The sequence below is a fragment of the Porites lutea genome, chromosome 5 (assembly GCF_958299795.1).
Source record: "Porites lutea chromosome 5, jaPorLute2.1, whole genome shotgun sequence".
NCBI lineage: Eukaryota > Metazoa > Cnidaria > Anthozoa > Scleractinia > Poritidae > Porites > Porites lutea.
In genome coordinates, this window is record NC_133205.1 from 14,879,533 (window position 1) to 14,951,621 (window position 72,089).

Below are 72,089 nucleotides of genomic sequence, written 5' to 3' on the forward strand. Positions count from 1 at the left end.
TGAGTTCCTCTGCGACAATGAGTCAGTGGTGGCTGTACTTAAGTCTGGCTCTTCACGGGACCAACACTTGATGGGGCTGCTGCGTCATTTATCCTTGCTGGCCATACGCCATTCATTCATGCTTACTACGTCTTCAGTTCGGGGCATGGCCAATCTTGTAGCTGATTCCCTCTCACGCTTTCAATTTCAGCATTTTTGTCGTCTGGCGCCTCAAGCCGATCCAACTCCCTGTGTGATTAGACATCTTGACCCAGAGGTGTCAGTTTCTGCTATCCCCACGACTCGCGCCTTCCACCCAGTGTGTTTACCTCTGCTTAACATCGCTATATTGACTTTTGACGCCGGGATGGTCGCCTTAACAGCGATGGCTCCCGCCGATGAGGAGACTCGTGCGCTTTGCTTCACTCTTGGCCGACAACTTGACCCACGCATCCATTAAAATATACCTGACAGCAGTATGTTCCCCTCACATTGACCATGGCTTGTCGGATCCTTTCATCAACTGCCTTCGCATGCAGCGTTTTTTTCAGGGGAATAACGCGGATTCAGGGTCCAGTATCACCCCGTCACCTCCCTATCAGCCTGGATAATCTGCGGGCAATTCAACGTGGACTGGACTTCGCCAGGAGAGACCATGTGATGCTGTGGGCAGCATGCTGTTTGGATTTCTTCAGTTTCTTATGAGCTGCGAAGTTTACGGTGAATTCTGCATTTCAGCCTAGTATCCATATGACTGTTGATGACCTGCAAGCTGATTCCCTGGTGAATCCTACCTGTCTTAAAGTTCATATCAAGTGCTCGAAGACTGGTTCGTTTCGCATGGGCTGTGATATATATGTGGGGCGTGGTGAAGGCTCTGTGTGTCCCATCCGTGCCTTGGGCGACTTCTTGGGTCTGCGTGGTTCTTCTCAGATCCTCTCTTCACTTTTAGTGACGATCGCTCTCTTACTCGGCAACGGTTGTCATCCACAGTTCAGCCTATGTTGCACTCAGCTGGTTATACTGGCTCCTATTCAGGCCATAGCTTCCGCATTGGGGCAGCAACTACAGCTGTTGCCCGGGGAGTTCCGGATTATCTGATCAAGACCCTTGGCTGGTGGTCTAGCGATTCCTACCAGATTTATATTCGCACTCCATTAAGCTCCATCGTCCACGTGTCCAGACAGCTGGTTGCTTAGCAGGTACCTCCACTACCTTTGGGGCTGCCGTGGGGTTGGGTGCCTCAAGTTTGGGCCCTCGGGGTCTGGGGCTCGTGGCAGGGTTGCGGGTTGGTAGGCCCGTGGGTGTTTTTCCGCCTTGGGGTGTTATTGCGGTTGCAGCCCCCTGGCCCATGGGCACCCAACCTCCACTTGCAACGCGGGCGTTAAATACTATTAAATCATATTTAAGGTAGTTAAGGACTAGGAGCTATGGTATCTAGGGTTTTTGGCGTTCTTTGCTGGCGTGTTGGCCGTCTGTAGCGCTGTTGCGTGACTATGTTTGCGTTTGTAGCGTTTACCATTATTCGTGAGCATGGGAGCAGATTCCTGTCCAGTGGTATGTTGCTGTGGCGCATGTGCAGGCCATGTGCTAGGTTGTGTTTACGTTGTAGGCGGCTCCCAGAACATGAATAGTACTCTCCCATCGGCCAAATCTACCGCTGGAACGTCAGTTCCAACGCCCACCTCAAAGGGAACAGTCCCGTCTCCGTCCACAACGGCAGCTACGTCTACTCCAAATACTACCAGTAGATCTGTAAGTCCGTCGAAGGCCATTGTTGAGGTAACCCCCTTACTCTTACCGCTCTTGATCTTCGTTTATTCACTTAACTGGATTGGGACTATTCGGTTTCCGTGACCAAGTAATTCAGTGTTATTTTATTCGTTTTTCCCCTTGCTTTTCCTGTTTCCCCGATAGGAGCTCTCTGCTATGGTAAAAGACTTGCGTTCCCAAGTTAGTCAACTTCAGGGAACGGATCCCCAAAGGCGTTATAACGACCTAAAGGCCGAACTGAAGGCATATTGCCTGGCCCTCGACTTTAACGGCAATTCAGCCGTGGCGAAGCTCCGTTCCCTTAAAGACGAGGCCACACTGGCAAAGAGTGAAGACAGAGATAAGCTGGTTGCCATCCAGGAGAGGATCTCTTATTCTCAAAGAACAGGGAACTCCCTAGACGTCCGCTCTGCTCTATTTAACATCTTAGCTACGCCCGCCGAAATCGAGGCCGATAAAGTTGTGCGTCGTTTCGAGCAGAGATCCCGTTCCTCTCAGTACTTCAGGGGACCTGTCCGACTGCACCCGTTTAGGCGTCCTCGCGTTGACCGTTCTGGATCCTGTTATGCCTGTGGGGAGCAGGGACATCTCGCTTGAGATTGCCCTTGCAAACGAAAAATGTAACTCGAATGCTTGGTCTTGTTACTTTATTTTAGAGTGATCAATAAAGTACATTTGTCAGATGACTTGCACCCATAGTTGTGGACTACTTTACTGTTTTCCGTCCTGCTGGGACCCCGAAAGGAAGTCTGCCACATCCAGGTCGCCTCCGCGTTCTAACGGAGAGACCCTGTGCCGCTCTCTGAGCCGCCGGATGGGACAGACTTCCTCCCCTCGGGGCCCCTTGTTCACAACAGTAGACCTCATAGCTTTAACCTTTCCTTTCACACTTCGACCATGTAATTCCTGCATGGGAGCTGAAAACCACGTTTAACCCCGTGGCTGCGACCCGCATTTACGAGCAACGCCGAGTTAAGTGGATACGCTGGCCCCAAGGAGAGGGAGGACCTGTTGTCCCATCTGTGCCCCCGCCATTTCAGATGATTGCCAAAGGTCTTCTCGACACACCCCTCGCTGATATGTGGGTTAGGGATTCCGGATCGTTTCTAGCAGGCGAACGGCATAAACATGTGTCCGGCTGGGAATATTTGACTCAGAATCACCCCCAACAGGACCTAATCATGTCCTGGATAAAAGACGGGATCAATATTCATGAGTTTATTGTTCCATTTCATGGTACATATCGCCGAAAGAGCTATCACCATAGCTTCCCTCCTGATGCAATTTTTCCCATTAATAAGTCGTGTATACCCCATGCTCAAGTTATCTCCACCGAGATCGAAAAGAAGATCGCCATGCGCGCTATGACCGTGCTCGGGAGGGTAGGGGAACTCCCGCCTCCCCGAATAGTCATGCCACTTAGTATCGAGCCGTCCAAGCCACGCTTGGTTCACGACCAGCAATATCTTAACTGCTTTACGAAACATTACCCCCTTCAAACTGGACCAAGTTCTCAATCTCCCAAGATACCTCGGGAAAGATTCTTACACACTAAACTAGATGACAAGTCCGACTTCGATCATTTTCTTTTATCTGAGGATAGTCGAACCCTTGTGGGCGCCGAATGGGGTAGTTGGTGGTTAGTGTGGAACACGCTTTGCCGGGGATGGGAAGAGAGTCCTTACATCTATCAGACCCTCGGGTCCATCGCCACCTCTTACATTCGAGAGATCGGTGTCCCTTCCTCACTGTATATTGATGATAGACATCTTGGCGAAATGTGGGAGCCCGTCCCCGGGGCGCGCTCTAGTTACCAAGCCGCAATGGCAGGCGTAGTCCTTGCAATTGCAGTACTTACAGAGCTGGGATATTTCATTAATACCAAGAAGTCGGTTGCCTTACCTACCCAACGACTCGTTTTCTTGGGGCACTTGGTCGATACAGTTCGCGAAACCTTCTCTATGCCAGAGAACAAAAAACAAAAATTTGCAACCTTGCGCGATGCAATTTTGCTCGAGAGAACGGTCTCCTTAAATACCCTTCAACGGTTTCAAGGGAAATGCATCTCTCTCAGTTTGATGGTTCCCGCGGCGAAACTCTACACTCGTCAGATAGCGTGCACTATATCCCAGTTCAGTCACTGTGCTAAGCCTATTCCAATGATCGGTGATCTCCGTCAGGAGGTAGAGCACTGGCGTTTTATCGATCATTGGGGAGGTTGTCTTCCGTGGCGGAAGGAAGAACACAGCGTAGTAAAGGTAGTTTTCTCAGACGCATCCCTCGCCCAATGGGGTGGCGTTTTTTCTACCCCCCTAGGAGTCCGAACTGCAGGTGATTACTTTAACAGCGAGAAAACGTCCACGGACATCCCAGTTAAAAGAGCTATGGCCTGCTTTACACAATCAGATCCTTCCAAGCAGAGCTCCAGAACTGCAGAGTTGACACCCAAGTGGACAATAGCACCCTATACTACGCTTGGGAGGGTCAAGGATCTCACAACCAAACTGTTAACGGGGTTGTCAAACTTCTACTTGAGGCAACTTTAGAGCTTAACATTTCACTTCACTTGGAACTGATACCCAGCGAGGAAAATCCGGACGACGCCCCATCTCGCTGTGCCTCGGACAACGATGTAATGCTGAGTCCTCGCCTTTGGTCTCATCTCCAGAGCACCTATGGTGGTCCTAAGGGCCATACGATTGACCTCATGGCCCCAGACTCTAACAGTCAACTAGACAAGGAGTCCCACCCACTCCTACACTACACTCCCCGTTATACACCCTCTTCAATTGGTGTTAATTTTTTCGCACAAAATACTGACTTTCTGGTATAAGCTCATAAGGAAATGTATCAACAACGCCATGAGCAGTACAGTATAGTATCCAACTTGTAATTTGATTTGATGTTTCTGTCACATGTTAATTTGGTTATAAACTTACATGTTATCAAGTGCATGCACTGAATTACCATACTCCTGGTTTTCAAATAAGCCAATGACATTTAACTGTTTGGTTCTTAACTTGGCAGATACGATGTTTGGAAAATTAAACTTTTTAAACATTATTTGTACACTATGTGTGTTGGTATTTCAAGAGCAATCTGTCATTTCTTTCAAAACTAAATTCAACATTTGGGAAGATTTACTAGTTACCAAGCATTATGTGTTTGAAAAATATTATTCTTAATCCTTTTCTGTTTTTGGATTGGAATTTATTCAATATTTCCCATAAAAGAATATAATTATTGGGCTAACCCTTACATTGTAATGCTATCACAAGATTATTGTATTCTTTCCCACCCAATAGTCATGAGAATAACAAATCTAGATTTAATCAAATCCTTTTCGAAGGTGGGGATTTCTTGTCCCTTTCATTTTCCAAAATTGGGAATAACATGTTGCAATATTCCCAACTTGTGGAAAAATAGCCCCATTATTTTCCCATATTTTGGGAAATAAACCCATTGGTTTCCCAATGTTGGGATCTTGGAATCTATATTGCATACTTTCCCACACTAAACACGGCATCGGGAAAACGTAACCCTTACTTTAACCAACCCTTTCCCAGGGAGGGGATTTCTTGTCCCTTGCATTTCCCAAAATTGGGAATAACATGTTGAAATATTTCCCAACTTGTGAAAAAATAGTCCCATCATTTTCCCATATTCTGGGGAGAAAACACATTGGATTCCCAACATTAGTATTATAAAAAAATTTTTTTTTTATTTCCCAAAGTGAACCCAGCATTGGGAAAAATAAACCCAAACTTTTACCAATCATTTCTCATCGGAGGAAAATGTTGTCCCAAACATTTCCCAATAATGGTAAAAATTCCCAACACTTTCCCAGTTTGGGAATTCCAAAAAGTTTCCTGTGAGTGCCCTTCGAGGGCCATAAGAGTGCGGTGTCATCTCCTTTCAGGGCAATCTGGGACGCCTCCATAGACGTCCGTTGGACGAATGGCCACCAATACGGGAGTGGTCTAATCTCAGGAGCCACGAGCGTGGCAACGGCGTGATAGTCTTGGAGATGCTTGAGTACAGGCCCTACCAGGTGGGTAGGGGGCAAGATGTATCCATTTTCGATTTCACCATTACGACTCTGGCGGGATTTTGCCTTAATTACAATATTCAATATTTTTTTAAGTTGCCTTCACCCATGTTGAAGTACTACTCCAGTGTCCTTCGGCAGTTCCAAAAATTGAATCCCAAGCCACAACATTCCTTGCTGACCTGTCATGTGATTCCCTCACATGTGTATTGTAATGAGTAAGTCTCCCACTTGGAATGAAAAAGAAGACATCTACCGTTCTGTTGACAAAATCTACACTTTGTACATGACCATGCCAAATGTCTCCACTGCACTCACCCGGAACAAGAATCATGTCCCCTCTTTCGGGATAAACAGGTACGATTAATTCAGAAGGACAATTTTCATGATGACGCATGTAATCTACCACTGTGAGTAAATTGTCATTGTATGGGTACAGAATAACTTTTCGAGAAATTTTGGCAACTTTAAACACTACGGACCTTGAATTTGGCTGGCTCTCAACCTTAACAAAGCCACTCCAATAATGGGTGTCGGCTACACCAGTCTCTGTAAGATGCAATGGATAAAAAAATCCATGACCTAATAAACTGTTCAAGTTACCATCAGTGTTGACAGAAAAAAATCCTTGCAGCTGGACTATATGTTCTTGTCCATTTGAGGACACTATGACATTGTCACCAAAAGTGAAAAAAGTGCCATTAAAACCAATGTCTGGTTTAAAACATCTCTTTGAAACAAATGTGGCCTCTGGAACTGTCCAACTAGGTACACACAACAGTTCAGCTATCTTGTCTTGGTCACCCATAGTAAGAGGCTTAATGTTTGATACTGAACCGATGAGAAAAGCATCCCTTGGAGGAGGCTCTATTTCACACAGTGCCTTGGCTGTTTCCCTTGAGCAAGCTATCCCCTACATGAAGAAACACGAAAAAGACACATTGGATATCAAGAACTTGTTACACTCTTGAACAGCAAATTATATCTGCACTATAATAATAATAATAATAATAATAATAATAATAATAATAATAATAATAATAATAATAATAATAATAATAATAATAATAATAATAATAATAAAAATGATAATATAGAACAAGGGAAGGGGAAATTCAGAGGTTTATAATGTTATTTTATTCACAAAAATTTATGGGCTATGTGAATTTGTCAAGAGTTTCAAACTAACCAGTAAAACATCATGCTTTCCTAGGCTAGTTTGTTCTTTTTCCTCCACTGATTTTGAGTACTCTCTTATTGACTCTACATGGGCAAATGTAGCTTCGATGTTTTTTCCATTGTGAGACTTCTTTACATACTCCTCAACAGCTCTTTCATACACTGCACACCAAACATTATCCGAGGCTGAGAAATTTATGATGTCTTCATGAATATGAAGTAAGTTGTGCATCGAGATGGTACACAATGCCAACCCTTGTACTTCTTCCACTAATCTATTTAACCGCCATGCCAATTTCTGGTGCCATTTAATCATGTCAGGAGTCCATCCATTCCTTCCATCATGAAAGTGCAGCTCTGTCAATCTTGCTATAAGGGAGACAATTTTCATATTCCTTAGCATCAGTAAGTTGGCTTTCCATAATGCATTCTGCCATTGGAAATGAAAATTTCTGGAAACTTCCAGCTTTCCAATATCCAATACCTTTGCAATCTTTACCCAGTTGTTTTGGAAGTCTACCATCTTTAAATTCACCGGTCCATGGAAAGTTACCAATTTGTTTATCAAGCTCTGCTTTGTCAAGCATCTCCAACTGCAAAGCTCTAGACAACTGATTCTTGACCACATTCAGCGGAATTGTGTGATAGACATCAAAAACAAAATGATTCAAAATGTCAAATCCATAAAGGGAGTAAAGATACTTGTGAAAAAGGGACAGTCCGGTAAAGCCTTTTTCTGATGACATTCTTTTCCGAACACTTGGTCTTGTTTCATTCTCAATATCAAAAATATTTTCAAGTTCTGATTCAATGACCCTCTCTCCCCAAGGGTGTCTAAAATGCTAGCGATTCTGTCCATAGTAATAGTGTGTATTTGAGCTATTCTGCAGATGTTGACCGACCAGTTTACATCTGCGACATGCACATTTACCCTGGTTAAGAAACTTCCCTGTTTGGCATTGACCAGGATGATCAGCTGTCCACATCAGTAAAAGCAATCGAACTCTCTCCTCATTAGATGGTTCAAAACCTGGAATTGTGATTCCTTTAGGGTAGTTCACTTTGTAACCTTCAATAAATCCCTCACACAGATCATTCATTAGAGGCTGCAAGAAAGGGTCCAATCCATTTGGTAGATTAGGAACTTGGGAACAAGGCACAAAACCAACCACGTAAACTTCCTCCACGTGATTTCTTTCAGCCTTTTTCATGTTAGCAACAGAAACTTCAAAGGATCCAGACCCCCTGTAGCTTGAACCAAATGGCTGCCAGCCATCAAAGTGCCCCACAAGAGCCAAGTTTGATGGGGAGCCTTTTGTCTCTCTAATACGGCGTTCAAATTGTTCAAAACAAACAGGACACTCAACAATAGAGAGCTTTAGATTATAAGACGAGTATGACTACGAGTACGAGATTTTCTCAATACTAAGTAGTGCACGCGCGTGAGCCAGCGTCATTTTGGCGGGAAAATGTGGTAGCCGTCGTCATTCTACGACAAGTTTTCGCGCAAATGTCGTGGTGGCGAAAACAAGATATCAAATGCTAGAAGTTTTATCATTTTGCGATCCGCAGAGCACGTAACCTTCTTCGCGAAAGATAACAATGCTAACTTTTTTAGTGAAAAAATGGTAAAATGAAGCTTTCCGGGAAGTCTATATTTTGAAAAGACGCGATTTAACTTTAAGTCAAATCTCGTACTCGTAGTCGTCCTCGTCCTCGAATCTAAAGGTCTCTAATTTTCACATTGCTATCCCCATCTTGATCTGTTTAGTTGTCAGGAATATATTTAAGCTCCAGCTGAACGGGTATCAAAGATCAAGCTTCACATTTATACCCATTTTGTGGATAACAAAACCAATTGAGACATCAACTCACTCAAAATTCACTTTTCTGGACCCCAAATTCAAAATTATCCGAATGAAACCTTCCTAGACCCCCCTCAAATGGAAAGGAAAAGACCGACCACTTCTATTCCAATCCAGGGATGTAGCCAAGGAACAGCCGAGCAAGCTATGACATCAGTCAGTCTATTTTATCCGCCATTTTACTCAACTGCACCTTCAAAATTTCCACGTCTTTGTTTTCCAGATTAATTTGAGCTAGTGGCAAGCTCGTTATCAGCAAGTGAAAAAGGCAGGAGGTAGCCGGCTCTCAGGGACATCCCTGCCAATATCTACTTCAATTGATCTGGAAAACCGTGCAGTACATATAATTTGCTCAGACACAACAATCCGCCATGTACGCTGAACTTGATGGTGATGAGTCAGACAAGATAATGTCTTAGGCAATGTTAAGTTGGAGCATTTTACAATCTCCCTGTCATTTTGAGAGGGAATAATCCAGATCATTTCGTACATTTTACGACTCCAGCAACACAAAATGTACTTCGGAATATATTATTAGTATTTGACTTTTTGATTTTAAAATTATTGAAAAAATGCTTCTTGACATTTTGTTTGTTTGTTTTTTGGTGAATTGGCAGAGTACTGTCCTTTACCAGCTAAAAAGACGAGTCCTACGCGAGGTTCAAAGCAAAAAGAAAAATTTTGCTGCCATAAAGGAAATCCAGGAAACCAGTTTTGGTTTTAGAAGAAGGGAGATTCAGCAAATGTCTGAGAAAAACGTTTTGTGGATCTATCTTACAGCAAAGTACGAGCCAGAGGCTGTCTCCTTTGTCACCTCCTCTGTCCCTCAGCTTGTGATCCTTTCACCAATGCATCGTTTGGAAACAGTGATGATGGTAACAGTTGTAGCTGTGGCCAAACCAGCGACCAGTGTAGCAGAGTTACGGTTCCAGAGTAGACTTCAGACATCCCTAAGAGTGCAGTTCGCAAAATACTCGAGGGTCGAGACAAGAGGGGAGAAATGTTGCCAGATCCTCTCAAAGAACTTTGGCAGTGAAGCTCAGAACAGTTGACCAAAGAGGAAAGTCAGGGACAAAGATGTATTCTCCCTATCCAAGCAATATCTGGGTAGGACAAACTTGACAAAACACTACATTTATACCGGAAACCCAAGAACTATGAAACCGCATCCCTGCCATACCTCACGGGCAGTGTGTGTACAAATCAAGAGGCAAGTTCAAGACTTGTTGCAGCGAGGCATTGTTAGGAATCAAGCAGTACGTAATCTTCTCCCATAGTACTAATGACAAAAAAAGATGGTACCCAAAGATTCTGCACTGATTACAGGCAAGTGAACATGGCATCTGTCTAGGGGCTGATCTGCTGCTGTGCACTGACGATTCTATTAGCGTGTTTTCTACAGCAAAATGGTTCAGCACGTGGGATTTATCTTCAGGGTACTGGCGAATCCCCATCAATCTAGCTAGCAGTGGCAAGGCTGCCTTCGTGACTACCTCAGGATTGCATGACAGGACCATCGTGCCCCGACCATCATGCCCTGAAGGCTTACGTCACCACCTAGAACTTTTGAGTGATTAATGGAACTGATCTTGTCAGGACTTAGGTTGCTAGATTTATTTAGATGATGTCATTGTGTATGGGAAAACAGTAGCAACTGGAACACTTAGAGGAGGTTTTTGCGTTTGGGGAATTTTCCCCTCCCTAGTTCACAGGGGATTTTGTAAAGGACTTTCACGGATGAGTTACACATGGCTGCTTGTTGAACTGTTGTGTTTGTCTATGTTTCTGTGTTCACAAATGAGTTCACCACACTCTTCACAATATATTCGTGAATGGCAAACTTTCAAAAACATGCTGCCCAGAACGGCAACTCTCGTGAACCAAACTAAGGCTTTCTTTTACTTCTTCAAACCGTACCACGAAGAGGGCAAAGTGCCAAAACAGCTTTGACAATCTCACTACTATTTTGCCACTCTTTTGTGAACAACAAAAAAACCCACTGACTTTTGTTACTTTGCGTATGGGTGCAAAGTTGCCTTACAGTTGCGCCTCCTGACCCCACATGATGATCTTTCCTATTTCATGTTTAATGAACTTCCTTGCTTTCAGGCCAGGTTAAAACAACAAGTTTTGATAAAATAATCGTTCATTGACGGTGTCTAACATCCTTTGCAGATACAGGAAAAAGATCAAAGCTATTGTGAAAAAGAAAGACTGTCCTGTGATCCAAAAGTGCAAGAAAACGTCATTAGCCACGCTGTGGTGTGCTGCATCGACTAGCGAGTGGTTATCCATAACTAGCCACGTTATGAACAAGCACAAAAACCCATTGTTTTGTAAAAATGGCTTAACTAACAAAAATGTTCTTATGAACAGTAGAGTTAAAAGCGTTTGTATTTGTAAGTCAAGCCCTGATTCGTGTGACAAATAATAAACATTCTAAAGTAAATACCATTTAGACTAAGTATGCGTGGCGTCAGTTCGTAAGAGTTTACAGGGGCTAGACAGCTGCACAGCAGAAGGTGGGCGCGGATTTGATGATCTATTATTGCTCCTTGACATGCTGGTGAAGTATGGGGCCATTGAGTCTGTAATTGCAGAACTCAAAAACGACTTTAGATACCTAAAACAGTACACCAAAAGTGATTACAAGGTAAATGATTAGTGCCTATATGGAGTCTGCCCATGCATTTTCATTGTGTGAAGGTGTAACCGCATGATTGACTCGTTCACAGATCCACTGCTCATTGGCTAATACTATTCCTGACCACTGCAGAGTATTTGCACTCAGTGATGCTGAAAAGGAGAGCTATTGCCACCACTGTGATCATCAACATAATCAATGTCGTGACAGCTGTGAGACCTTGAAGACTGTATGTAGCCAGTATTGAGTAAACCCGGCCTAGGGCAAAATAATCCTATCTAATTATATCTTATATCTCTTTTAGTCTTTAGACTCAGTTTTGTCCTTTATCCAGTCAACCAACCTCCCGCAGGACCTTCAGGATGACCTCCTATTTAATGCAAGAACTGAAAGTGACGGAGTCCGTTCCTGGAAGGCTCACCAGCTGCGCATGGTTCACCAGGATACAGCCGGGACAGATATCATCGATAGTCTTCAGAACGACTCAGTGCTGATCACACAGGATTTCACCATGAAGTTCTTACCCACCCAGTACAGGGAAATGCAGGCTGATTTCTTTGGTAAGAGAAGTATCTCTTGGCACTTGACAGTTTGTCAGAGCAAACAGCGAGGGGAGCTGGTCGCGCAGACGCCTGTGCAAATAGTTGAATCGGGTCTACAGGACAGCCACATTGTAGTAACTGTGATGGAGCATGTACTGAAGACCTTGAAGCAGGAACACTCCAAGTTAACCAGAGTTGTCTTCCGCCAAGACAACGCAGGGCGCTATCACTGCACAAATACCATTCTAGCCAGCAAAATATTGCGTAAGAGAACCAACATGGATCTCTACCAGATTGATTTCAGTGATCCACAAGGTAGTAAAGGTCCATGCGATAGGAAAGCAGCGCAAATCAAGACGCACGTGAAGCAATACACAATACATTAACCAAGGTGTACGATATTGGTGGAGGGAATTTCCGATCCTGGACGTCATTTTCAGGTATGTTCAACCAAGAGGTGGTAAAGGAAAATTACTTGCGTTCATGGTAAAATGGATCTCAGTCCGCTATATTATACTGGTTTCATAGCACACACACTTTACCCATTTGGTCTCAAAGGGGATATATGGTAATCTTAGCAATAAAGCTATAACCCCATGCCACTGTATCATAAATTACACCCTTATTAATAAAAACTTGATTATTTTGGTCTTTTCTGTCAGGAATACGACTCGATAACCAGTTTGAATGGATAGCTGAAAGGCCAGGGAAAGGAGAGTTTGTGTCAGTGAAAGCCAAAGCCGGCGACATCCCATACAGATAGCCTATTCAAGGAGGGCTCTACCACTGTTTCCATGCCCAGATGACGGACGCACCACATCCTACATGACATACGGATACGGATCCATTACAGTTAAAGCTCAAAAGAAGAATGTCTATTCTGTTGCTATTATTGAATTTTTGAAAAGGTGCTCCTGTGAACAGTAATTCTGGTAACTATAATTACTGCAAAAACCGTGGATGAAGATAACGCTCGTTGTTAACGTTGGATCTCTAGAAAAGAGATCTAATCAGCTAAAATATTACTGAAAACAAAAAAAGAGAAGTCCAAAGACTACTGCAAAGTTGATTAACAACGTGTACTGTTTTTATAATATTTGGGCGAGCCATACCAGCCTTCTTCAGGTTTTCAGACGTTACTGAATTTATGATGGGAATTACAATATTATATAGATGGAGGATATTGCAAAAAAATTGTTTAAAAGGGGGGGCAGCGGAAATGACGTACAACAATAAAAAAGAAAAGAAAAAGTAATAAGGATATAGGTTAGAATAATTCATCACGGCAGTTTAGGCCATTAGGTTCAAGAGTCATGGCCTTATTTATCAAATGTGACTCCCTCGCCTTACGGACTGAGGGGGGGAGGGGGGGTTGGTGCTAGGTTATAACATAGGACGAAAAGGTCCTACTCTGGAACCAAATTTGTCATGCTTTTCTCGTGGATCAAGATTTTTTTGCAGCATTTAATTTAAGTCATCAGTTATTTCTAACCCCTCTCCAAAACAAAAACTGTGTATTATCTGATGGTATGTAATTTGAAAAAAAATTGTGGGGTATTTACCTACAAATTAAATGAAAGGGCATTTGTAAGCAAAGAGAGAGTACTGTGAGAAAGTTCCTGAAAAGTGTGAAAAAAGACTCTTTCATCAGTAATGCAACATCATACTTGCATGGCTCGTTGCGAATAAAAAATGACCAAAACTAGTCATAAATCAGATATACCCCCGGAAAATATTAAACTTAGCAGGTTCTGTTATTTTATAGTGTCTTTATTGCCGTAGCTGGATATTACAAAAACTCGTAACCAGTCCTCCTGTCCATGTCACCCAAAATAGCATTTCGTGAAAACTCGAATTTTCAGCATTACTGACTCGTTCTCCTGTTAACACAATATGACTGCCCGCGGAAATTTTTATAACAGAAACTGCACCAATATAAGTACTTTCAAACAGTATAAACAGATTTTTTGACGTCCATCTACTTCTAGAGATATTTCCAGGGAACTATGGCATAGTTCCTGATTGAACAAGTGTAAGAAAAAAGGAGACATCTTTGAACATACATTTCCTAGGCAAAAACATAACTGGTCCCAATGGAATATATATTTTTGATATCTTTAGATTTGTGTTAAGTTCTGGATTAAGTTTCACAGGTTACACAGGTTTTGGAAATTTTTAGCGGGGCTCCGCCCGCGTGCGAAGCACGCGCGTGGACAGAGCCCCATAGCTAAGGAAATGTGGTAATCTACCCATCCGAGAAAATTTGGTAATTACGTGACCGTACGACCGTCCGTCCGCACCACAGAGAAACCAATGTTTACTCTCACACTTTCTTGCTAGTTTGGGAGCCCAATAGAAAACTAATTGCACATCAATGTTGTGATCAATTGACAGCTGTCAAAACAGGATATCCGCTGACCAGTATCACCTGACCATAGCGCAGGCTCAAGTGTCGACCCATCGAGGTCGAGTACTTTTTTGAAGTTATCCGCTGACATATTACCAGTTTCAAATGATCGCAGGCTCAAGTCTATTTTTTCCAATGATTCATATGAAATATGTCGTGTTTATGTCACTATGGCCCCGCACTGTCAAGATTTTGATTTCAAACTGACCTCGGACGCAAAAATTCAGCCACTTTTTTAAAAATAAAGGCGGGGAAGACCTTTTCTTACCATGGTCACGCGTTGGTCACGCTCTACGTCCAATTTTTGTACTCTGATTGGTCAAAATTTGACAGGTGAGTTCATGCGGAAAATTTATGCAGGATCTTGAAAATTGTTTACTTTGACAGCTAAAGCTGACAGAGTTTTGTGTCAACTTGTGATGTTTTTAACTGTCTTTTTCCACTGGATGTACAAAATGAAATACAGCTGCTATCAAGAGTCTTCTGTTATCCATGGCTGGTTTGTTCATTGGGTTTTTGGTTGAGAAATGCGTCGTTTGTCAAAACTGGGTAATCCGATTTCGGATGGCATTGTTTTCGTCTTTCACCTTGCTCAATGCGTAAGAGGGTTTAAAAGTCTCAAGCAACTATGGCCTTCCTTGATATCTTTCAGGAACTGAATCTCGAATGGTAAGCCTGAGTAATTATTGTATTTGATGTTTGTTTTTGTTATATCTAATTTCATGAAGTCGAGCACAGTTTATGCGGCAAGTTTTTGCACGTTTGTTTAAGAGTTGAGTCAATGATCTGATCTAGTATCAGGTTTGATATAAGCTTACAGAACTTTAAAAGGCCTTCAGATATATTTTCTCACGGCAAATAGAAAAAAAACGTTCCGAAGAATATTTAGTTATAAATTTGGCTGGAGAAAGAAAACTTTTGAGTGATTTTCTTGCTTCGAGGAGTTCATCTTTGAAAAAAAAAACACCGGGAGGCCGGCTGAAAGTAAAACAAAATAAACTTCAGCTTAAGCTTTAAGTTTAAACGGCTCAGGATTTTTAGAGACACTTTAATACTTGTCTTCGTGAATGAAAATTGTTGTCTCTGTAAGTGTTTTACCAAATTGTATTTCTTTTATTGATTGTTAGTAGTCTCTCTTGCAATTTTAATCGCTTGTCCATGGTGTTTTCTTTCATCGTTCATGAACATCGCTTGCAGGAGTACTTAGAAATGTCGCGCCTATCAAACGCCTTATAAGATTACACATCGTTATAACTGGAACCATTAAATAACAAAAAATAATGATAATAAATTCGTTATTATGTTGAAGCGTATCTCCATTAAAGTTCATTCAAACACTCAACCACACTGACAGCGCGCACTAAAAATGAGAACCGGCTGGCCGTATGGGTGATTTTGGAAATTTTTTGAACGGTTTCTCTAAAAGCCCACGATTGATGGTCCTGAACATTGAAAAATTGTGAAATGCCGTATTCTGTCCGAGGTCTGTATGATAAAAAGTACTGTTTCACCTCAGATGTGTATAAAAAGTATAAAAGGTTGGTTTACACACCCTCAGATTTGTTGGCAAGAATTTGTAAAGTAAACCCGTCGAGGGCAAAAAAATTCGAATTCCTCACATTCGCGAGCACGAATACACAATGAGTAAATTTTCATAATATAAAGCAACTGGCAAAAGCATTTACCGCATACAACATACATCTAGATTTATAGTCAATGACATATTGAAAGCTACACACTTAGCTCTAACCAGTACCAATATTTTTATTGTTATTGTTATTACAGTTTTGTTCTTTCTACTGAATTATTTTATACAGTTCAGGTTATAAAGTTCCTGCATGTTAACCGCCAGGTTAAGGTTTTCTATCACCTAGCTGTTGTATTCAGTTGTTCTTGTTTATCATTAATTTCACGGTTGTTTATGTTCACTTTTTTCTCTTACAGAGGCGGAGAGTTTCATATTACATATTGTTACAGTTCAGAAATTCCATAATTGACAGAAATAAACGGTTATGTGAATACTATGTACGTTAATGGGTACCAACAGGAAGCAAAGACTAGTTACTTGTTACAGTAAGGCCCGGTTTAAACATCGCATTTCACACGTGCCAAATTTAATTCAGGTATCAAATGCGTAGGAAGTTCAATGTTTAACTAAAATTAATTTCGACAACTCGACTTCTGTCGCATCTTCGACTGAGCCAGTCAAATCTCGACAGAAGTTCAACTGTTGTCTTTTGTGCCGAGTCGAATTTGTAAATCATGTTTAATCTATTATAACCCACAATTCTCAATTTTTTCCAAACTCTATCAAAACTCGCTCATGATTCGACATCTAAAATGGTGGATTTACTTATTTAAGTAGAACCAAATAGGTATCAGACTCGGCACAAGTAAAATTTGAAGTTTAAATTGGGCCTATCGAGATGCTATTTGCACGATTTAAACCTCTAATTTATACTCTAAAGTTTCTTACAAAATTCGTTAAAAAGGAGCTATAATTATTTAATAAATTGTCCAAAATTTATCAATACATCAACACTTCAAACAATTGGAGTCAAAATTTTTTAATTTACTTTATTCTAGTAATTCTAGCATCTTCGGGAATAAAACTTCATCCCATTCCATTCCGATCATTCCTCGGGAATCATTTCAGGTCGCATGTGAAAAACTTTGGGATCATTTGGGGTCGGGGATCATTTCGGGTCACGTACAGATATCCTGAAGTGATATAATAAAGTTACCGTATCTTATCTCATCTAGGAAAGACTCTTCTGTTTTGACAGGGGCAGAGCGATCATCGCATATCCACACATGATCATTCACCAAGACTTACAGGGGCATACAGAGCAATGGGGAAGAAAATAAGCTACTCCATTCTCCATGGAGGTTCAGGGTCGCATGGGCTTTCGCCTGCAGTCAAGAATTACCTCTCAACTGATGCAGATAGTGACAACCCTGCAATAATAACAGTGGAAGACATCCCTGGCCTTCACTAGTCTCCACTGCTCGATCTCCAATTATCCTTTAAAGGGACTCAGATCTGATGAACCTTGGCAGAAACACGATTCAAATAAATATCAATGATTTGCCAACTACTGTCCTGTTAAATGAAAAGCAAATCAATGAAATCATCAAACATTGCTGTCATCAACAAACAGGAATGGTGTAAGAATTAATTAGGCGCGAACATTGCATTCCAGCTGGGTCCTTTTTTCACCTACTATTAGAACATTTTTGTGAAAGTAAGGGAAAGTGATGACAGCCCTAGCTTTCTTGGGCCTGTCACGATCTGTATGACAAATGAAGAGCACATCTATCTTTCCTTTGTGCATTCTCTACTTCGTGAGGTGCCAGGCCTTAGCCAGTATTTACAAGCCTATGGAACCAATGAAGCTTCGCTTATCAATGCTCTAGATGCTGCTTTCCAGAACGCCCACAGTCTGTTGTGTTATATACTAAGAAGAATGTTGCGGTAAACCCCAAAATCTTGAGAGACATCTTTGCAAAGCCAAAGGGTCTGCCCTTTGAAAAATTGTATCAATTTCAAGAGCGAGCCAATTGTCTGATGAAGTGAGATGATCTTGAAGCCATGGAGCATCACAGCACGTCACAATTCTCATTATACGTCAAGAAGCATTACCTTGATGACCTGAGGAACAAACCAGCCAGTTATGGGATGCAACAGTTCGACCTTGGCAAAGATCCGTATTGCCAGAACATTCCAGAGTCTGTTAACTTCAAGATCAAAGGGTGGGTCAACTTTTTGCCATGTGAAATCAACAGGTTTCTCATTTCTCTTCAAGACCTGGTTCTTTTTTATTCCAAACTGAAGAAGAGTTTGCTCGGTTTGGATTTTCTGATAAGAGGGGAGTAAAAGACGAATTTAAGTAGCGCTGTGTGTAAGGTGGATAGCGCTAAATAATAGCTTATGACACGAAAATCCGAGGTTCTGATTGATCAAAATCCCTTTTTTAGCGACTTTTATCCGAAAATTGACGATTACAGCCCTGGGGATAAATACAAATAAAGATGGTCTTTGTCCTGATCTATTGTTTCAGCAACGTTCGTGACATTCGTATGTGCGGCAAAAAAGTTACTAGAATTTTCTTTGAGGATATCATATTACACAGCGCTGGCCACCATTCTTTCCTCTCAAGTTTTGGTGTTTCTCCTGTTCTTTAACAAGTCTGAGCTAACTGATGCAGAATTGTATAATAGTTCTTGTATATATTGTAAATAAATCATGAGTGTAAATAGGTGTAAATATTTTTCAACAAACGGCCCATGGAGTCCTCCAAATGCCCTTCGTCTCTTCGTGTTGTTGTCCTCGCCATGTGGAGTGGAAGCATGGTGAAGTGACCAGTGATCAGTTGAGATCTTGTTCTTGGGAAATCAGGTGGTTGGATATCTACAGCGATTTAGCCATTTCTTTAAATTATTTTAGCTTACTCAAGCTTACTTTTCATTGCATTCATAAATAACTTCACTCCATGTCATGAAGCTGACTTATAAATGCAGAAACACGACGAGGCATCCCAGACAATAGAGAAATATTTAGTTGTATGCCTTCAAACTGCAAATTGTTTGCTCCTACCCAACATCATGGCAACGTATTCTTATTCTATTTTATTCTTTCCCAGAGGAACCTTTCATGACACCATATGACAATGAGACAGTGGCCAATGTTGATGACTTTCCAGTCGTAGATTTAGAATGTAGTCAACCCCTCTCGAATGGTGCTAGTGCCTTTGTTGGAGAGAACTCTGAGAAACGTGCGTGTATCCTAGAGGCCACTTCCATAGACACTGAGGATGTTACAGACCTTAGCTGCTCCCAATTTTGACTATATACATGTAAAGACATAACAGCCTACAGGTATGTGCAGAAAGGGAACACGTCCTTTGGCTTTATCTGTCTCTTACAAAGAGCTCTGTGAGAGGAAAACGTGAATGCAGGTCTGAAGTTTTTGACACTATGAACAATGCAGCCTTGAAGTTTGTAAAAGGATGTGCCTGATTTCATTAACGAGACAGTCAAAAGCAAGACGTGGAGTACCACCTTTGGGCTTTCTCCTAAGCTTTCTGATGCCACATCAAACCCAACAATACAGGCTTTGATAAGAGCCTATAACGAGTCAGGGAACAAGGAAAAAGCAGCAGAAACAAGAAAGCGAGCTGCTGGTCTGAAAGCAAAGCCCTTCATAGGAAATTCAGTGAAGAATTCCCGAATAAGCATAACAGGAGAGTTTACTTCAGACCAGTTCAGACATTGAACTGATGCTGCGAAATCAATAGGTTGTCTCACCTCTTATGCAGATGAATGGTGTTCATTGTTGTCAATTGTGGCAATGGACTACCCTTACAGATAGCTGCAGGGTCTGTTTGGTTGCTCTCCAAACACAGTGACAGCAGCCAAAGTCCATTGTATTTTATTTGGGCGTGCTGGAACGCCACCTTCTAAGTTTAAATTCTCTCACCAGTGTGTCAGTCCTGAGGTGCTGAGGGAACTTTCCGAATTTTAGAGAGAGACAATGAATCAAGGCCATCCTCGTGTATGAGCATTATTGTGAATGGGCAAGAAACTCCAATCCATTACTGCATTAAGACAGTGTTAAGGAACTTGTAAATCAATATTTACTTGAATCCCACATGGAGTAAAACGAACCTATAATTATACGCACATGCCTCCCAATTTCCACTACAACACAATGCTTGCTGGCCTGTGTAATTGACGCGATGAGTTTGGTCATAGCAACTACGACAACTTTACTTCCTTTCTTTAAGGTATTCAGAGGTCTTCTGCAATCTCCGTAGCTGAAATGAAAATAAAAGTCTTGAAGCATCAGTCTTTTATGAAGACAAAGTTTTCAAACCAATCGGAGAGACACTCAGCTTGCTTAGAACTCTGCATGGACCATGCATTTGGCTCCTGTATGAAAGTTCATGACAGTTCCTCAGATGGTGTTGGAATTTATGAAGTGGCCAGCTCTGTGAAAGACTTGCTGTCCAATTTAGACAGCCCAACAAAGGAAACTGACAGAGAGACGAGACAGTCTTCTAACAGTTCATAAGCAGGATGTTTAAGCCATTTGCTACGCACAACCAGTCGGAATATTACAAAGTCATATTACAGAGTCATTGTTGACTATAAAATGAAACTCAAACTTGGCATCCGTAGTTGTGAAATCCAGCGCGACTGGTATGGTAAATGGGGTCTTTCTCTCCATGGTTTTTTGGTGGTGGCTCAAATTGGAGATGATGAAAAAAGAACAGAGGTAATTGATTTGTGGAGTAAAGACACAAAGCAAGACGCCTGGTTTAGCCAGAGCGCAATGCTTTCGCTAGCTGGAACAGGAACTACCTGCTTACCATGTGCATTTATTTTCTGGTGAGTGGTTTAGTTTGTTATGGTCAGGTTTCAATTATTTCATTCAATTACACTGTAAATATATTGTTTACATCATGTTTGAAACCTCGACCAGTCTTAAAAAGATAGAAACAATGAAACTAAATGATGTACATGTCTTCGACACATTCACATTTGCAGAAATTGCATTATCATTGGTTTTGCAATGGTATATTCACTTTGTTAGTAGTAAAAACCCTCCGGTACGTACCTACATTTTTTTAAGTCAGGCAAAGTAGGTTCTTGTATTTTTGGGTAGTCATTTGCAGGTTAGATTAGTAAAGATTCAGTTGTTGATTGCCAGTCCCCCGAAAAAGTTTTGGGTTTTTGTGTTAAAAAAGATACAGCATTTATTCACAACTGTATTTTGAAAGGCCCAACAAAACTGATTAACGAAAGTGATATCATCTTAAACATACGTTTTAGAATAGAAAAAGGAAATAAAATATCAAAAACTAAAACGGAAAAGTGAATGGAATGAATAAACATTTGTATAGAAAGACTTCTCAGTGTCTAAAGAGTTGCACTGCACACTACTGTAACCCACATATGAGAACCTGCTTTATCTTGCTTGGCTATACTCTTTCGTATATTTTGGGGCACTAAAATGGCAAATCAACGCCACCAGGTTCTTTAACCACTAGGTTCTTTATGCAAGTATTTATTGTTTAGGCAAACTAGGGTAGTTTTTTGTGAGAGAGTAAAAGTAATGAATGAATGTAAAAAGTAGATGCATATTTTCACCTTAAACTAAAGTGTAGATGTGGAGTCTGGCTGAATTGTGTCAGTGTTTGTGGTTGTTGTTGGAATGAAAAAAATTAAGTGTGCCTCCTTCAATAATTATTATGTACTTGCCTCTAAGAAGAACCACGTAAAAAGAAATTGCAAGATGGTTTTAAACAAGCTACATTTAAGTAAATACTTTTTGTTTCCCTGTATTGAAATTGTATTCTTTCTGTTTTTAGATAACGTTCCCAATTATCATACTACTGGTTTCATTTTGTACTAGGCTGAAGTTAACGAAGTCCTCAACTTGACCCTTGTTGAATACAACAATTTTGAAGCAGGAGAAGGGAAGTCCCAGCTGGACACTCACTTTACCCATATCTCTTACAAAATTGTGCGGTGGGTAGGAGTGGGAAACAACTTAGAGACAGGAAATCAGCTTGGAGAGTTGATTGGCGTATGCTTAGCTTTTGTATAATTATCCACTCCATCTATTACAGTCAGCTCTCTCCTAACGGACACCTAACTATGACGGACAGTCAGGGAAGGTCCTGATGGTGTCTATCTTAGAGAGCCCTCACCATTTATTCTTGTAACCTGATATTTAATTCTACAAATAGCTTCTTAGAGAGAGATGACTGTATTGCTTCAAGACCTAATGCTAATTCAAAAGAAGAAAACAATTACAGTCACTATCAGGTTATTTATTCACCCCCGTACTACAAAGAAAAGTTTTATCATTTTTAGTTATTACATGATCTCACAAAAGTTGCCATTTTTCTCTTTGTTTTGCTGAACAGGTTTAGAAACATTTACTTCTATCTTTAAATCTCCATGACTAGTAAACTACATCCAGGGTTTAATACAATATAACATTTACAAGGGTAATTTACAAGTGTAGCTATTGTTTTAGCGTTTGAAAACAATAGCTACACTTGTAAGTTACACCTGTAAAAGTTTTATTAAAGTGACCTCAGGATACATAAAGTTACTTTGTCTGAGGAGAAATGGTTAGCTGAATCTTGATGCTACACAATAGCTACTCACCGAATTTCTTCCATGTAGATAAACTGTTTTGGAGTTGTCTTTGATAATCTTCTTTAATCTTCTTCCTTATAACCATGTTTAAGCTAATTATTCATTACTAAGGGAAGATGAATCCATATTTTCATGGTAAAATAATTATTTCTTTACATTTTCATTTTATAGTCCATGAAGAATGTGACATGCCAGAAGCTGACCATTGATAGAAGAAAGACCCCAAAGAAGCTTGGCACTCTCAAAGATATTTCTCTTTATGGCAGCTTTTAGTTCGAGTCATGTGGAGGCTTGATTGCACGTTCATTGTCCGGGATTGGAAAAGAAGTGAAGAAGACCAAACAACAACTTCAAGCCTTGCACTCGTCCAGTCACCGGTTCAACTGGCGCAACAACAAATGAAGACATTCCATTATCATCCTGCAGTACTGCCAACCGTAATGAGTGCCCAAACTACATTGTAAATTTCATTCAGCTTGCCACCTCGACCCAACGGCCGGCAACTCACTGCTTCAAGCCTGTCACTCCTCAAATTCAGCAGTTCATTCCACAGTGTGGATATGCCTTGAAAATTGGGGGAGCAAAGCGCACAGTGTTCACCCAACAGCAAAAAGAGATTATGATTGAGTATTACAATCGACAAGCCAACTACGACATTCAGGCTGATACAACTGAATGTGCTGCTACCATGAGGAAGAGGGGCCTTGTTGATTGATAGTATATTGTAGCGCACATGAAGTATGTTTCTAGTTCCCATGATACTTCACTTCGAACCATGTGCTCTCGTAATGGCGGTTCACGAAAAAACCCATGTTGTTGTTTTCTACTCTTGTCGTGTTCCTCGTTCTCCACTCTAACAAATCAACAGGCTTGGAACCCTTAAAAGATTCCCAAATAAAAAGCTGGTGGAGTTCCTATCACCAGAAAAGCGAAAGAGAAATGGAAAGGATGGCTCAACATTTACACACCGCACGTGAAGGAACTACAGCAATGTTGTCCAATCAGCCAGCATCAACCACCCAACCAACTAGGTCTGTATCTGAAGTATCAGCTTCACTTCCTACGTGATGGTGTCTACTATTTCGACATTACAGCAGAATTATGCGTGACAATTGTGACATTTTTTGTGCGCCGTTTCATTGTATTGTGGTGGCCTGGACTGAGCCGGGTCCCGGATGACCACGCTAGTTGTATTTACTTTTTGCAAAAACGTTTTCACTAAGATTTTAGCAAAACAGTTAAATTAAGGTTTCTTTACGGTTTATGGTATCAAGGACTCTACTTTGTACCGATTAAGGACTCTCTAAGGTGTTGCAAGGCATAAGGACACAGATGTGAGTTTTTTTTTGTTCATTTAGAGTGATATGTTCTTGCTTTTATTGTATTTTCGCATTCGTGCCGTGCTTGTTTGTAATGCTAACAAATCAACATGGTGGCAGCCTCGGGATTTAGTTAATGAAATGACGACTACAGAAACCGGACAGTTTAGACTTCCTTCCCAACTAGATGTGAATTCGGGAAATGTGTCCGAGAACTTCAAACGGTGGAAACGGGAAGTTGAAGTGTACTTAGCAGCTTCTGAAGCTTCAGAGAAGGACTATAAAGTACAAACTGCTATCATTTTAAACTGTGCAGGCCCTCACGTTCTCGAGGTGTACGATACTCTTATTTGGACAGATGATAGCGATAAAGATAAACCTGATAAAGTTTTAGAAGCATTGGAAAGATACTGCAACCCGCGTGACAATGAAGTCATCGAATCTCATCGATTCTGGAACATTCCGTACCAGGAACCGTTCGACAAATTTCTCATGGAGCTAAAAACGAGATCAGCCGCGTGCAATTTTCTGGAAAAAGATCGGATGTTGAGAGACAAAATAGTTTTTACTGTGACTGGAAAACTTCAAGAATTACTCCTCAGGGAAGACAATTTGACACTCGACAAGGCAGTAAAAATTTGTAGGGCTTTCGAACAGTCAAACAGACAAGTGAAAGAATTCAGAGAAAGTACAACCCTCCCAAGTTCTTCTACAAGTGTGAACAAAATAACTCAAAACTCTGAAACTAAAACGCCCGGTGGTAAGAAAGGTTCCCAAATGAACAAAACCTCACACAAAGGGAGAGAAAAGTTAAAATTCAACTGCAAGTTTTGTGGATACAAACATGAAAAACAAAGAGACAAATGTCCTGCTTGGGGCAAGACATGTGACAACTGCAAAGGTCTTAACCACTTCAAGTCTAAATGCAAAAATATTCATGCACTTAACCAATCCAATGATAATGAGGAAGATCCTGATGATCAATGGCTCATGGCTGTAAGCAATGGGACAGACAGTGTTACTGCCACACTTATTTTAAATGATATTGATGTCAAATTCCAACTTGACACTGCAGCTGATGTAAATACCATCTGTCAGAGGCATGTAAGACAACACCAAGTGTCTCCTACAACTGTTCGCCTTAACATGTGGAATAAAACTAACCTGAAACCTCTGGAAGAAACGCACCTGAAAGTTAAAAATCCTCGCACTAGTTCTGAATCAGAAATAAAGTTTATCGTGGTCCCAAATGGTTTTACAAACCTGTTAGGTCTGAACACTATTCAGGAACTTGGTTTTATAACCATAAATAAAGAATGTTTTATCTCACAAGTATCAACTCCACAACTTGGTGATCTGGGTGAAGCTACCCTCAGAATTGATGAAAGTGTTCCTCCGAAAGTACTTCCTTGTAGGAAAGTTCCTATTGCCATTCAAGATGCAGTAAAGGAAGAACTAGATCGACTCGTAAACAAAGGCGTACTGGTTCCAGTGACCGAACCAACTGAATGGGTCAGTCAAATGGCAGTTGTACATAAGCCCAATGGTAAATTGCGCATTTGTATTGATCCTCAACCCCTAAATGCTGCACTCAAGCGTGAACATTACCGATTACCTGTGCTTGATGATGTGCTTTCTAAGCTTAAAGATGCAAAGATCTTTAGCAAACTAGATGTAAAAGAAGCGTATTGGCATGTTCGACTTGATGAAGCATCCAGCAAACTCACCACAATGATTACACCTTTTGGTCGCTACATGTGGAAGAGGCTACCCTTTAGCCTCAAAGTCTCAAGTGAAATTTTCCAGTGCAAGATTGATGAAGCGCTAAGTGATCTCGATGGTGTATTCAATATAGTGGATGATGTAGTCATTGTAGGCTGTGGCAACTCAGATGCTGAAGCTCAGAGTGACAACCAGCAAAAACTAGCAGTGACATTGAAAAGGTGTGCTGAGAAGAACATTGTCCTGAATGAGGATAAGCAAGAAACTGGTCTGGATGAGATCATATTTCATGGACACAGAATTGCGAAAGACGGTGTGAAAGTTGATGAAGCTAAAGTGCAAGCTATCCGAGACATGCCAGCACCCACTGATGTGGAAGGTGTGAAGCGCCTCTGTGGCATGGCTCAGTACATGGCAAAGTTCTTACCCAACCTTGCAGCAACACTTGAACCAATCCGTGCTCTAACTAGAAAGGACACCCCATTTGTATGGTCGAAAGAATGTGAAGATGCTTTCAACACACTCAAGAAAAATCTGTCTGAGCCTCCTTGTTTAGCTTACTTTGACTCCTCGAAAGAAGTAGTAATTCAAGCAGACAGTAGCAAACATGGAATTGGTGCTGTGCTACTCCAAGAAGGGCGTCCTATTGAGTATGCATCTACAGCAATGACCCCTTCAGAACGGAATCGGGCACAGATAGAGAAAGAAGCCTTGGCTGTCCTGTATGGTCTTGAACGATTTGATCAGTACGCTTATGGTCGTGCAGTAACAGTACAGAATGACCACAAACCTCTTGCTGCTATACTACGCGAGCCGCTAAGTATGGCTCCAAAGCGTCTTCAAGACATCATCATAATGCGTTATAACCGGTATGACGTCAACTTCATATTTGTGAAAGGCACTAGTCTACACATTGCGGACACCTTCAGTAGAGCTCACTTAGACTCTGTTGAAGGTAACCAGGACGACCGTGCACGAATCATGAACATATATGCCTTTGCTGAAATCCCAGATACGCGTTGGATGAGATAAGAGAAGCAACTTTGCGCGACACTAGCCTACAAACTGTTATCAAGCTAGTCTTGGATGGATGGCCTCAAGACAAGCACAATATTCCCTCTCAAGCCTTACCCTATTTTGACATGCGTGACTCTCTCAGTATAGTAGATGGCATCTTAGTAAAAGGAGAAGCAATAGTAATTCCATCTGAACTGAGAGCATCTATCAAGAAAAGACTCCAGAGTGCACATCTAGGCTGTGAAAGCATGAAGCGTCGAGCTAGAGGCATTGTTTTCTGGCCTGGCATGGCCCATGAAATTAAACAATTAGCGGATTTATGTGAAACTTGCCAAGAAATGAAGCCACGAAACACTCGAGAACCATTGAAACAACACACCGAAGGCGATGGACCTTGGCAAAAGATTGGTTTGGATTTCTTTGAAATCGCAGGAAAGCACTACTTGATTGTAGTGGACTATTACTCTAATTTCATAGAGATTGATCTACTGACAAGCCAAACGAGCACCCGTACCATAACTCTTCTCAAGAAACATTTTGCACGGTACGGCATACCAAGAGTAATCGTGTCAGATGGAGGTTCTCAATTTACCAGTAAAGAATTTAACTCATTCATAACAAGCTGGGGTATTTCCCATCATACATCATCACCCATGCATCAATGTGCTAACGGCAAAGCAGAGTCCGCCGTGAAGATTATGAAATCCTTGCTAATCAAAACTTAAAAGGATGGTGGCGATCCCTATGAAGCCATACTCGAACAACATAACACTCCTCGTCAGGACACTGCGTTGAGTCCAGCGGAAATGATGTTTAACGGCAAAACACGTAGTTTCTTACCAAGCTTAAGCAGTAAACCTAAGAACACTCTCGTGAAAGGAAAACGTGATGCGCGAAAACGCAGCGTGAAAACATATCACGATCGGAAATCACGCAAACTCTCAGTTATTGAAATTGGACAGTCAGTATTCTACCAACACACAGAAGGTCAGAACTGGAAATGGGGCAAAGTAACTGGAATTTTAGGCCCTAATACATACCAAGTGGAAGGTGCCAATGGCGGCAAGTACAGAAGAAACCGTGTGCATCTAAGACCCACCGAAGTAGTACGAACACCTCGCGATGTGTCTCCCATCGTTTTGTCTCGTACTCCTGACCAAGTATTGACTTCAGCCGTGCCTACAGTTCCTCAAACTCCAACCACTGGCGCTGAGGCCAAAGAAAGTCATTCACATAGTGAGGCAACTACTCCCATTAAGAGTCCCGCACCAGAAAGGCCTAAACGTGAAAGCAGATTACCTATTCGTTTTAAGGACTATGTTCTCAACAAGTAGAGACTGTTTTGATTAATTGAACTGCTTTATTTAGGAACTTTGCTTACTAAAGATACTGTTTGAGTTCCTTGTTATTGTTACTTAACTGGACATCTTCAGGGAAAGATTCGGCTTTCATATTTAGTTGCTAAGAAACTCCATTGTTATTTTCCTAAAGAAGGGATGTTGATTGATAGTATATTGTAGCGCACATGAAGTATGTTTCTAGTTCCCATGATACCTCACTTCGAACCATGTGCTCTCGTAATGGCGGTTCACGAAAAAACCCATGTTGTTGTTTTCTACTCTTGTCGTGTTCCTCGTTCTCCACTCTAACAAATCAACAGGCTTGGAACCCTTAAAAGATTCCCAAATAAAAAGCTGGTGGAGTTCCTATCACCAGAAAAAGCGAAAGAGAAATGGAAAGGATGGCTCAACATTTACACACCGCACGTGAAGGAACTACAGCAATGTTGTCCAATCAGCCAGCATCAACCACCCAACCAACTAGGTCTGTATCTGAAGTATCAGCTTCACTTCCTACGTGATGGTGACTACTATTTCGACATTGCAGCAGAATCATGCGTGACAATTGTGACATTTTTTTGTGCGCCGTTTCATTGTATTGTGGTGGCCTGGACTGAGCCGGGTCCCGGATGACCACGCTAGTTGTATTTACTTTTGCAAAAACGTTTTCACTAAGATTTTAGCAAAACAGTTAAATTAAGGTTTCTTTACCGTTTATGGTATCACTAAAAATTACTCTACTTTGTACCGATTAAGGACTCTCTAAGGTGTTGCAAGGCATAAGGACACAGATGTGAGTTTTTTCTGTTCATTTAGAGTGATATGTTCTCGCTTTTATTGTATTTTCGCATTCGTGCCGTGCTTGTTTGTAATGCTAGGTTTTTATCGCTTTCTTACAGTTTTCATTACCGCATTATCGCATCATGTCATCACATAACGGTTTCGCTCATCGCTTCTGAATCAGCTATTTGTAAGGAAACTCAGTGGTATGAATCAAGAGTGCGTGTAAATGAATTTCTGTGGATACTTCGAGTAAACTGAGTTGTTGTTTGTATGTTTACGGCTCGTTGCAAGGTCAGTCAGTGTGGCAGTTCTGCTGCCACACCGCCGAGGATGAAAATTTTGACAAGTTATTTTAAATTAATTCTGGCTTTTTTACTTCTTTTATTGAGAAATTGTTACGTTTTGGAAGCCGCTGGGATAAAACACGCAGGAGTGCACATAGATCATAATTTCCTGCCAAGTATCGGACCAATAATATCTGGAGGATGGAAGTAAGTTGAAATGAAGAAGGACAGGCATTATTAGCTGGACTATGATGTAAACAAGAAACGTATATTTCCGCACATACTATTGCATTAAAGTTTTTGCTGTAACAAAATGTAACGTGCTGTGTGAAATTCAGCCTTGTAATCATAGTCTTAAGCAAAAAAAAATCAGATTTACTGTTTGAATTTTGCATCGTTGACTGACATGCGACATTTCATATGATTGCAAAAGACTGCATGTTAACCTTTAAGAAATGATTTTGATGCTTATGGGTGTAATTTTGATGTAATGTGCCTTTTGATGTTCTATCTGATGTTCTGTATTTGGATGCCGAAAAGTTTACAAAGCTTGGACAGATGTGAAGAAATGTAAAACATTTTGATCGTATTTTGTTTTCATTTAGTCATTTGCTATTGATTTTCCTTTGAAAATTAGAAACATGATTGTAACTGTTTACATCATAATTTTAAAGCTTCAGATTAAACATTTTCCAATCTTGAATCTACCGAGCTTTCAATGGTTCTGGTCCTTTATGGTTAATGTTGGATTTCTCATTGGTCCATCATCTGAAGATCTTTGAAAACTGAAGCAGTGTTGCTGGTGAGGAATAAATGAGTTGCGTTGAGCAGCGAAGTCCGTGTTCACCTGATCCCTCAACGCCGCAAGAATGCTTCAGCATTCTAGTCGCCAGCCATTGGAAGCTCGGCATGCATTTGACGAAGTTAAAGCTGCACTCGACAATCTCATTGCCAGGAGATTAACTAAATCACAAAATCGGTGGTCTTTGCCTGTTTGTACAGCTTTATATCGCTTGATATCGGATATAACAACATCAGACACAATACTAGGATCGCCACAATTCTGGTCTAAATAATTCCATGCGGACTTCAGATTGGTGCTTATTCCTTCAACTAACTTTGCTGGTTCTGGTGACTAACATGAACGAAGAATAGAAATGGCATCTCTCTCAGAATAATATTTTTCAACAGCATGCTGAAAGTCGGCCTTAAAAATGAAATATTTGCGTACATCACCATAAAACAAGGCATTTTGGGCTTTTCATGCTTCATTGCAAGAGGGGTTTCTGATTTACCCTTTTGCATAGCTGCACAGCCTTGTTCGTTTTCGTTTTCATTGATAGTTCTTGTGATCTGTGAGTTTCTTGCTCACTAACATTGACAACGCTGGCTGCGTTTACTTCTTTATCTTTGTCCTTACAATAATCATTCACGCGTATTGTAAACTCCACAAATCACAATGTACAATCCTCCATCCGGTGTTCAGCTTCGAGGTATTCTTCATCATTAAGATACATCTATATTCTTCATGTTTGAGAAGATCGTACAACATTCTAAAGGAAGTAAAATGCCCCCAAAATATCGACAACACCCATGTAACATCACTGATTGAACGCAAGATGACAAAAGATGACGTGAAAATTTGGGCCCGCCACATTCACTCACAAAAGTTGGAGCCTTCAATGAAACATTTGCTTAAATGGATGGACGAAAAAATGACTGCAAGGCTTGGATCGGGAGCAACGATATGCAAAACTGGCAGTACCACTCATCCCTCCGTCAATTTACTGGGTGCTGACGGAAATGGGAAGTCCTTCGGTGAACGTGACAAAAATCAGAAGCAGTGCTACGTATGTAAAGCAAGTCACTACGTTGATGAGTGCCCACAATTTAAAGCAATGACGCCTAATGAACAGTGGGAGGTTGTTAAGGATCAAAAAGAGTGTTTTTCATGTTTGAAGCATGGTAAAGGTCATACATCCACAAATTGCCTGCGCAGAAAGACATGTTCTGAAAAGAATAGCGATGGCACAGCATGTAACGAGTCTCACCATAAACTTCCGCACTTATACAGTGGAGAAGCATCTGGTTCATTACAAGTCTCCACGCTACAGGACAAGAGTTTGGCGTTACTTCCAGTAGTAACAGGAGCAATTAAAGTACACCCCAACACAAATGTATTCAAAAAAACCGCCATATTTTTTGACTCTGGTGCTCAAATATCCATGATACGTAGTAGTCTCACTGAATCTTTCAGTCTTCAAAGCAAGCCTGTCAAAATTCTGATTGCAAAGGTCGGTGGTATTGAAGAGGAGCTGACAAGAAAGATTTGCAAGTTTCCTGTCTGCACATCTGATGGCAAAGCAGTTCAAGTTATACAAGCAGTCGGCATTCCTCAAATATCAGATGACATAACGGAAGTTGACGTGACTGCATTAGCGAATCTCTTTGGCCTTGGTTCAGACGACGTCAGACAACAAGCTGGCCCCGTCAATGTTCTGATAGGAATACATTATTCAAGGTTCCACATCGGTGAAATGAAAGTAAAGGGAACATTAGTCGCAAGGAAGAGCCCATTTGGTTGGGTGATATTTGGTTCCAACACTGAAGATCTAATGCTGCAAATTAAACAAGTGTCTATTGTTCACCGCGCCCAACCAGTTGACATGACTGATTTGTGGAAGACGGAATCGATGGGTGTGTCCGTAGTGCCATGTACGTGTGGAGGTGCCAAATTGTCAGCACAGGAAAGAGAAGAGCTCAAGCTGATAGAAGAATCCTGTCAGTTACAAGGGAACAAGTGGATAATGAAATACCCTTGGAAAAGATGTCCTTCTATTCTGCCAAATAATTACGTTCAAGTACGGAAGAAGTTAGAGTCATTAGAATGACACCTCATGAAAGATCCAGAGAACTCCTCCAGCAACAACAATCAAATCCAGGAGATGGAAACAATGCAATTTGCAAGGAAGCTGTCCCCAAAGGAACTGACTGATTGGAAAGGGCCGATACACTACTTCTCCCATCATGCAGTTACATACCCAGAGAAGAAAAGTACGCCAGTGAGAATTGTATTTAACAGCTCAGCATCACATAACAGCCACACCCTCAACGACTACTGGTTCAAGAGACTTGACCTGCTAAACAATGTGTTTGGCGTTGTGATACGATTTTGCAAGAAACCCTACGCTATTTGTGGAGACATTGCAAAGATGTATCATATGATTGCCATACCCGAAGAAGATCAGCATGTGCACAAATTCCTCTCGAGAAATTATGAAGTTAAGTACGTTAAGACTGTTCTCATGTTCGGCGGCCGCCCAGTGCAAACGATGGCTATTACCGCAATGCAGAAGTCGGCGAACATGAAGAAAAAAGAGAAACCCAGGGCCGCTGAAGCTATTTTGAAGAATGCCTATGAGACGACATCTGTGATTTAGTCAACAATGTTCAGGAAGCCAAAGCATTGATGTCAAATATTGATGAGGTGCTTCATGTTGGCGGTTTTCATGTGAAGCAGTGGATTTCCAGTGAGCAAAGTGACGTAAAAGATAACCCAAGTGAAGTTACAATTGGAGGTGAAAGCCAAGTAGAAAAGGTCTTAGGAGCAGTGTGGCTTCCTCGGGAAGACATGTTTACGTTTAAAATCAAACTTGAATTGGCTAAAGAAAACCTTCCTTTGGGAGATCCAGGCACGTTTATCCTCCTGAAAATGACAAAACGTCTACTTCTGAACAAGCTTGCAGGTGTATTCGATCCAATGGGAACTGGAGCAGCAGTCCTTGTGAAGCCGAAGATTGCAATGCAGGAACTATGTTAAATTGGCCTTGGCTGGGATGATGAGATCCCACCAGAAATAAAGTGACAGTGGATGAAGTTATTTAGAGAAATGATCGCCTTAAACAATGTCAAGTTCAAACGTTACCTCACACCCCCAAACGCGTGTGGTGATCCTTTTTTGATTGTCTTCAGTGATGCCTCAAGACAAGTGTTTGGTGCATGTGCTTATGTCCAATATAACCTTAAGGATGGAAGGTTTGGTGTGTGATTTGCAGCAGCAAAGTCTAAGGTTGCTCCCCTAAAAGAACTCACTATCCCCCGCCTTGAGTTACAAGCAGCCGTCATCACCAGCTACTTTGGAAGTAACATCGTGGGAGAATCGCGATTTAAGTTTGAGAGAATAAGATACTTCTCAGACAGCCTTGTTACACTTTCTTTGGACAAGGAGTGAAAGTAGAAGCTTCAAACCATTCGTCTCCTGTTGACTTGGCGAGGTACAGAGCAGATTGGTTACATTGCCCTACCATGCTTAACGTTGCCGATGACTTAACAAAGAGAATCTTGGTTGAAGAAATGAATGGAAGATGGTTTAATGGACCCAAGTTCCTGCAGCAAGGTGAAGAGTTCTGGCCTGTTGAGCAAGGTACCTTGGATTTCAAGGAAGTTAACAAGGAGAAAAGAAAGGGTCAAATCACCCGCCCTGCTTCTGTAAACACTGTGATTGACTGCAAAAAGTTCTCAACATGGAAACGATTGCTGAAGGTTACCGCCTATGTTATCCGCTTCTGTAACAACCTCTGCAACAAAACCCACCGAGATAGAGAAGGCAATAAGTCTCTGTAGATCCGCCAGATGCTGAAGAAGTCGAAAAAGCAGAACTTTGGATTAAGAAGTCTCAAGTTGGACTTACAAGAATAGCCAAATGAGACTTCAAACCATTAAACCCATTTGTAGACGTCAGAGGCATCACTCGAGTTGGTGTGCGTGTCGATCATGCTCTCGTGTTGTACGATTCCAAGCATGCTGTCCTCTTGCCATACGACCGTTGGATATCAGTGTTAATTACCAATGATGCACATCAGTCCAGACACCCAGGCATTGCGACTACAACCGCCAAGACGAGAAGAAAATACTGGATTGTCAAGGGAAACAAGCTCTCCAAGATTGTCAAGCGCCGATGTACCTTCTGCAAAAGGACGGAAGCTAACGCTGGGAGGCAGCTGATGGCAAAGTTACCTACAAGTCACCTTCAACCATTCACGCCACCGTTCATGTTTACTTCATGTGACTACTTTGGGCCCCATGTGACTACTTTGGGCTCATCAAAGTAAAGATAAGCAGAAACAAGACAGCTAAACACTACGGTGTAATCTCTACATGCCTGAACACGAGAGCCGTTCACTGCAAATTCGCCACTGACACCAGCACTATGGAATTCTTGCAAGTTTTAAGAAGATTTTTCTCCTACAGTAGTTTTCCGAAAGTTATGCTGTCTGACAACAGGTGGCAAATGGTGGGAGCAGAAAGAGAATTGAGTCTTATGATCGACGAATGGGACAAAACAAAGCTAAGAGAGTACTGCGCCGACAGGGGTATGAAATGGCAATTCACTACGCCCCTTGCCCCACATCAGAACGGATGCTCTGAAGCTCTCATCAAGTCCACAAAGTCCGCCCTCAAGAAAGCCCTTGGCAAAGCTGTTCTTACCACCTTCGAGCCCTACACCTGCCTTCTTGAAGTTGCAAATCTATTGAATGAACGGCACATTGGCAGAATACCAAACGACCCCGATGATGGCGTCTGTTTATGTCCAAACGACATCATACTTAGTAGAGCAACCAACAGAGTTCCTAAGGGTCTATTTCGCCACATGGAAAATCCACACCATCGGCTTGAGTTCTGTCAAAAGATTGTCGTCGCCTTTTGGAAGAGGTGGTACAGAGATGTTCTTCCTCAGCTCATGCCACGAAAGAAATGGAGCACACAAAGCAGAAATGTAAAAGTCAATGATTCCGTCATCGTCGCAGATCAAAACCCAGTTATACGAAAATGGAACGTAGGCAGAAGTTTGCCCTGAACCAGATGGTTTGGTGCGAGATGTTGAAGTGAAAAAGGGCTCAGGAACATATATGCGCCCAATTACAAAGATCTGCATCATCTATCGAGCTGAAGGTTTTGCTGATTAGAATGGGGATTCCCCATTGCGGGGGAACGGGAATCAATCGTTGACTGACATGTGAAATTTGATATGATTGCGAAAGACAATCATAACCTTTAAGAAATGATTTTGATGTTTATGGGTGTAATTTGATGTAATGTGCCTTTTGAAGTTCTGTTTGATGTTCTGTATTTGGATGCTGAAAAGTTTACAGAGCTTGGACAGATGTGAGTGAACATAAAACATTGTGAGCGTATTTTGTTTTCATTTAGTCATTTGCTATTGATTTTCCTTTGAAAATTAGAAACATGATTGTCACTGTTTACGTCATAATTTTACAGCTTCAGATTAAACATTTTCCAATCCTGAATATACCGAGCTTTCAATGTGTCTGGTCCTTTATGGTAAATATTGGATTTCTCATCGGTCCAAATTTCGCACTTATGGAGAGATATCCAATGAACTCGCTTACATTAATTGGATTTCCGATTTTTTTGGCTGAAATCTCTCACGGCTCCTAGAGGCGCCGGTCTATTGTTCTCGCACAACGTCTCCCACGAAAAAGTCACCTGCAAACGACATCAGGTGAAGGAAAAGTGACACTTTCATCCCTTTGCAAGCTGTGCCCCGATCCAGTCACTTTTTAAAGATATATACCAACATTCCGCATTCCGATATATACCAACATCCCGCAGATAGAAGGAATTAATACTAGAAGTTGACCGAGTTGACCTAGTCAAAATTGAGATCTCCGCAAGCAATGGAGGATTTGGAAGCCCTTTGCAAGAAATTATCTTTCCTGTCTACAAAAAATCAGCTCAAAGGGAACGGATCTAAGAACGACCTACTCTGGTTTCTGGCCTTGCATTTGGAAGTTCAGCCTAATCAATTTCGCGCTAACGACAATGGAACTTGTGCTGTTTTCAAGATTCAAAACATCACTTGTAACTTCTACCACAAAGCGAAAACTCTACAAATTCAAGGAAAAGAAGATGCAGACAAACTGAGAAAAGATTTAATTAATCTAACTTCAACTTGGGCACACCCGGTTAGCGAAACGTTGAACGCATTCCAAGAGAATCTAGACAACGATGTTCAAGCGAGAGAGGTGATAGCTACGGGGCTTGTTTCGCCTAGTGATGGCCCTATTACAATTAATGCTGACAAGGGGATTTTGCTAAACCTCCTGTTTCTCCCACTGAAGACGACCTAGCCAAAGCTGAAAATTTTATTGATAACGCATACATGGAAGTCATTTTGGATGCTAACAAATCTCCATATTCAAATCTGGTCAAGGAAATCGAAGCTGATTATGACAGTCAATTAACTCAGTTGTCGTTGTTGTTAAAAAAAGTGTCTAACGAACTAATTGATCTAAGAGCTTCTCATGCAGCTTTACTGGCGGCAAACAATGAAATAACAAATGAATTGATCGTGCTACGAAATGACGTAACCTCTCACCTCCAGACCCAATCACAAAGGTTACCGGAGACAAATGATCTGAAAGATTCTCATGCTGCATTACTGGTCGCAATTAATCTTCGAAATGACGTAACTTCTCACTTCCAGAAATAATCCCATATCTTGTCTGATTCCCAGGGGTGGACAAGTGTCGGTAAAAATAGAAGACCCATAGATATTCAAAATAAATTCAAGGCGCTTGAGGTTTCCGACGGTGAAATATCGCCTAAAGAATCAGACACCAAACCTGATGAAAACTCGCCGCTGATAATCAATGCAGATCGATCAACGCCTATGACCCCTGGCTGATCAACTAGCAGAATATCGATTACAACACAAGCAAAAGTTCATTTCTCAGTTTACTACTGCAATCTCTGAATCATCCACTCAACCTTCCATTGCTAACTCTACAGTTACAGCTCTCAATTCCTCAAAGCAGGTTCCTGTTAGTGCAGACAAACCGACAAAAGCCTGCCTAATTGGTGACTCGCTAGTCAAAAATATAGAATCTAGGAAATTATCCCATGCCTGCAGAGGGAAGACTATAGTTGAATGTTCTCGAGGAGCCAAAATTAAAGATATCCACAAGAAAGCAAATGAGTTTCTTGCATCCAGCCACATTGATGGGAACACGGCCTTAACCGTTCATTGTGGAACAAATGATTTAGCTGTTGAAAATGAAGACGCGGCTGCCACGAAACTGTGCATGCTAATCAATGACCCGAAACCGAAGACAAAGTCCCTGGCCATATCGGCTGTGACGTTAAGAAATGACTCAGCTGCTGTCACCGCTTGTAAAGTAAACCGCTTTAACAGACTTACCGAAACTATTTGCGAGCAAACTAATGTATGTTTTATTGACAACAGGAATATATTGGCCCATCACCTCAACAGATCAAATCTACATCTCAACAGCAGTGGGAGCAAAGTTCTTGGGAGCAACCTTTGTAGATATCTGAGGCGAGCTAACTTGCCTCCCTCTGGCCAAGAATTGACAACAAAACTGGCAATGGGTTTTCGGCAGGACCACTTCCGAGTACGCAAACCTTTGAACCATACCACAATGTGGACCAATTACTTGCGCCAAGTAAGAGAAATGACAAATCATTGAACCAGGTTAATGATCTTAATAAGAATTGTACATTTACGACACACAGTGATATGAATAATTCCGCTAAAAATTCCCATATTGAACTAGATAATAATAGCCAAGTTCATCCAAAAACTCCGACAGATTTACCTAATAGATTTTCAAGTAGCGCACACATGCAGCCAAATTTGGGTATTTCAGTAACTAGAGGATTTAAAATTGCTTCTATTAATTTGGCCAGCTTGTATAAAAATATTGACCAGCTTAGGATATATATGCTGTCCAAGACAGTAGATATACTAGCTATTAATGAGATTCGTCTTGACAGCTCTATTCAAAATGGTGAGGTCAGTATCCCTGGATATACTCTTGAAAGGAAAGATAGAAATAGAAATGGGGGTGGTGTGGCCCTCTATATTAGGGACTCAATAAATTGTAAGCGTCTCACTGACCTCCCGGATGATAACATAGAACTGATCAGTATCCAAATGTCGAAACGGAAAGCAAAACCATTTATTGTGTGCTCTTGGTATAGGCCTGCAGGGTCCACCACCGAACTGATGAACAGTTTTTGAGGACGTATTGCAAAAATTGGACTCATATCATATGGAGGTTGACATTATCGGTGACCTAAATTGTAATGTTGGTGCAACATCACCAGATTGCAGCTCTCAAAAACTACTAGATATCTGTGATAGTTACCAGTATAGGCAATCAATTGATCAGCCAACACGTATAACAGCTCACATCATCTATTATTGATTTGTTTTTAACTAATCATCCGTGGAATTTTTCGGACTCCGGAGTCACCGATATTGGAATCAGTGATCACTGTCTGGTGTATGCAATAAGAAAGATTTGTATCCCCAAATCAAATCCAAAGACTGTAACGAGCAGATGCTTTAAAAATTTTATTCCAGATAGTTTTCGAACTGATTTATCTATGGTCCCGTGGCATCTGATTGAACAGGAGCATAATCCTGACATTGCTTGGGATATGTGGCAACATATGTTCTTAGACATTGCTGATAGCCATGCACCACTAAAGAAGAAGATCGTGAAAGGAATCTCTTCCCCCTGGATTACTCCAGAGCTAAAAAGGCTAATGTTTCAGAGAGACAAACTCAAAAAATTAGCCTCAAGGTTCCCAACAGATGACAATTGGACTTCTTACAAACACATGAAGAATAAGGTTAATTATGAAATTAAGAATGGTAAAATGAAATATCACAGTGCCTTCTTCAAAGATAACCGCAGAAACATAAAGAATACTTGAAAAGGAATTAATAGACTAATTGGAAATAAACCTAAATTTAATAAGATAACTCAGCTGGACACTGGGGATACTGAAAATACTGACCCCATCGAAATCAGTAATATACTCAACACACATTTCTCCAAAATAGGACCTTCCTTAGCCTCTGAAATTAAAGATACATACAGTAATTTTAGTGATTATATTACCCCCGCAGAACACACTTTTAATTTGGCAAAAGTATCATGCCAGGAGGTCTTCAATTTCATTCAGAAAATACCGAGTAATAAAGCCAGTGGTCTTGATAACATCTCAGCAGGTCTCCTGAAAGAAGCGTCTCCCATAGTTACTCGCAGTCTAACTTTTATAATAAATCAGTCAATTACCACTGGAATATTTCCAAATGCTTGGAAACGAGCTAGAGTTTCGCCAATATTTAAAGAAGACCTCAGGACCGATTCTAACAACTACAGACCTATCTCAGTTCTGTCTGTAGTAAGTAAATTAATTGAAAAAGTTGTTTATAATCAATTAAATGAATATTTAAATAATAATTACTTGTTAACTGAATCACAATCTGGCTTCAGACCTATGTTTTCCACTGAAACAGCTTTACTTGAGGCTACAAATGAATGGCTATGGAATATTGACAACAGTCTCTTAAATGGTGTGATATTCCTGGACTTGAAAAAAGCTTTTGATACCATGGATCATGCTATCCTTCTGGGAAAGCTTCAACTCTATGGGGTTAGTTCTCAGTCTCTTAACTGGTTCCAGTCCTATCTATCTGACCGAAAGCGACAAACATTCATTGATGGAGTTCAATCTGATTTCTGTAAAAAAACATGTGGTATTCCACAGGGGTCTATTTTAGGCCCTCGCTTATTCACTATTTATATAAATGATCTCCCTTCATGTAATTTGTTTTCAAAACCCAGAATGTATGCAGATGATACTACCCTTACCACATCTGCAGAAGACCCATGTGTCCTTGAACATAAAATGAATTATGATATGAATTTAATCCAGTCATGGCTGTCAGCAAGCAAATTAACTTTAAATGTTAAGAAGACTAAATACATGCTTATAGGGAGCCAATTTAAGTTATCCCAAATAAATAGTGACTTCACAGTCAAAGTCAATCATACACCCTTAGAAAGAGTAATTAAACATACATCCCTTGGAGTTCAAATTGATGAATCTTTGAACTGGTGCCCACACATTCATACTATTCCAAAGAAAATATCCGCTGGTATTGCTATCATAAGGCGTGTAAGTCATTTTATACCATTTGATACTAGAGTGAATATGTACAATGCACTGGTAATGCCATATTTTAATTACTGTGGTGCTGTATGGGGTAATATCAATAAGGGACTAGCAGACAAACTTCAAAAGCTGCAGAATAGGGCTGCTAGAATTCTCACCTTTTCTAACTATGACGTTCGCTCAAGTGTTTTGTTGCATGAGCTTGGCTGGGAAAGGCTACAATATGTAAGACTTAAACAGTTGGCTGTGACAATGTATAAAATCCATAATAATCTTTCCCCATCGTATCTGAGGCGGGTCTTTACCAACACCTCAAATGTACATTCACACAATCTTAGAAATTCTGAGTTAAATTATTAGGTCCCCAGACCCAGAACTGAGTCTGCAAAAGGTAGCCTACACTACAGAGGATCTGTTCTGTGGAACAACATTCCCTCAAAGATTAGACAACTGCCTAGTTTAAATGTTTTTAAAACTTCAATTCATGGGAAAGATTTTTCTAATACACCATGACCCATTGTAACTCTTATTATTCATAATGTAAGTTTTTGTATTTTTAACATTATAGTCAATAGTTCCTTAGAGTATTTTAGTTTAGTTTTAAACACGATTCCTAGGAAGACCATGTAAAATGATTGATGATGATTGATGATGAAAGATGTAAAAGGTTCAAGTTTCAGACTAGTCACTCTCAGACTTTGTCTATTGAACACCAATCTTCACAGGAAAGGAAGGACCTTGAACACCTGAAAGGGATCTTTACTGAAGATGAGATACTTGGTTTATCTGCCAGCTGCGTTAATACATGTTGACGCCATACAAGATGGTTTCCAACAGGGAACATTCCTCATCAGTAGTAGAAGACCCTAACTGAACTCTGCTCCGTAACACTGTGACGTGTCTTAAGAGTGGAAAATGCCACCGCTAACGTGATTACTATAACTGTAACAATATCTCAATTTAAATGTTCTTAAAACATAGCCAGTCTTAACGTCTTAGTGATGCTAACAGTTTCAATGACTGCCAGCCATCTTTATCAAAACTTGAAAAACACTATCATTAAGACGTTAAGACTGGCTATGTTTCAAGAACATTTAAATCGCCTTATTAACTTCCCTAGCCTGATGAATTTCTTCAAGATTGTAACAATATCTACCGCCACACCGTTGCCATAGCATGGAAAATTGCCACATTGTCCAGAGTGTTAAGAGACTTACATGGGTAGAAATATGTACAACAAACACACGTCCACAGCGTCATCTTCGGTAGGAAGAGGAAGCCAGCAGCCAGCGGCAAATGAAAGAACCAAGCTGAAGTTTTGGAACCATAACAGACTGCAAATCACTATACAGGCATCAGTAACAGTTCAACTGTGCTTTCTGTCGAGTCAGTGAACCCCACAACAGTTGTGATCGGAACACCAGTTCGTCCCCCAAGATCCTCCTCCAGCCGCCCGTTTGCTCATAAAGGGAATATCTGGCAAGAACGATGCATTTTCCTGTTATGGATGGTTCAAGGCGTACTGTTACTGGACCAAAGGCTCCACATCCTATCAGCTGTCGAGTGGTACGAGGTACTACCACACAAATCTAGTTTATACACAGATTTCTAAACGAGACCATCTTGTTGGGACCTAAAATCCCACCTGCATTTTGTAACCACTCTAGTTGACAGATGTTGCGAAAACAAATTAGCTTGTCATAACTTTTGTCTCTAAGTGACGTTTTGAAACGTTCATGTAAAATGCCTATGCTGTAAGATCACATTTAGGTGTGATGTGTTTGGTATCTTGGTGTAATTTCACCATCACAAAGAAGCCCAGCTCACCAATTTGTTCGTGAGAACAAAAAAGGTACGTGGACATTTAATAGTGTTAAACCACCGCCCAACCAACCTCAATGGAGCATACAACGGGCGGTTTTACACAACATAACTTAGGTATGTGAGGTACTGTAGAACGGTCACAGTTCGAAGATTACTTAGCAGTGGCAACTTTGTGAATGATAAATCGCCGTGATCGGCGGAAAATGGGCTGAAAGCAAGTAAATTAAAAGGAACAGAACACTTCCAAGTATGCTATACTATATTTAGAACCACCCATTGTGCCTAGAATAGCTATTAAGAAGAAAGTATGGTACACACCCATCTTTTTCACCACTTTTCGTACAGCTCAGTTGAACCAACGATAGGTCAAGGAGTTACTGATTCAGTGATTCAGGAATGTCCTTCACTCTATTACGAGGAAGTCCCCATTTATTATGACACTGGTCACCGTCAATTAAAGGATGAGGAATGCTTTGTCTCTGATAAATTAGATTTATCAGTTACAGCCTGCTAGGCTCTAGAAAGAAACACTAGAGACCAGGCAAATTCTCTCATTTGGATGGAGCAGCGAAAAAAAAGAGTGACTGCTTTTAAGTCTTATGATGTTTACAGTTGGAAGAGGGGTAAAGGAAGGCATGCAGAGTGTTACTGCCAAATATTTTCTAGTTTTTTTGTATTTCCTTTCGAACCCTTTTAGTTTCGTTTGCGTTATCTTATAGTATTTGTGGTTTTCGCCGCGGATATACCTGCTAACATATGATTTACAAACAAAGAAATTTATTATCCTTTGTATTAGTTAGTATTGTTGAACGTGCTCAAGAAACTTTTTCAGTTCTAGTCAACGTGTCATCGTGTTAAGTTCAAAGTAAGGCTCAACGTCAACGCCGTGAAATCCCTAAAGCGGACACAGAAGTAAGTCTTTTCACTTTATGATATGTTTCGTTTCGTATTAATGATATCCAAAGTTCGTTTTCGTAGTTTTAAGGTAGTTTCTAGTTAATCTAACTATAGTTTTCGCTGCATTTATTTCTTAGTTTTCGAAACCGCTTTGTACATCGTTTTTTTCGTTTACACCGCCTAATCATCGCTTCGCTTCTTTTCAACATTGTTAACGTCTCATCGCTTCGCTTCAATAAACTTTGTTTACATCCTTATCGTCGTGAGCATCATTATTGTAGCGAAAGTTCTTAAAGCGCGTCAAGAATTTTCTGTCTTAACATGGGATTAAACGATCGTCCCGTGAGTAACGTTTGCGCTCACATTCGTTTCGAAAATTCTTAATTGATTTGTGGATTCAGTGCGTGCCATACAACGCAACATTCAAACGCTTGACTCGTCCGAATTACAATCGAAAACGTCCAAAATGGCAACGAACAAAGCCACGTGGTCAAACCAAGGAACACTGAGCGAAAGTGTTGACGTCACGCTCAGAAACAGCGATGACAGAACAGAACTCACCCATCACATTCTTGAAGATATCGAAGAAAGTTTGGAAACTCTCAAAAACGAAAAGGGAAACGAAAACGCCAAAAACTTCGATATCGATAATGAAGAGTCTCAATGGATCCGAAAATTAACGGAAAAAGGCGAAGAAAAAAAAATTCGTCGGCTGAAACAACGACGAACAAACGCATTAACGGCGGTTTCCCACAAACGAACCGACATGAACAAGTTAATGACCGACCAGAGAAACCTAGATGTTGTCAAAGCTGAACTCAATCAATTGGAGAGTTTATGTCAACAATTCCATGACGCCCATAATCTTTATTATGATGAATTAGCCACACCAGAAGAAACGGAAATCGCCTCACGTTATTTTAATGACAAGGAAAGTGACATTTTCGAGTACCGCAAGGAAGTTACTAATTGGATTCTTGAGTGCGAAGCAAGAATAAGCCATCATTTAGGAAGATTATCGGATAAGCGGTCAGTTAAGTCACGCTCATCACGTTCCTCACGTTCATCAAGGTTGTCACGCTCTTTGCAGTCTGCTCGTATGAAAGAAAAAGCCAAAGTCGCCGAATTAATGGCAGAACGCTCCTTACTAAAAGAAAAAATCAAACTGCAAGCTGCTGAAGAACAATTACAAATGGACCTCGAAAAAGCCAAAGCCAAAGCCAGAGAACGGGCGTTCAAAGAATTGGAAAGGGAACAAAAACTGAAATTACCGGAAGTAGATGAAGGAACACATGATTCTTTTCTCGCGTTACCAACACCCGCTACTGGTCGTAAACACGAACCGCCGTCGATACCTGGCAATTTCCCGATTCACTCCACCAGTATCAAAACAGAACGCAAAAAAAGAGAACTCTCACCGCTCAATTCAGAAAAACCTGAGTTTTATTACCATGCCTTTCCTGCTGAAACAAAGAAAGAAGATGTCACACATCTAACCAATATGGAGAACGAAATGCTAAAGGAAGTTTTTAAAATTCAGCACGAACAAATACAGGGAATGGTAGCCTCCCAGAATCAATTAGCAACTGCAATTTCTCTCCCTAGGGTACCCTATGGAGTTCAAAACCTTTCTGATGGCGTTCGATGCGTGCGTTCAGTCAAGAGTAACCAACAGCGCAGACAGGCTCTACTACCTTGACTAGCATCTCGTAGGAGAACCCAAAGAACTGATAAGCGGATGTCTCCATATGGAACCGGACGAAGGCTTTAAGGAAGCTCGACGCCTTCTTCAAAAGGAATATGGGGATCCGTACAAAGTTTCCACAGCGTACATGAAAAGGCTAACCGAGTGGCCAATTCTCAAGTATGACGATGGGCCTGCTCTGAAGAGCTCCTATATTTTCCTTAGTAAGTGCAATTGTGTTATGAAAACCATCTCACACTTGGCCGTCCTAAACCATCCTCCAAACATGCAGGCAGTAGTGCAGAAGCTCCCCTTCGCTCTACAAACAAAGTGGCGCAAAAACGTAGTGAAAACGAGACACAAAGACGGCAAGGTTGCAGGCTTTACAGAACTAGTAGAATTCTTAGAGTATGCTGCCGAGTCTGCAAATGATCCAGTTTATGGCAAAGAAGCGCTTAAGAGTGGCTTTCCGTAAATATCAACCCACGGTCGGCACAAGTTAAAAAATTTGATTTTGCTCATATTTGGTTCATCGATAACCCTTAATGAGTAATGAAAAACGCTGTAGTTAGTTCTCCCAAATAACGAATTCTTTTGTTAAAATTCGAGAAAACTCATTTTGCCCGTTCGGACCTCAAAATCCACTTCCGGTAAAGCGAAATTTTACACAAATTCTATCTATTCGTACGTCAAACCACAACAATTTGGCAGCCTTTGAAGAACGCGAATAGTTTTTATGACTCTTTCTTTATTATAAGGCGATAAATTTGTGAAAGCTGTAATAATTTTGTGGCCAAAAAGGTATTGTTAAAAATAGGCACCATTGACAATTTCTGCCGTTCAAAATTAAAGGGATAAAATAATGCAAATTTTTACAATGCGCTATAACTTGAAATTCCGAAAATTGACTTTCCACTGCTTAACTAGGCCCCAATCTATCAGAAAATCGAAACAAATCTCTCGGCTAACGATTTTAAGTAGCCCGCAAGACGTTGAGTTCAACCCTAATTTTGCAAAAAAAACGTGACATTGCCGTGGTTAAAAGTAGCGTTACACGGCCCGTCACGCCAGTGTTACCGATAGGTATGCTTTAAACAATTTACTTAAAGGCAGATTAAAAGCCAGTTCGAAATTAAATCTTTCAGTAAACCTATTATTCTCATTGATTGCAGCATTTTCTTCAGATACAACATTTAGGGTCCCTGGGATAGCATCACACACTTTCATGTTCAGTTAGCCTGCGAGCAAGCTCTCCTATTTGGGCAAGCAAAGCAAGCCTCACGAGAACTGGCGATTTCCCTCAAAAAATGGTATATAAACAGAACAAAATATCAAAACTAAAACTGATTACTGAATGAATTTTTGCTTTGAGAGATATTTGGGAATTAAATCATCGCCAATCAATGCCATTTGGTTTGTAAAAACTAATTTCCTTGAAGCAATTTTAAAGCCTAAAAATATTTTAGACTAAGTATTGGTGCAATAGTTCTTTTCGAAGTTTTTACCCTTGCGGGCTCTCAAAACTAAAAAAAAAAAAGCTACGTGGATGCCCCAAGAGGAGCATATACTTGTATGACAACGTGTATGAATCATGAAGCTACTGCATGACTATGACCCATTAAAACAAACTAAGAGGACTCTTTGGTGCTTTGCCAGGCTTACCATAAACTTAGTTTCAGGTTGCTTTCCACGTTTCAGTTGAAAATTCCTGAAACAAACCAACGTCTGAAAAGGCAATCGCCTATTTTCTTGGTTGGAAACTTCCAGGCGGAAGTTCGGATTTCATGTCTTCAAACCTTTTTGTAATATTAGTTTCAGGCTTTCGCGGCCGTTTTTCATTAAACAAAACTGACTTAGGAAAATGGTAAACGCGATTAGCGAACGGAATCAAAATTAATCAGTCCTGAATTCTCCTCACCAACTGCCCAAACCGTGAAGCGACCAGTTTACCAATGTAAATAGTAGAAAAGCCTTGATGCCAAGAGCCTGCGATAAAGCTTCCTCTCATCGCTATTTGCCTCCAGGGACATTTCGTCAAAGAGCAGTGAGAGGCGGGTGTATCGCAGACTATGCGTCATATATCTTAAGTACTTTGAGGGGCCTTGTTAAGTGCATAATAGATTGTAGCAAGGGCAGATCGTTGCAATATCTCTAATTACTTATTAAGAGACACCAACAGAAAACTCGCTATTCCTCTACCCCAGACAAATGTTAAGAAAAATAGTTTTTTTGGAGCAGTTCTTTGGAATAGCCTTCCTATATATTGACCAGCAGCAGGCGAAGTCTCTTGGGGTTTTGAGGGCCGCCTGCAAACAATTCTTCCCTAGGGTTTTCAGTCTTCTAGTATTCGGTTTGTGATAAAGACAAAGGTAAGGTTTTGGAGGCCTGCTTGGGCGTCTAAGTTTCATGGACTAATTAGGTTACGGAGGATGAGGAAAGTCCTCAAGTCTGTCTTTCCTTTTTAGGTGTTCCCATTCGTTCGTTACAAGGTTCTCCTTAGGTTTAGTATTATACTCTATTTTGTTTCCCTATTTTTATTTTTGTTGTTGTTGTTGTTGTTTTTTTACGGAAAAGACGATGTTCTCTTTCCAAACGCTGTTGAAAGGAACTTTCAGACTTTTAACCTGTCATCTGCAGTTCAGTATTACAGCTAGAGTTTCCATGACACTAAAACGTCAATCAGTGCAAAGTCTTTCAGGCCACAAAGCAGCCCGTACTTTTTGCGTAAGCCAAGAAGGCGGAATAGTCGAGGTAATGGTCTGGAGCAAAACAAAATGGTCGTTCCTTCTTGTCTGGAGCAGAGGGGGCACAGTGGGGAGGGGAGAGGTGAGTGAGACTGGGGAGAGAAACGAAAAATAAGTCTAAAAAATACAATAGAAAATGACAAAGAAAAAATAAAAGAAAGAAACAAGAAAAAAAAAAGTTTTGCAGTCTAAAAGCAGTTGAAAAGTTAGTACTACCAAATCCGTTCCTGCTGATCAATAACAAAGCGCCAAAAGTGTTGAATACCGTATTTCTTCGAATAAGCGCCCAACCTCGAATTAGCGCCCACCTCGAATAAGCGCCCATCCTAAAGGCAGCAAAGTTAATAAGCGCCCACCCCCACCCCACTCTCTCCCACACAAACTCAAATAAGAGATAAGTAATAAAGAGACCCTCCCGAAGAAGGCGTTTTCTTCAGAGCATTTAACAGAAACCTTCCTTTGTTACATCTCCGCTTGTTGTTATTACCATTTATTGTTTTGTTGCAAAACTAACATACTACACTTGCTGAGAATGGCTAAAATTTAATAAGCGCCCAGCCTCGAATAAGCACCCACCTCGAATAAGCGCCCACTCTCAAGGTCCAAAAATTTAATAAGTGCCCAGGGTGGTTAATCGAATAAATGCGGTATATAACATAAAAATTTGTAAATGAAGGACGTAGTTAACCTGTAACAGGCCTTAAGGTAGTTGGGAAAACGCAAAGAAAAGTGGGCTAGAAAAAATGGCGAAGGGGCGGGGTTAGGGAGAGAGGGCGAAAGGTCCTCCTACTCTCTCCCTCTTACTCTCTTCCACGTTTGTTTTCCTCTGTTCCCCAATTCGCGCCACTGTCATCCACTATCCACTATCCACTGTCTACTATGCCTGGAATAGGCTAGTTCATAGTGGGCCACAGAGTTTTTTTCCAATGGTGATGCAAGGGATCTATAGATGTCCATTTAGGAGCATTTGCCATTTTTAAAAGCTCATGATCTCGCTGCAACTATTCCTGCTTTAGCATTAGTAAAACGACACTTTTTTTTTCTATTTTCCGTTTTGCTGTAGAGGAAAGTTTTTGGTGATTTGTTTTTGATGGTGTTTCATCGTTGATCGAAACGAGTTAAAATGTTTTCTGAAACGTTCGTTACAATGAACTTTATAAGCGTGATAGTAATACATCGAAACGTACATTTATACTTATACATAATTACTTGAAAGAGAAAACTCGCAAGAAAAAAAAAAGAGTTCTAATTAGTTAATATTGGTTATCCCCGTCTTAAATTTAACGTATTTATGCCTTTCGACCCATGTTTAAATTAATAAAACACACCACTGTACTTGTTTAAAGTTTGTTTTCGTTGGGCTCCGGTCGTCGAAGTCTTGCCGACGTCGCTCCAAAAAGCCGACTTTTGGGCAGTTCTACACTATATATTGTATCCAAACAAAATGAATCTTCCAAATAAGATAAGTGTATGGAAAGATGTAATATAGATTGTATGCTGGAATTTGGCATGTGATCAGCGTTGAATAGAGTGTTGAAAGTGAATCTGTCGTTAACACCGCTGGCGTGACGGGCTGTGTCACGCTATTTTTAACCACTGGAATGTCGCGATTTTTCCCAAAATTAGGGTTGAACTCAGCGTCTTGCGGGCTACTTAAAATCGTTTCCCAGATATTTGTTTCGATTTTCTGATATATTGGGGCCTAGTTAAGCAGTAGAAAGTCAATTTGCGAAATTCTAAGTTATAGCGCATTGTAAAAATGTACATTATCTTAACCCTATAATTTTGAACGTTAGAAATTGCCAGTACGGCCTATTTTTAACAATACCTTTTTGGCCACAAACTTATTACAGCTTTCACAAATTTATCGTCTTATAAGAAAGAAGGGGTCATAAAAACTATTCGTCTTCTACAAAGGCTGCCAAATCGTTGTGGTTTGACGTACGAGTCAATGGAATTTGTGTAAAATTTCGCTTTACCGGAAGTGGATTTTGAGCTCCGAATGGGCAAAATGAGTTTTCTCGAATTTTAACAAAAGAATTCCTTATTTGGGAAAACTAACTACAGCATGTTTCATTACTCATTAAGGGTTATCGATGAGCCAAAAATGAGCGAAATTCGAATTTTGAACTTGTGCCACAAAAAGTCGATTTTGGTTGATATTTACAGACAGTCGCTCTTAATAAGGCACGACAACGGACAAACGGCCCTCCACAGAGCAACAAAGGGTCTCTACCCTTCAAGCCTAAAGTTGATAGTTTCGCCACTGGCTTGGATACCGTCCTCAAGCCCCTGTCTTCACACGGGACCGGGTCATCAAACCAAAACGTCAACATACGAAGATGTCCCCTGTGCGAAAAGTCACATGACCTGGAAGATTGTGATGCCTACAAGAAAAAGTCCGTGGAACAAAGGAAGTCCTTCTTATCAGAGAAAGCGCTCTGTTATGCTTGTTACGGCAAGAATCACCTCTCGAAGAATTGCACAAAAAAGAGAAAATGTAAGAAATGCAAAAGGCCACACCCCACTCTACTCCATATAGAAGGCTTCTCCCTCGACAAAGAAAGTGGCGCCGTTAACAGAGAAACGTCTGGCAACAATAAACCGCTTAAGGTGAACAATGCATGTGTGGACATCCCCCAAGAGTCTAATCTTGAAAACGATATCCTGATGAACACCATTCTCCCTGTGGTGGTGACACAGAAAGGCACCAACAAAGCAATGAAGACGTACGCATTTTATGATAATGGAAGCGCAGGATGCTTTATCACCTAACGTCTCACGACGCACCTTGCGGCAACAAGTACCGTTACGAAGATTCAATTAGGAACTTTGCACGACCAGAGCCTTGTAGACAGCGCCATTGTCAAAGATCTTGTTATAACTGACTTGAACGGCAAGAATCCGGTTGAGCTTCCAAGAGCCTACACAAGACAAGAGATTCCTGCCGACACCGAACAGATTCCCACTCCAGAAATCGTCAGCCGTATTGAGCACCTAAAGAAGATTGCTTCCGAAATCCCAGTTTATGATCGTGAATTAGAAATTGGACTTTAAATCGGAACTGTCCAAACGCGCTGAACCCACTCAGTGTGGTTCCAAACGAAGGCGATGGTCCTTTCGCATTACAGCTGAAGCATGGCTGGACGGTCAGCAGTCCACTACATTTGACCTCCGTCTCACAGAAGGCCACTATGAAATCCCTCTTCCATTCCGGCAATCTGAAGTGGATCTACCGAACAACCAACAGCAAGCCGTCAAAACGAGCGCTCTGGCAAAGAAAGAAAATGATCCAGAACCACCAATACCGGAACGACTATGTAGCCTTCATCAACGAAATAATTAATAAAGGTTACTCAGAGAAGGTCTCTCAAGAAATCTTAAAAACAGATCCTGGTAAGGCGTGGTACATTCCAAATCATGGTGTGTATCATCTGAAAAAGCCCGACAAGATCAGAGTGGTTTTCAATTGCAGCGCCAAGTTTGCTGGAACGTCCCTCAACGACCAACTACTTCAAGGGCCCGATCTCACAAATTCACTAGTCGGCGTCCTAACTCGTTTTAGACAAGAGTCAGTGGCCTTTATGACTGATATCGATGCCATGTTCTATCAAGTCTTTGTTCCCGAAGAGCAACGTGACTTCTTACCTTTCCTATGGTGGCCAAACGGAGACCTAACGGCTCAACTTGAGGAGTAACGAATGACAGTTCACCCCTTCGGAGCTGTTTCCTCACCGAGCTGCGCTAATTACGCCCTGCGAAAGACAGCAAACGACAATGAAGAAGAATACGGAGGTGCTGTTGCAATTACCTTGCGCCGAAACTTCTACGTGGACGACTGCCTCCGTTCTGTTAGCACCGAAGCTAAAGCCAAGGAACAGATCCAAGGTTTGCGTCAAGTATGCGCAAAAGGCAGATTTCACCTCGCTAAGTTCATCTGCAACCAACGGAATGTCCTCGAGTCCATTCCTGAGGAAGAACGTTCCAAAGATGTGAAAACGTTAGACCTGAATTACGATGAGCTGCCCATTGAACGTGCTCTTGGTGTACAGTGGTGCGTCGAGTCCGACACCTTCAGATTTCGTATTACTATCAAGGATAAACCTCTAACGAGAAGAGGAATACTTTCAATCGTATCATCAATCTACGATCCCCTAGGATTTGCGGCTCCATTCACATTGAAAGCTAAGAAGTTGCTCCAAGACCTTTGCAAAGACGAAAAGCTAGGATGGGACGACGAACTCCCCGAACCCTACCGAAACCGTCGGGAAAACTGGAGAAGAGAGTTGCCCATGCTCGAACGCATACTTGTCCCTCCTTGCGTGAAGCCAATAGACTTTGGAGAAGTGAAGTCCACACAAGTACACATATTTTCTGACGCAAGTTCCGTAGGCTATAGCTCCATGGCATACCTATGTCATTACAAAGCTATTCCAGCATTTCTCTGACTGGTATCACTCAAGGAAAGCCCTCGCAGTATTCTTGAGAGTAAAACCCATTCTACAAGAAAGAAGGCTTAAGAAAGTCAACGAACAACATGGCCCCTCCACCACCGTTAACGATAAAGCAGGCGAGCTGAATATGGATTGCTCATCACTAACAGTGCAGGAATTAGAAGAAGCAGAGCGATCAATAATTCGTTTTTCACAGTCCCAAAGCTTTTATAACGAGTTGAAGAACCTCGACCAAACAAGCTATGACAAGCCTGGTCATGAACATACACTCCTTCAGAAGAGAAAGAACGAAGTATCGATAGAGGTCTGTTACGAGTCGGTGGCCGGTTGAATCATGCTGACATACCAGAAGAATCCAAACATCCCGTTATTTTGCCTCGGAAGAGTCACGTGACAACGCTGATCATCCGTCACATGCACGAGCAACTCAGCCATGCAGAACGCGGACATGTCCTCGCAAAACTACGCGAACAGTACTGGATCATTAAAGCTAACTCCGCAGTTCGTCAGCTGATTTCCTCGTGTGTGATATGCTGAAGAATTAAGTCCACCCCTTAAGACCAGAAAATGGCTGATTTGCCCGAGAACCGATTGACCCCGGCACCCCCCTTCACTTACGTCGGAGTGGACCATTTTGGACTGTACATAACAAAAGAAGGTTGAAGGAACGCAAAAGATATGGGGCACTGTTTACATGCCTTGTAAGCAGAGCTGTTCATATTGAAGCCCACTCCCTCGATACAGACTCCTTCCTGAACACACTTCGCCCCTTCATCGCCCGTCGCGGTCAGGTATGCAAAATAAGAAGCGACAATGGCACCAATTTTGTTGGTGCAAGACGAGAGCTTCGCGAGGCTATCAACGAGATGGATCAGAAAGAAATTACAGAAAAACTTCGCCAGCAAAACATCGACTGGAAATTCAATCCCCCTGCTGCAAGTCATATGGGCGCAGTCTGGGAAAGACAAATACGGACAACACGTCGAATTCTTGATACTCTACTACGTGAACACGGAAGTCGTTTAGATGATGAATCCTTGCAAACCCTTATGTGTGAAGTTGAATTTATCATCAACTCAAGACCCCTGACTGTTATTTCCAGCGATGTTAAGGACCCCTACCCTTTATCACCAAACCAGATCCTGACAATGAAGACAAGGATTGTCCTGCCACCGCCTGGGAAGTTCCAACGCAATTACGTCTACATGCGCCGACGATGGCGTCGTGTTCAGTACCTCTGCAACCTATTTTGGTCGCGATGGAAATGGGAGTACTTACCAACGCTTCAGGAGAGGGCCAAGTGGAACAAAGTAAAGCGCAACCTGAAGGTCAACGACGTCGTTCTGGTTAGAGATGAAACTGCACCTCGAAATGTTTGGCCTATAGGCGTGGTAACCAGAGTAGAACCAGATTCTAAGGGTCTCGTCAGAAGTGTCATCCTTAGAACGCATACAACGGAGCTGCATAGACCGGTTAATAAGCTAATCCTTATGCTGACCGCAGAGGAACGGATGGATGCTACTCAAGACACGGAAGAAGTTGCTGACAAGCTCTCGCAGACAGTAAAGGAATGAACATTATTTGAACATTTAATGCATGGTTATGTTTAAGCTACAAACTGATTTATGTTTTAGTTACACTGTTTGTTTAGTTCTTTGTTTATCCTGATTTATATAGTGTTAAACAACTTGTAGTGTTTAAGGGACCGGGAATGTTACTGCCAAATATTTTCTGTTTTTTTTGTATTTCCTTTCGAACCCTTTTAGTTTTGTTTGCGTTATTATCTTATAGTACTTGTGGTTTTCGCCGTGGATATACCTGCTTACGTATGATTTACAAACAAAGAAATCTATTATCATTTGTATTAGTTAGTATTGTCGAACGTGCTCAAGAAACTTTTTCAGTTCTAGTCAACGTGTCATCGTGTTAAGTTCAAAGTAAGGCTCAACGTCAACACCGTGAAATCCCTAAAGCGGACACGGAAGTAAGTCTTTTCACTTTATGATATGTTACGTTTTATAAAGCCTTTTTTGCATCGTATTAATGATATCCAAAGTTTGTTTTCGTAGTTTTAAGGTAGTTTCTAGTTAATCTAACTATAGTTTTCGCTGTATTTATTTCTTAGTTTTCGAAACCGCTTTGTACATTGTTTTCTTCGTTTACACCGCCTAATCATCGCATCGCTTCTTTTCAACATTGTTAACGTCTCATCGCTTCGCTTCAATAAACTTTGTTTACATCCTTATCGTCGTGAGCATCATTATTGTAGCGAAAGTTCTTAAAGGGCGTCAAGAATTTTCTGTCTTAACGTGGGATTAAACAATCGTCCTGTGAGTAACGTTTTGCGCTCACGCAGAGAACTTCGTTTCTGAGGGCTCAACTCCATCAATATTTGTACAATGAAGATTGAATCAAGGTCAAATGTACTAGCAAGTTGCTTGGGAAAAAATACCTTAAGTATATTTTGTTCCCTTAGACAAGATGTAAAAGTTTTGTGTTTTAAATTAGTAATGAAGGTCTATAATAGATGGCCTGGCAAAAATCCCAAGGATTGTTCAATTATCTCTAACAATGTACAATTATCTATAGAGGGGGAATTGGGACAACAATGTAATTGAATCGAGTTTCATGCCATTGCACCATTAACGCCATGTCATTGAATCATACATCATTCTATCCGACAACATACTTCATGTCATTGGATGGGACTTCATTTTATTAGATCATACGTCATTCTAACGTATCATATATTTTATGTCATTGGATTGGGCTTCATGTCATTGCAACGCATCATTCTCCCAGAAAACCACATTTGCGTTATTGAATCTAAATTCATGTCATTGGATCGTAGACCATTCGATGGAACTACGTCATGCCACTGTATCGAACTTCATGTCATTGGATCAGAAACGTCATTCCATCGGGCCAGCAGCTTATTGAAAAAAAGGTTGTCTCCCAGAATGCTTTTCAGATTATTTTCCGCGAGGTTGTTCTTCATAGGTGGTGTTTTGCTGTGTGAAAAGTGTGGCTTGAGATGGACAACTTAATGAAAGGAATGGACACTTTACTCCGTGAGGTGGTTGACCACCTGGAAAGAAATACAAGTTTCACGAAGTAGTGTTACATGGTGAAACTCTTGTTTTTCCACCACTAGGACCTTTGCGAGCCATTGCAGAAGTAGAAAGCAGTGTTACTTTTTGTGAAACTTGTCTCGCAATGGAAGTTCGAAAAAGTTTCACGAAACCGACTATGTTACACGGTGCAACGCCTGCTGAAAATTGATACGCAGCGCTGTTGCACACAAGTTTCAGCTAACAGTTTCAACATATAATGGCGGCTTTAGGAGTATTTCTCATATTTTCTCCTCTTTTCACTGTCAGATAGCCGAGAAGGTGACAAAGAGCTTCCAATCATGACAGGCATTTTGGAGGAGAAGCAAAATGGTTATTATCATAATGTTTACGTTGATTTTTTTCCCTATCTCTGACTCTAGAAATACATGTAGCAATGCCCTTTTCCAGTAGGGTCAAAACAGATTCTGAGGGAAGGGATAACCAGGCATTTTTAGTAGAAAATGTTTTTTTCTGGGGGGGGAATGGAACCAAAAGAAACTCCATGGGTAGAGCATGCATCTTTTCTGCAATAACTCGATGGTTAAAAAACCGCGAGTCGAACCAAGAGCTGCCCTTAGCAGAATTTATGACAAACTGTGAACAGTGCAGGCAATAGTTAAAACATCATATTTTTTATTGCTTGTTGAACAGGATCTGAACAGGAAACCATATGCAGCAAAGATATGAGTGCAGCTGAGATCTTCAATTCTTATCGTAATGAAGTGGTTGCCCACCAATGTGGCACTCCGTTTATTTCAGTAAACAGGATGCAAATATCACTGCTTATGCAACTGATGTGCATTAATAAAGATCCAAGACCAGATCTGACTAAACCACTTAATGTGAACTTTGTTGATGAACATGGAGCTGATGTTGGTGGACCAACAAAAGAGTATTTCCACGAGGCAATATCAATCTTAAGTAAGGTGGACACTCTTTACAATATTCAGCTGTTTGGTGGGCAAGAAGGCCATTTACTTCCCTTGTATGGCGTTGATGCCATCTCTTCAGGTTGCAGGCAGGTACAAAAGTCAGACCGCATCAACTTGGACCACCAGTCCGGGTCGGATCAACTCGGATTGACTCGGACCAACTCGGATCGAATAAAAAAATAAAAATAAAACAAAATTGGACTTGGATCAACTCGGAGCAATCAAAAAAATTTAAATTAAATTAGCAAAACTGAAAGTTTAACCCATTTGGAGGGTAAAAAAGGCCAGATCATCCTTTTTTTCTCCGTGGCTTCAGACGCCATTTTGTTTTACTAGTGCTAGTTCCTCTCAGATCATGTTATAAACTCGTGGTTGTGGTTGCGTTACATGACGCGCTCTGCTTCACAGATATGGATGACCTCGAGGAAGGTAAAATCTCAACCATCTTTCTCAATGACTTTGTTTCATTCCAAGAAAATGATAGTTTCAGTCGCCTAGAATATACATTTGCTTATTTTTTTTATTTTATTGCAGCTTTTTGTCACAAAGCAAAGAAGTTGAGGTGAGCGTGATCATAAGTTATGCGCATAATTTTTGTTTAACAAGTGTACTGAATTATTTATGAGAAAAGCATCAAAAGCCTGGTCAGTTAATCGCATTTAGATAGTTAGCGAAGAGTGTTCTCATTGACATTCCTGTTTTTGTTTTTTTCTGCAGGACTTCTGAAACAAGCTGTATTTTTGTCGATGACAATGACAACGAGTCTGACACGAGGTGAGCTCCAATATGCAACCAGTTTTTTCGCTTGTCACTGTATTGTCAATTTCCAAAGGAAGGGACCCTATTTCAAGTACCATGTACGGAAAGGTTTTGAAATTGTATCTGTTGCAAAAAGCTGCAGGAAGTTGCTTAAATGCTGGTTTTGTACTAGCACATTAGGGTAAACATGAGCACAATGATCGTGAGAACTGTATAATTTTGTGCCTATGCATGACTTGTTACGCTTATATCTGCTGCAGTACTTCCTAGATAATCCTGCTTATTTTACAATGTATCTACACATTCATTTAGATCTTATCTGGCAAACCACCCTATTTTCCAAGGAAAGAAAAAAAACTAGACACTTCCGGTGCAAATGCCCCACCCCATAAAGGAAAATTTCAAATTCCCTACTCCCCGGGCACAATAAGAGGTGGTCAAATGCCTGGGGTATGCCCGGGAAGGGGATGTTGAAATTAACTTATAATTGGCCCCTTCAGTAGCAGTAATCAAGAGCAGCTGCACATATATCTTTTTTTCAATTTGCTTATTTACATTTGGTCAAGTATTTCCAGTAAGATCTGACACCAGAAAAGCTTTACTTTGATTTTCCTGACTTGCAGGGTTACCAGTGTGGTGACACTATGAACAGTGATTTTGTTGAGACTAAGGGAATTATCAAGAAATCTACCGTTAGTTGTGAAAGTTTCTCCTTCAGTGTTCTGTGTATTTGGAAACTACTCATCAAATAATCCTGCTGGGTACTTCCAAGTCAGAGTCAGGAAGATTCTCTCAGTTGTTCTAAGGCTTGTAGAACCGTTCTGTTGCAAAGATAAGTAATGAATGTCTATAATAGATGGTTAGGCTGCTCTCCTGATGCAAAACTAACGTTTCTTGAAAAGTTGGTATCGGAGAGTCCAAATGCCCATATGAACAGAGACAATGACCTCCCGGTAATGGAACAGGCCAACAAAAACTGGAAATGGTAAGTTAATTCTCATCAATTTAACGTGCGATCTCTCTTTCAGTATCTAAACACTGACTTGAAACTTGCTTTCTTTTCTTTTCCAAACTAAGGAAAGTTGCACGCAAAAAAGTGAGGTAGCCAAAGCCAATTTAAGTGGGGTCAACTGCTGTCACAAATGTGATTACCTAATAAGGGTGTGACACTGTTAATAATTACTTAGAACTGAAAAGAGACAAAAGAGATTCTTGTACGTGTGGAGTCAAGTCGACAAGCAATCAACGAAAATTTTGTATCGAGAGCAGTTAGTGTTGAGCTTGATGTAAACTTGTATAGAGAATTTAATCAGAGCATTAAAGCAATTCACAACACAAGTGGCACCTCCAATGGGACGACACGAAAGTGAGAGTGCTCGAACAAGAGCAAGAAGCCACCTGTCAAGTCTCCCATCATGGAACTTTGTGCTTATCCTGAGAATCCCAAAATCCGTTGTAAAAACATTGTCACATTATCTTGAAAGAACACAGTCATTTAGAGACCAAGAAAACAAGTTGTTTCTGACTTATCAGAAACCTCATCATGCTGTAAGTGCCAGTACTATTAGCCGTTGGATAAAGTCTATACTCAAACGAGCTGGAGTTGACACATCTAAGTTTGGTGCGCATAGCACTCGAGCTGCCTCCTCTTCCGCAGCTAAACAAGCAGGAGTGCCCATCATGGACATACTTAGCACTGGGGGATGGTCCTCAGAACGCACCTTTGCTAGCCACTATAGTGTACCTTTTCAAAAGAAAAATAATTTTGCTGAAGCTATTGGTAACACTTAAGCCAGGATATTTCTTGTTGATTTGTCTGTCAAGCTTCCACAGTTACCAGTGGTTTTGGCTTTTGTTTAAAGAGCTTTATTGTTGCATTGATATCTCTAGCCTGTATTTAACATGGCTTCCAAAATCTCCCATGATCCCTCGCGCAGATGACGCAGAAGAATTAGACTTACCTGGAAGTCAAAGTTTGATTGGGATTCTTCTACCTCATCTTGGGCTTGAGGGATCAGGTGAGATTGCAGTGCGCATACGTAATTCAGTCTTCAAAGAGTATGGCCAGTATTTATCATTACAAGTTAACATAGGGAGTGCCAATACCTGGGTGAGCACCTGATCCCTCAAGTCCAAGATGACGTAGAAGAATCTCAATCAAACCAGGTAAGTCTTGTTTAATTTTCTACTTATATACGCAACTTCTGCAGTTGCGAAAAAGAAATTTGAATTGCTTCGTTATAAAGCCATGAAATTCTTCACTTGATTTTCATATATTCATGACTTCATCATCATCCTTTCACGGTTTTATAACAAACCAATTCAATGACCTGCTCCCAGTTGGCTTGTTAGCGGAGCTCTACGGGCGTGCGTGGGCGGAGCCCCATTGCTAAGTAAATCTACCCATCCCAGAAAATTTGGTAATCACGTGACCGTACACCGACCGCCGACCGTCCGTCCGCACCACAGGAAAACCAATGTTTACTCTCACATTTTAGCTAGTTTGGGAGCCCAAGAGAAAACTAATTTCACATCAATGTTGTGATTAATTGACAGCTGTCAAAACAGGGCATCTGCTGACCAGTATCACCTGACAGTAGCGCGGGCTCAAGTGTCGACCCAACGAGGTCGAGTATTTTTTGAAGTTATCCGCTGACAAATTACCAGTTTGAAATGATCGCAGGCTCAAGTTTATTTTTTCCAAGGATTCATATCAAATATGTTGTGTTTATGTCACTATGGCCCCGCACTATTAGAATTTTGATTTCAAACTGACTTCGGAAGCGAAAATTCAGCCAGTTTTTTTAAAAGCACAGGCGGGGAAGACCTTATCTTACCATGGTCATGCGCTGGTCACGCTCTACGTCCAATTTTTATACTCTGATTGGTCAAAATTTGACAGGTAAGTCCATGCGAAAAAATTATGCAGCATCTTGAAAATTGTTTACTTTGACAGCTGAAGCTGAAGAGTTTTGTGTCAACTTGTGATGTTTTTAACTGCCTTTTTCTTCTGGATGTACAAAATGAAATACAGCTGCTATCAAGAGTCTTCTGTTATTCATGGCTGGTTTGTTTACTGGGTTTTTGGTTGAGGAACACGTCGCGTCAAAATTTGGTAATTCGATTTCGGATGGCATCGTTTTCGTTTTTCACCTTGCTTAATGCTTAAGAGGGTTTAAAAGTCTCAAGCAACTGTGGCCTTCCTTGATAGCTTTCAGGAACTGAATCTAGAATGGTAAGCCTGAGTAACTATTGTATTTGATGTTTGTTTTTGTTATATCTAATTTCATGAAGTCTTGCACATTCACGCTGACAGTTTATGCGGAAAGTTTATGCCCGTTTGTAGCCGTAGTTTGAGTCAATGATCTGACCTAGTATCAGGTTTGAATGGTTTGATATAAGCTTACAGAACTTTAAAAAGCCTTCAGATATATTTGCTCACCACAGATAGAAAGAAAACGTTCCGTAGAATATTTAGTTATAACTTTGGCTGTAGAAAGAAAACGTTGAGCCATTTTCTTGCTTCGAGGAGTTCACCTTGGAAAACAGTAAACACCCGCGCCAGGAAGCCGGCTTATAAAGCTTCACGCCGAGACTCAGGATTTTTAGAGACACTTTAATACTTGTCTTCATGAATGAAAATTATCTCTGTAAATGTTTCACCGAATTATATTTCTTTTTTTGATTGTTAGTAGTCTCTCTTGCAATTTTAATCGCTTGTCTGTGCCGTTTGTGTTCATCGTTCATAAACATCGCTTGCAGGAGTACTCAAAAATGTCGCGCGTATCAAACGCTTTATAAGATTACACATCGTTATAACTGAAACCATTAAATAACAAAGAAAATAATAATAAATTCGCTATTATATTGAAGCTTAACTCTATTAAAGTTAATTCAAACACTCGACCACACTGACAGCTCGCACTATAGAAACGAGAACCGGCTAGCCATATGGGTGATTTTGGAAATTTTTGAACGGTTTCGCTTTACGATTGATCGTCCTGAATATTGACTGAGTGCAATTTGTCTTGAAAAATTGTGAAATACTGCATTCTGTCCGAGGTCTGTATGATAAATAGTACTGTTTTACCTCAAATGTGATGTATAAAAATTATAAAAGGTTGGTTTAAACACCCCCAGATTTGTTGGCAAGAATTTGTAAAGTAAACCTGTCGAACGCAAAAAAATTCGGCGTGATTTGTTTTCCAAGAATTTGTTTTCGAGGCCTAATCTACTGTGATCTTGAATGTGATCGAAGATGTTTGCTATTTTTTGGGTGTACATATAAGGTTATCAATTCGATGTAAGATGTTTCACTCTAAAATAACTTAGCCCTTCCCTCAAAAGTCACATGAATGTGCCCTTAAGTTAAATGATTTGTGGATTAAAAGTTTATTTTTTGATTTAAATTATAAATTTATTACTTGGAGCTTCGCTTTTAGCCCTGGCTAAATCTATATATTAGCTTAATTGGTAGAGCGCTGCACCAGTATCCCAGAGGTCAAGGGTTTGAATCCCATACAAGTCTGAATTTTTTTCAAGCTTGCTTTTCGCAACTGTAAAAGTTGCGTATATAACTGCCATGATCATCCTTTATTTAAGACTAGAAAGTCTAACTATTTGCAGATGTCATTACTAAGGCAGCACTTTCTTGTCAGTTATTTAAAGACCCTGAGACCTCCCGCTCAGCAGACCAGTGCTCTCCCAACACAGCTAACCAGGCTATGGTTCATCCTGGGCACATGCAATTCTGAGCACAGTTGTACACATAGATGTAGTTGCGATCATGATTGACGCTTCCATATAATTCAAATTTTGCAGGCTGCTCTTTCCTGGTGTTTCTTCGGCTGGTAGGTGTAACCAATATCGATAGTGGGGCAGCGAATAACATTTTCCTCTGTTGGCTGTCCTTCCACAAATACTTGGAGCACACCCTGTCATTGTCGCTTTGCTGCCAGTTTTCCCTGTTTTGGGATCTTTTAATACAACTGATAGATTTAATCCACTACATCCTCCTTTCAGGTTCTCTTTTCAATGTTGGGATAGGATAAAGGCGAAACGGTTCTGGACATGTACATGCAAAGCTTCCTTGTTTGAATTTTGAGTGGAGCAAAATCCACTCTTCCATTTCTGCAGTTGATATTTATAGTCCTAATTAAGTTGACGTGCAGGTTTAGTGATTTTGTCTACCTCTCAATTAGGTTGAGGAGTTGTGTCACATTGTGAGAATTCGTAGAATGATACTAGGATGATAAGATAAAGTTGAACTCCAAGTTATGAATATATGAAAGTCATCAATCAACGTTTTTTAAGAAAAAGACAGGAAATGTATGGATATCTTTCCCAAACGACCTACGCGAGGTGGACTGTCCCTACTTGACCCGCAGTAGTGCATGGCACCCATTCCAGTTCCAAGGTTACTCATCTACCATTAATGCGCACAAGTATTCTTCTTTTGTAGGAGCTGTTCCCACTTGGAACACTTTGTCTCCTGTTTCCGTATGTGCTGATTCTGTTGCTGTGTTCCATTCAAGTACTTGTGTTGACGATTTTTATTTTATTTATTTAGTTATTTTTCTTTCATATGACTTGTAATTTCATTTGTATTTAGTTAGTTATTTGTTTTCATTTTGTTTATTTATCTCACTGTCAGTGTCATGAGCTTCTGTGTTCTGACCGTCCATTGCCATATTAGTTCGCTAGAGCCAATTATATTAATTAAAGATTTAAGATTAAAGAATGTTTAGTTCGTATTTTTAGTCAAGCACTCTCTAAGGTCATCGGGGCCTGGGAGCCAGGTTTATGGATATTAAAGGTTGTCTTTTGTGAAGGGATTGATCAGCAAATAAAGCACATGGCAAGAGTTTGTAATCTTTACCGTGGGAGGGTGACAACCATTCAAACAGTTTTGTTCTTGATCGTAGCAAGCGTGAGTTTGTCTGGAGAAACAGTTGTGACAAAGTGGCGACTCTGCCAGGAAGAAATCATGACAAAAACAGGGGCAACTATCAAAAACAGGAGAAAACAAGAAAAAAAAAACTGCTAATACTGCAGCTAACGAACAAAAAGCTACTGGTTTAGACACTGTTCAGCTAGGTTACTAAGGGTATGTGCGGACTTAATCTCTCGCGGTTTGAGTGACAAAGATGCTCTTCAGAGAATTAGACAAACCTGTTGATGGCAGTCACTACTGGAGAGACAGCACAACCGTGCTAAGGCGCATACGTAACGAAAAGAAACGTTTTCAAGGCTTTGTTGCCAACTGAGTTCAGATGATACAAGACGCAACAAACCCCCACCAGTAAAGGTACGTTGAGTCTAAAAGGAATCCAGCAGATGACGCTTCACATGGTCTTGAAGGTCAGGAGTTATACCTGCAGTGTTGTTGGATTACAGGTTCAAACTTCTTATGGCTACCTGAGACTAAGTGGCCTTGACTCCCTTTTGACCTAGACGATATCTCCATGGAAAACCCTGAAATTAAAAAGATCTTTGTGCACAGCACAAGCATTGATGAGAACAAAGACTTTCTGGCGAGGCTTACCCGATTTTCCAAATGGCACCAACTGAAGAGACCTATTTCCTGGATACTCCCTCTCAAGCCTAAGCAAAGCATTACTGGCTCTGGTACAAGGAGAGGTGGACACCACTCAAGTTGATGTCACACCTCTGATAGAACAGCTGGATAGAGCTGAGAAGACAATATACGAAATACAAGACTGAAAACAGTCGACTCGAAATACAATTAAAAAAACGAAGTTTATTAATCACCTTAGCACATTACTTCGGTATTAATTAACAACAGTCCATGTGTTCTACTGTTTCACAAAGGAAAGCCCTGGGAGGAGGCCATGGGTGGGTGCAGAGCTATTTTCGTCACCTGAAAAACTGCATGATATAACCTGAATACTGACTCTTTTACCCAAAATACCTCTTTGTCCCCTTCGATAGGGGCGGGTAAATTATATTTTTCGATCATTCTGTTTATCTGAACTGTGATAAATGTGCAATTGCTTCATTTTGTTAAAAAATCATAAGGATGAAGAAGTCTGCAGAACATCGAAAGAAAGTCTTGCAAAAACAACAAGAAGTACTCCAAGAGATCCGCGGTTTGGTTTGAAGAAATCTCCTGTGACAAAAGCGAGGGACAGGTATCCTCTCACAACCGCATAGTCACTTACATAAATGAATTTGGCCAAGACACATTCCAAAGGATCTACACCAAGCAAGAGTTAACAAGACTCAGTGGTGCTTATGGAGTAGAGACCACATCACGAACCAACAAGACAACTATGGCTACAACACTCGTTCCTGTTATTAGGTCGTGTAGTAGTGTACCCAACCCTTATGTTCTTATAACTATAGTAGATTAGCCAACACTGATGACAACGCAAGACTAGTAGTTTTAAGAATTGCCAGGCTTTGCTAATTATGCTTACTTGTTGTATTAACGGGGTTTATGTCTAACAATGCGATAAATACAAAACTCTAAGCCAAATTCCATTTAACTCACGTCTTGCTCTTTTTATCTTTGGCAGGCATTCGTGGTTTATGATTAAAATATCCCAGGAGCCCATTCAGGCAGGGGCACTTGACAACGCTGGCGTCCTCATATTGCCTCAACTTAAAAACATTTTTGATGATGCCCAGAGTCCTTTTTAATGAAAATCAAAGCTCAACAATTTTTCCCTTTTACACAAACCCTTTTCTGCGACACTAACTGATCTGTTTTACTGATATAAATCTCGACTCACTTAGTACAATGTGGGAGGATCACAGTGAATATATGATTAACGAAACCCGACTGTATTTCATGTTCTAGTTTTCCTAATTCACGTTCTGTTTACCGGTCAATAAACGGATCACACAACTGAACTCCTTTCAGACACTTTTTATCAGGATATAAGTTTTGATAACTGTTCATGAATGGAACAGTTATCTGGAAATCTTTAGCCTTCCCCAAGCTTAAGACAATCCCAGGCAATTTTTGCCTCTTCGAACAGACATTTTCACAGAAAACAGTTGTTGGGGACCCATGCCATGGGCTCCTGATTATCTGGCATGTTGCTCCAGAGAGAGGAGCGCTATAAAATTGTAATGGGAAAGAGACATGAGGAAATAATGCCAGTACACATTTCCAACTGGATGAACTCTACTGTAAGAAAGCTTCCATAATAGTACAACATCAAATGTACAAACAGACAACTATACTAATTAACAGTTATTCTTAGAGTCAATAGCCTATGAGGCCAAATGCCGAATACTAGTTTTAGTAAAATCCAACTAGTTGGTCAAAAATATCAAGACAGCAACGTTAGCTATTGCAAAACGCGATTCAGCCGCCGTTGTTTTCATTTCTGAAGCTGGCGCTTTTCGCTACTAGTGGGCTATGTCATATAACCTAGTAGTAGCTCAATCAATCAGAATGCAGCATTGATAATAGACCACTACTTGGATTTTACCAAAGGGAGTTAACACCCTTGCGTGTTCCGCTCTTCAGGTACATGTTAAATGGTGTTAGTGTTTACATTAGCTGTTTCAAAATTCAGAGTGCATGAAATTTCTTTCGCGTTTGGATGGTTTCCTCCAGTGGATGAAATTCCACGTTGTTCTGCTTTCTTTTCTTGTTTACAATTCCTTCAGATCCAGTTGAAACCGATCTTTTCAAGGTCAGCATGTTAAATGGTGTTATGTTTACATCAGCTGTTTCAAAACTCAGAGTGCGCAAAAGTTCATTTGCATTTGGATGGTTTCCTCCAGTGCCTTGTTCATTGGCCAAATGAAAACAAAAAAAGCCGACCTTGCTGGGAGGTGCGTGCATAGAGATTTGTCTTAACGAAATTATGTTATCCTCTCCCAGTGAGTTCTCATTTGACGCCAGCGCCCAGTCACCACTAAGCGACAGAATGGTTGAAATGTTACACTTTTCCTAGTCACGGATAAATGGCGCCGATTTTTCAACTGTAGTTGATCTTTTCAATCGAGTTGTGCGATCCAAACGCAAGGCTTACCGGAACAGATTGTAGGAAGGTGACCTTAAGGTACCACTTTGTGGATTTGGCAGCGCAAAATGTGTTTGTTTTTTCGTGTGAAATTTGGAGCTAATTCTGAGCAGCTTTGAAGATCAATCAAGCGATTCTGTCCTACCTCGTCTCTTATTATTACACTGCCAGGTCAGATGCTGTAAAAGTACTCAAATCATTTGAAACTTCGTAAAAACAAAGACGACTCCAAAGGGTTTTTAAAGATCTGTAAAATTACATCAAACCTGACCCTCAGTCAGATCATTGTCTCAAATCTTACAAGTGGCATAAACTAAATACCCGCATAAACTATGCTCAAATTCATTGAATTAGATACAAAAAACAAACATCAAATACAATAATTACTCTGGATTATCATTCGAGATGCAGGTCCTGAAATGTATCAAGTAAGGCCAGTATCGCTTCAGACTTTGCAACCTTCTTACACATCAAGTAAGGTGAAAACGAAAACGATGCCATCTGAAATCAGACTTCCGACTTTGACAAGCGACGCATTTCTCAACGAAAAACCCAATAAACAAACCAGCCATGCATAAGAGAACACTCTTGATAGCAGCTGTATTTCATTTTGTACATCCAGTGGAAAAAGACAGTTAAAAACATCACAAGTTGACTCAAAACTCTGTCGGCTTCAGCTGTCAAAGTAAACAACTTTCAAGATGCTGCATAAATTTTACGCATGAATTCACCTGTCAAATTTTAACCAGTCAGAGCATAAAAATTGGACGTGGAGCGTGACCAACACGTGACCATGGTAAGAAAAGGTCTTCCCCACCTGTATTTTAAAAAAACTGGCTGAAGTTTTGCGTCTGAGGTCAGTTTGAAATCAAAATCGTAATAGTGCGTGGTGATACTGACATAAACACAACATATTTGATATGAATTTTAAAAAAAGTAAACGTAAGCCTGCAATCATTTGAAAACAAATAAATTGTCAGCGGATAACTTCAAAAAATACTCGACCTTGATGGGTCGACACCTGAGCCTGCGATATGGTCAGGTGATACTTGTCAGCGGATACCCTGTTTTGACAGCTGTCAATTGATGACAATATTGTTGTGCAATCAGCTTCCTCCTGGGCTCCCAAAGTAGCTAGAAAGTGTGAGAGTAAACATTGGTATGCCTGTGGTGGTGATGCGGACGGACAGTTGGTCGCTCAGTCGGTCACGTGATTACCAAATTTTCTGGGATGGGTAGATTACCTTAGCTATGGGGCTCTGCCCACGCGCGTACTTCGCGCGCGTGGAGCTCCGCTATTAAACTTTCTTGACGTCACACTTAACCTGGCTAACGGTAAATACTCACCATACAACAAACCAGGAAACATTCCACTCTACGTCGACAAGAAATCTAACCATCCACCCCGCATCTTCGAAAACATCGTAAAGTCCATCAACAAAAAGCTGTGCGAAATCTCTTTAGCAAAGCAGTGCGTCTTTATCAGAAAACTCTCGATGACAGCAGGTACAACCACAAACTTGTGTTCTCAGTTCCTACAGCACAGTCTCCGAACTCTGGAAGACGGAACAGCCATAGAGATTTCATTTGGTACAACCCCCCTTTCAGCAGAAATGTGGCTAATATATAGATTTAGCCAGGGCTAAAAGCGAAGCTCCCGTTAATAAATTCATAATTTAAATCAAACAATAAACTCATTTGACTTTTGAGGCAAAGGCTAAGTGATTTTAGAGAAAAATAGTTTGACAGTCCAAGCGTGAAACAAATTTTACATCAAGTTATTAAACAGTCTTATTTGTACACCCAAAAATAGCAATCATGTTCGATCACAGTAGATTATGCCTGGAAAACAAATAGACCTATTCGTGTATTGTATTTGCATTAGCTGTCACATCATAATGTGGCTTTCACCAGTCTCTCCAACATTGCTCCTTAAGAGAGACTATGGATAATTGGACAACCCCGAAATATAATTTTAAGAAACATGCGCTACGATAGTCCTTGGTGGCAGCCAATTTACACTTTGCATTCCTCTGTCTAAAAGAGAGGCCAAAATAAAAAATCAGGCCGGATTTTTTGTGTTCGACAAGTTTAGTTTACTAGTAAATGTTGGCGACGAGTCTGGTAGTGTGTAAACCAGCCTTTTAAACATACTTTTTCTCATCACGTCTCAGGTAAACAGTACTCTGAGGCCCTTTTTTTTATCATACAGACCTCGGACAGAATTTGTTCTTTTTTGCCCTATTTAAACCTATAATTCTTCAGTTTTTCACAATTTTGCAAGAGAATTTGCACTCATTCAATATCCACGACGATCAAAGCACGCGCTTCCTTTGCACAACAAATTATAGCATTGAATGATAAAACGTTTTTGAGAAGAGAATTCTTAGATAATGCTGGGACTTTTCAGTTAGAAAAATCTGGTCCTATGTGATATGCAGGGTAATAATTACGGGCTTTTAATGAAAACGATAAAAAAAATTCCAAAATCACTTTTCGGCCAGCTGGACGGGTTCTCACTTTTGACAGGCACCAAATTTGCAGTGCGACTAATAGAGTTACCATTTACGCTTCAACATGATAGAGAAATTGTTAAGTTTAGGTTTTATATCCCTTTATTAGTTAAACTGTGTATGGTTTTGAACGTTCTTTGAAACTTTTAAACCGTTTCTTGGATCTAAGAAAGGGGTCTTGGGAACTGATATTAACTTAAAAGTTGACGGCAAGATCATTAGCAACCAAGAGACTGTCGCAGAAATATTAGCAGGTCACTTTGCTACGATAGCAAGCGATATTGGAGATGTCAACTTAAGAAACTCCTCGGAGAATGACTTAAATAATCATCCAAGTGTCTTGCAAATACAAATGGCGAGTAGTTCAGAACCAATGATCGAGTCCAATCCAGTCAACCAAGCACCAGTTAGAAAGGCTCTGGAGTCACTTAATACGAGGAAAGCATCAGGATATGACAATATGCCAGCCAGAGTACTGAAATATGGAGCGGAAAAACTTGCTATACAACTGGCGAATCTGTACAATTCATGTATTACAAATCGACAATGGCCAAACAACTGGAAAAGGGGGGAATGGACGCCCGTCTTTAAGAAAGAGGATCCACAAGATTGTCGGAACTATCGACCAATAACTGTCCTTCCAGTGGTTAGTAAGGTGTTTGAGCAGCTACTTAGCGACCAGATTTCAAAGCAATTCGACAGCCGCCTGGATCCCCGAATTACGGCATATCGCAAACGCCACAGTTGTGAAACAACATTGATAAGTCTTACTGAAGCGTGGAAATCAGCACGTGATAACCAGCAAATTGATAAAATCTTATCTACTGACTTGAGTAAGGCTTTTGATTCGCTTCATCTGTCCTTAATGATCAGCAAATTAAAAGCGTATGGTTTTAATGACGAACTATGTGATCTACTTCAATCTTACCTATGTAATCGATTGAACCGAGTGAAACTGGGAGCTTTCAGAAGTGAAAGGAAGCGTACAGATAGGGGTTGTCCACAAGGATCGGCCCTTGGCCCATTGTTATGGAACATCTTTCAAGACGATCTGACATACGTAATAACTTCAAATCTCTCTATATACGCGGATGACCATCAAATGTATGAAACAGCAGGGAACCTGAAAATGGCTGACACCAATCTTATGAGGAATGCCAATAGGGCCTCTGAATGGTACGCTAGCAATCTGCTACAAGGAAACCTGAGCAAATATCAAACTATGACTTTAAAGCATAACAAGACAGAAAGTAACACTCCATTGCACTTTCAAGAAAACACCATCGAAACTTCTGACTGTCTTAAGTTGCTAGGGGTCACCATAGATGAACAGTTGAATTTTAACACTCACATTAATGAAATATGTAAGAAGGCGAGTCAAAGAGTAGGTGTAATGTTAAGGCTTAAGGTCATTCCCCTGAATTGCATTGCGCATCTCTACTGCGCATAATATTGCAACACTGGTCACGCAATCTTTCAAGATGGCTACCGTCGGCGTCGGCACCAAGTCGAGAGATAAAAAAGGTTTTTTTGTAAGTTCAAAAGAAAAGGGAAGACGAGAAAAGTTAAAAAATATTTGGAAAAGGAAGTGTTGTTGTAATGTGGAAGGTGATGGAGGCGTTAGCACAAAAAAGAAATGCATCGAAGCCGGCAGCTGCAACTTTCGAGGCAGACGAGTAATCGAGTTAGACGTGCTGGCCAGAGCCCTGGATAGTGGTTGCAGTGCGTGTGGAAAAGCACTTCAGCTATCAAACTGCCAAGATGAGACTATCTCTGGGTTGGGTAGTTTTTTGTATATTATGTGCAGCGATCCGAAATGTGGAGAGGTAAATGTGTGCACCACAAACAAATCGCATCGTGCCGCCGGTGCTGGTCGCAGCCGACCAATTTTTTATGTCAACACCAAACTTGCCGCAGGTAGGTATATTTATTTGATTAGCAGCTTTTATCTGAACATTTTTCCAAACTTCATCAAAATTTAATAATCATAATACCGTGTAATAACTAACTTTTAAATGTACATGTACTGTGTTTATATGCAGGAATGTTACACGCCGGTATCGGGGTAACACATGTAAACGCACTGCTCACGTCGATAAACCTTCCAGCCTTGGGACAAAACACTCTGAAGACCAGAGAAAGAGAAGTTGAACCAGCGATTGAGGCTGTTGCAAGGAATCATGTTTAGAAGGGTTACAGTTGGAGAAAGAGTATCGGAGGACCGGGGACACAGAGCAAGTTGTAAAAATCGGGGTATCGTACGACATGGGCTGGCAGAAGAGGGGAAAGGGCCACAATAGTTTGACAGGTCAGTCCTATAATATACATAAAGCCATGAAATAATGGAGGTATTTTTGCTTTGCCTGCGTGGCATCCACATCAGTAACAAGTGTCTGTTTATTCGTTATAAAATACAGTATAAACAAATTCACAACAATTTTTTCTTTTGCTTGAATAACTTGAACAATAATAAGATAATGAAATAGCAGCTCTAGAAGTAAAACTCAATAGACCACAAAATTTCCATCCAACAGCAGTCAGGCAATTTAACATTTGATTTCCTTCAACAATAATATTATTATTAAAACCGAATATTGGAAGCAGGGTGCTTGTTCAAATCATCCCCAAAGACAGTGACTGAGCTAATTACTAGCATTATTGATACGACAATGAGTCATTCATTTAATTTCTAGAGGTATTGACTTTTTGACTAAAGTAAATAACACAAGACTATTTTTCTTTCCTAGGAGTTGGGTCTATGATTGGGCTATCTTCAGGCAAGATGGTGGGCTACAGCACAAGGACAAAGAGATGTGCATTATGTGAGGCAGCTAAGAGAAATGGCAAGGAACCGAGGTCACATGACTGTCGGATGAACTGGACAGCATCCTCCAAGTCCATGGAGCCCGATGTTGCTGTGGAGTTGGTAAAGGGGGCCATTAGTGCGGGTGCTCAAGTGTCAGTTATGGTTGGGGATGAAGACTCGGCCACAATCAAGAAAGTGCGGGAAAGTGGCACACATGAAGTTGACAAATGGTCAGATATTACTCATGCAAAACGGTCATTTGGATCCCATCTCTACAGCCTGCAACCACAGCATAAAGGGATCCTTAGTACTAATGTAATTAACCACTTCTTGAAATGTTTTGGGTATGCGCTAAGCCAAAACAAAGACAATGTTGACGGTCTGGAGAAAAATCTGAAAGCCATTGTCCCTCATGCATTTGGCAAACATAATAAATGTGACAGTTCTTGGTGTGGGTTTCTGAAGAGCCCCACAACCTTCAAACACAAGAGCCTCCCACGTGGCAAAGATTTAAAAGGTGAGAAACTAGAGGAAGATCTTAATGCTGTTGTGGACATCTTTGTCCAGAATTCGGAGAAGCTTGGCCCTCTTGGTTCAAGTCAGTCGAATGAAGCCCTCAACAACACCATTGGCAGCAAAGCTCCAAAAATTCGACACTACGGTGGCAGTGAAAGTAATGATTTTAGAGTGGCCTGTGCTGTCAGCCAGAAGAATGTGGGTTATTCTTATGTGGCAAAGGTTAGCATTAGCTTTACGTGACCACACATCTGCTACTACATTAAAGAGAATAATATCATAGCTTACAGCGCAACTACTAGAACTGAAGCCACCAATGGAACAATTTTTTTTTTATTATTTTTGCAAAATATCCTAACCATTTATCCATTGAAAACATAGCAGAATAAATAAGACTTTATGTCTTCTACAAAAGTGTACAACATTTGTTTAGATGGCTTTGTTTGTAGTAATTGCACTGTAATACAATGTTATTGGATAACTGCAGGAAGATTTTTTTGCAACCAAAGAATGTTTGCAGGTATATGAATAGTTGTCGCACATATAAATATTGGTATTTCAATAAGGTATATCATCACAGATTATGAGTAGATAAGAAATCAGTGTCAGATGTCTCTTATAATGTAACAAACAACACTTCATGTTCTAGGCTATTGCTCCAAACCAATTTGTCCTGTTATAATAAATTTATTATGTTCTAGGCTTGACACGAAATTCAGTTATCTCCAGGCAGATATTGTGAAAGATATGCAGGCAGA

General features: G+C 40.8%; 7 protein-coding genes and 1 pseudogene across 7 annotated transcripts in view; 7 read left to right on the forward strand and 1 right to left on the reverse strand.

Annotated features, from left to right (window-relative positions):
- Positions 1 to 5,870: 5,870 nt before the first annotated feature.
- On the reverse strand, positions 5,871 to 8,817 carry LOC140937952 (uncharacterized; annotated as a pseudogene).
- A 15,252-nt stretch (positions 8,818 to 24,069) lies between these two features.
- LOC140937953 (uncharacterized) lies at positions 24,070 to 26,682 on the forward strand. The gene has a single exon (XM_073387511.1). The coding sequence runs from the start codon at positions 24,070 to 24,072 to the stop codon at positions 26,680 to 26,682; it is 2,613 nt and encodes an 870-aa protein (XP_073243612.1).
- A 4,011-nt stretch (positions 26,683 to 30,693) lies between these two features.
- Positions 30,694 to 31,965, forward strand: LOC140937954 (uncharacterized). The gene has a single exon (XM_073387513.1). The coding sequence runs from the start codon at positions 30,694 to 30,696 to the stop codon at positions 31,963 to 31,965; it is 1,272 nt and encodes a 423-aa protein (XP_073243614.1).
- A 6-nt stretch (positions 31,966 to 31,971) lies between these two features.
- On the forward strand, positions 31,972 to 32,514 carry LOC140937955 (uncharacterized). The gene has a single exon (XM_073387514.1). It carries the CDS (start codon positions 31,972 to 31,974, stop codon positions 32,512 to 32,514), a length of 543 nt encoding a protein of 180 aa, XP_073243615.1.
- Positions 32,515 to 34,283: 1,769 nt separating this feature from the next.
- Positions 34,284 to 34,931, forward strand: LOC140937956 (uncharacterized). The gene has a single exon (XM_073387515.1). The coding sequence runs from the start codon at positions 34,284 to 34,286 to the stop codon at positions 34,929 to 34,931; it is 648 nt and encodes a 215-aa protein (XP_073243616.1).
- A 9,625-nt stretch (positions 34,932 to 44,556) lies between these two features.
- On the forward strand, positions 44,557 to 44,967 carry LOC140937957 (uncharacterized). The gene has a single exon (XM_073387516.1). It carries the CDS (start codon positions 44,557 to 44,559, stop codon positions 44,965 to 44,967), a length of 411 nt encoding a protein of 136 aa, XP_073243617.1.
- Positions 44,968 to 52,556: 7,589 nt separating this feature from the next.
- On the forward strand, positions 52,557 to 53,264 carry LOC140937958 (uncharacterized). Its single transcript, XM_073387517.1, has one exon. The coding sequence runs from the start codon at positions 52,557 to 52,559 to the stop codon at positions 53,262 to 53,264; it is 708 nt and encodes a 235-aa protein (XP_073243618.1).
- Positions 53,265 to 69,418: 16,154 nt separating this feature from the next.
- LOC140937959 (uncharacterized) overlaps positions 69,419 to 72,089 on the forward strand; it is a 4,015-nt gene continuing 1,344 nt past the window's right edge. Inside the window, exons 1-2 of the mRNA XM_073387518.1 lie at positions 69,419 to 70,317; positions 70,757 to 71,553. Of these exons, the coding sequence (XP_073243619.1) occupies positions 70,275 to 70,317; positions 70,757 to 71,553 (840 nt within the window). The 5' untranslated portion in view covers positions 69,419 to 70,274. The remainder of the gene's footprint in view (positions 70,318 to 70,756; positions 71,554 to 72,089) is intronic.

What these genes read in the sequence shown, in the direction of transcription:
- LOC140937953 (XM_073387511.1), top strand. Translation starts at nt 24,070, where the DNA reads ATGACGACTACAGAAACCGGACAGTTTAGACTTCCTTCCCAACTAGAT.
- LOC140937954 (XM_073387513.1), top strand. Translation starts at nt 30,694, where the DNA reads ATGACAAAAGATGACGTGAAAATTTGGGCCCGCCACATTCACTCACAA.
- LOC140937955 (XM_073387514.1), top strand. Translation starts at nt 31,972, where the DNA reads ATGAAAGATCCAGAGAACTCCTCCAGCAACAACAATCAAATCCAGGAG.
- LOC140937956 (XM_073387515.1), top strand. Translation starts at nt 34,284, where the DNA reads ATGGAATTCTTGCAAGTTTTAAGAAGATTTTTCTCCTACAGTAGTTTT.
- LOC140937957 (XM_073387516.1), top strand. Translation starts at nt 44,557, where the DNA reads ATGGAACCGGACGAAGGCTTTAAGGAAGCTCGACGCCTTCTTCAAAAG.
- LOC140937958 (XM_073387517.1), top strand. Translation starts at nt 52,557, where the DNA reads ATGGATCAGAAAGAAATTACAGAAAAACTTCGCCAGCAAAACATCGAC.